At 43.0% G+C, this 72,089-nt stretch overlaps 1 protein-coding gene across 3 annotated transcripts; it reads left to right on the top strand.

Annotated features, from left to right (window-relative positions):
* The first annotated feature begins 13,196 nt into the window (after positions 1–13,196).
* Positions 13,197–60,245, top strand: NDP (norrin cystine knot growth factor NDP). 3 transcript variants are annotated; one of them, XM_054974200.1, is made up of 4 exons: positions 13,202–13,260; positions 25,531–25,601; positions 39,894–40,249; positions 57,742–60,245. In XM_054974200.1, the coding sequence occupies exons 3-4, from the start codon at positions 40,073–40,075 to the stop codon at positions 57,967–57,969; spliced, it is 405 nt and encodes a 134-aa protein (XP_054830175.1). In that variant the 5' UTR covers positions 13,202–13,260; positions 25,531–25,601; positions 39,894–40,072; the 3' UTR covers positions 57,970–60,245. The 3 variants fall into 3 exon arrangements, with proteins under 3 accessions (XP_054830177.1, XP_054830175.1, XP_054830176.1); XM_054974202.1 differs by lacking the exon at positions 25,531–25,601 and having other exon boundaries at positions 13,197–13,260; XM_054974201.1 differs by lacking the exons at positions 13,202–13,260; positions 25,531–25,601 and adding an exon at positions 15,282–15,367.
* The last annotated feature ends 11,844 nt before the right edge of the window (positions 60,246–72,089 follow it).

The raw sequence follows: 72,089 nt of genomic DNA, 5'->3' as shown, positions 1-72,089 counted from the left end.
CTGGCTCAGCCTCGGATGTCCTGGATCATGCTTTTGAAGACGCGTCTGGATGACTGAAGCAGAGTCGGCTGAAATTAAATTCCATGAAGATGGAGATCCTGTACTTGAGTTGTGGGCACATGGATTTGGGGCCCCGGCTTCCTGTTCTCAATGGGGCGGTACTTATACCAGCACCGAAATTCAGGAGCCTGGGAGTGATCCTGATGCCTCCTTGAATATGGAGGCTCAGGTCACTGCAGTTGCCAGGTCTTCTTTTTTCCATCTTCAACAAACAAGGCAGCTTGCCCCCTATCTTTCAACCCGTGACTTAACTACAGTGATTCAGGCAACAGTCACCTCTAGGTTAGACTATTGTAAGGCACTTTACACAGGGATTCCCTTGAATCTGATCTGGTGGTTGCAGCTGATCCAAAATGCAGCAGTGTGTGTCATCACCGGGGTGCCTAGAAGTGCACACATTACACCGGTACTGTGCCAGCTACATTGGTTACCCAGTAGTGTACTGAATCAGATTCAAGGTTTTGGTACTAACTTATAAAGCCCTATGTAGACTGGGACCTGCGTATCTTCAGGACCGCCTCTCCATATGGGGATATGTGCCCCAGAGGACACTTTGATCTGGTGACAAACAGCTATTAATGGTCCCTGGCTTCAGGGAGGCCTGCCTAGCAACAACCAGAGCCAGGACCTTTTTGGTCCTAGCTCCAACCTGGTGGAACGCTCTGTCTAATGAGACCCAGGCCTGGCAGGATCTGTTATCTTTTTGCCGGGCCTGTAAGATGGAGCTGTTCTGCCAGGCATATAGTTGATGCTAGGCAGCCCCCCCCCAGCCAAATAGGGTAAAACGGTGCCCTCCCTATCAGAACATCCACCTCCAAGTGATGGTTGGAAATGGACTAAAGTGAACTATTTGTGCTGCTTTGTAGTTGTATTTTAAATATTTATATTTATATATTTATTGTGATTTTTAAACTATGGAATGCAAATTTTAATGTGTTTTAATGTAATCCACCCTGAGCCTGCCAGTGTGGGGAGGGTGGAATAGAAATTGAAGCAAATAAGTACATACATACATACATACATACATGAATAATTGAATAAATGAAGTTCCCTTCTTTCTACTGGATGGTTCCAAATGAAAATCTTCAATATGGTCAGATTGTTCAGCTGCTTAAGCATTTTGAATAGATGTAGATTGGCCTCCTCACTTCTAATGATGAGAGTGGAGAAACTTTTATGCAGACCTTGTGACAGAGGCTCCTCCAGAACAATATTTGCATTGTTTTTACATGAACGATGCCAATTTTATTGAGCAGCACTCCAAATAAAATCCTAGAAGGCATATTTTTTCTCTGTGCTTTTATATGAAGTAATAAAAGAAAACAAAACGTTGTATAATTTCTCTTTACCAGAGTAAGTAAATTGAAATGAAAAAGGGAGTGGTTAAAATGGAAGGGGTGTAGATAGAGGGAAAAGAGGCTATACCAAGGGAGGAACAGGCCCAGGTTATACTTTGTTGCCCAGGGCCAATGGGAACCTGGAACTGGCCTTGCTTTACAGTGTCAAATCTGTATATAGATCCAGAGGAATTAGCTGTGTTAGTCTGTAGTAGCAAAATAGTAAAGAGTCCAGTAGCACCTTTAAGACTAACCAACTTTATTGCAGCATAAGCTTTCGAGAGCCACAGCATCTGATGAAGAGAGCTGTGCCTCTCAAAAGCTTATGCTACAATAAAGTTGGTTAGTCTTAAAGGTGCTACTGGACTCTACAAATCTTTATATGAATTCCAGCAAAGCCACTTCACAACAGTCTCTCTGACTTTTTTCACTGAAGAATGGAAGGTTGAAAGCTTCTCCCACTGATTTCTGTTTCCACTTTTAATGTCTGGTTTGTATTTGTATAATCTTAGATGGTCCAGTTTAGTCAATGAAAACTGCAGAAGAGTATTTTGGGCACATGATAGCCCATAACACTTTATATGAATTTGCATATAGTTCTTGCATGTCGAACGCTTCTGTGAGTTAGATTGCTGTTTTGCTAATCTGGAACTGAAGCTTTGGTCCAGTTGAGGTGTTGCTGCTGAAAACACAGCTGTGCATATGCAGCTCTTCATGTGGAGCTATTTATGTTGAGTAGCTTCCCACGTGGTTGCAACTGCACCAAGAAAGATGTTGAGGAAACATTTACATTTGGAAGTGAATTGAGTTTCCAGAATTATTCACACCTCTATATAGATGCAGTAAATCAGAGGACTGAACTCTGAGCAAAACATGTGGATCACTGTGGTTAGTAATTCATCTGAGAAGGAAGGATCAAAGTCACCTGGCAAGCTGAAGGCATGAAAAGCCAGACTGATTTTCATTGGGCTGGCAGGGATTAACAATGTGTTCAGGAAAACTTTGCTTTGACTGGAGTGACAAGAGAAGTGTATGGCAGGAGTAGAGATTGCCAAGAAGGAGATATCTTAACCATCTGGAATCAAAGGTCAGACAAAGCAGGAGTAGGGAGGAAAGGTTCTGAAGTTTATTGGAAAGGGGCTTAGAATAACCCACTGTTGACACGGCTCCTGACACCATGCAGATTCTGCTACAGCATTCATGCTATCCATCTTTAGGATACATTCTACAACTGCCCTGCAGCCCAGTGCAAATCAAACATGCCATTTATATACCACCTGATGCAAAGCCAGCCCCCATATTTTCACTGGGGCTGAGACACTGGGGCTTAGCTCTTTTTCACGACTAACATTATTTTGTCACAGCTGTTGTAGCAAAGTCACAAAGGTCCTGCCATTCTAATGTACTGACTTTTATTTTTGCACTTTTGCTGTTGGGTGGGTTGATGGCTTACCCAGAAAACATCTGCTTAACAATCTGAAACAAGAGGCAATTTTAAAAATACAAAAATAAAAGTGAAGATACAACTTTGTTCACATATCTATTAGTAAACTTCTAGTCCCTGTGAAGATGACAAGAGCCTCATAATGGAGCCACCCACAGAGGAGTTCTCCACCTAACTGGGGTTTACCTGGTGTGCACAAAAATATGACTTTCTAAATTATCCAAAAGGTAGAAAATCTTTAAAACTGGTCTGATGGGGATTGAATAAGCCCCAGAAAAATGGAATGTTGGGAGCCACTGAGAGTCAGTTAAAGGGAGAGGGGAGGAAAAATTGGTCTGCTTAACCCCCTGAGAAATCATAGAATTCTTGTTAGAGATTTGGAGGGGATTTTCAAATTTTCCTCCCCCTCCTGTGGTTTCTCATGGCCTCCCATCTTGTTCACATTTATCATCAGTTCCAGCAATGTTCAAAATAGGCAATTACCTTAAAGAAATGTTTGTTGTAGGTCAAATTTCTGAATTTCTGTATGCATGCAAGTGCATGTATTAGGAATTCTCAGACACCTGCCAGTTCAGTTCATATTCTGTTCAGCAGTGGCAAATAGGCAGACTTTTTCAACAATCAGTTCAGCAGTTCATGAACTATTTGAGCCTATGCAGTGAGTAATTTTTCATATATTCAAGCAGTACAGCACAGCACAGCACAATGCAATCAACACTATTTCATGTATGTGCTGTTCTCACATGGCCCAATGGGTCATCCCCTCTCCAAACCTATCATTGTTGCTAGCAACCAATAAGATTGTGGCTGGTGGCACTGACCTGCCCACAAGTGCTATATGACCTACCCATGCTCACTGTGTCCCAATCAGAAGTAAACACACCACTGAGCTGGACGGAACAGGGAGATACCAGCAGTGTGACAAAGTTAGCTACAAGCCAAGGGGACTTTAAAAGGCTCCAGCAGAGAGGCAGAGGGAAGGGAAGCTGAGGCAGAGGAAGCTGGCCTCAGAGAAGGACATTGAGTGTTGGCAGCACTCAGGGAGGAAAGATGACAATTACAGCGGCAGCAAGAAAGCCACACTGAAGACAGCCCAGGTAGCCAGGTCAACCTCAAGTAAAGGGAAGGTTGGCAGAATGGGCATCTGGTGCTAGAGCCAGCTGCAGACCTGGCAGGAGGCTTGGGGCATGGGAAGCAGAGAGGAAGGTGAGTAGCAGGACTTACAAAACAAAAGAGAGCCGAAGGCTCGAGGAAGTACACCAAAAAAGACACCAGAAAGTGAACCGTGCGAATTATATTATCAGTGAATAGACAAGTGCTACATATATCATATATCATAACATGTGTTTCCAAAAATGTTCATGCAGATAAGTTCAAAGACAATTCCAACACGAAATTGTGCTGCTCAATGGCTGCAGGACGCGAAAGCAGTTGCAGCGCCGTCAGCGGTTTCCAAAGTCAATAATTTAGGCTCCAATGTCAATAGATTAGGCAACAAGCCGTGCTGGCTTCCTTTCTTCGCCCGTTTCAGAGAATTTCTCTTTCCTCAGGCTAAAGTCTAAAAACAAACCACAGTACAATGAGCTACAAAACACCCCATATATTTTAGAAAGTAGCGGTGCCTTTAATTGACCAATGATTTTTATTGGTCATTATATATAATTGGGGGAGAGAAGATACTCCTCCCCTTCCAGGCACTGGATGACGTTTCCCTATAGACGGGGATTTCATGAGCGGCAAGTGTGAGTAGGTTATTCTGGGCAAAAATATTTATGTATAAATTCATTGTACAATTCATTGTAACTGGGATGTTTTGTAGCTCATTGTACTGCGGTTTGTTTTTAGACTTAATGGCCTGAAGAAAGAGAAATTCTTTGAAACGGGCGAAGAAAGGAAGCCGGCACGGCTCGTTGCCTAATCTATTGACTTTGGAGCCTAAATTATTGACTTTGGAAACCGCTGACGGCGCTGCAACTGCTTTCGCGTCCTGCAGCCATTGAGCAGCGCAATTTCGTGTTGGAATTGTCTTTGAACTTATCTGTGCGAATGTTTTTGGAAACACGTTATGATATATGATATATGTAGCACTTGTCTATTCACTGATAATATAATTCGCACGGTTCACTTTCTGGTGTCTTTTTTGGTGTACTTCTCGAGCCTTCGGCTCTCTTTTGTTTTGTAACTCTCTAGAGGAAGGCTTTCCTGTTTTTTTGCGAGTAGCAGGACTTGCCAGGGGGCATCTTCCTTCTCCCCAGGGCACAACACCAGCAGTGGCAACAGTGGTGGAAGCAGAACGGACCCTGGGAGACCATTGGGAGCACAAGTGTAAGAGGCGGCCAGCAACCATAACCGCTGGTGGTGGACCCACAAGGGGGAGGCCAAGGAGGAGCCAATAAGTGGGGAGGAATCTAGTCTGAGACAAAGTTAAATAAACAAACAATGAATAGATTAATTGGCAGCCATTGATACTAAATCAAAACTTAAAGTATTTCATGAATTCTTAAAAAAAAATAGGTGTACCACAACATCTGATTGTTTTGATGCACAACTTGTACTTGGGACAAGAGTCTACTGATAGGACAGAATATGAGTAAACAGAATGGTTTCCAATTGGCACAAATGATAGACAAATATATATTATTTCCCTATCTGTTCAACCTCTATGCAGAATGTACTGTAAGTAAAGCTGGATTAGATTTAGATGACAGTGGAGTGAAAATTGGTGGAAGAAACATTAACAATTTGAGAAAAATAGTGAAATAACTATTGATGAAGGATTAAAAGAGAAAGTGCCAAGGAAGGATTATAGCTGAACATCAAGGAGACAAATGACTACCAAGGAATTAAACATTTTTAAGGTTGACAGTGAAGAAACTGTAATTATTGAAGGTTTCCTATTCCTTTGCTCAATCATTAACCCAAAAGGAGACTGCACTCAAGAAGACTGAGACTTGGAACACCAGCTGTGAGGGAACTAGAAAAGATCCGTAAAGATAAAGATGTCTTTCTGAAGACCAAGATCAAGATTAGAGATGGGCACGATCACCATTACAATTGAAAAATACCTACGATAATGGTGATTGCTCAATTGGGACCCAGCGAATCGGTTCCGTCCACAGTGACCGATCCAGTATTCGGGGGGGGGGCTTGATTGAGGGGGGGCATCGGGATCTGATCGGAGAGCCAGACACTCAGGCGCCAATAATCTATTCCCCTAGCAACGGAGCCAGGGGAATGCCTGAGCTGTATTTGCCCTCCTTCTGTCGCCCTGGAAAACCGAATGGAAGCCCAGCTTTCCTTGATTAGCAGGGCTTCCTTCTAACCATGGAGCAGCAACACAGGGGAGGGAGGGGGAAGGGGGTGTTCTGAAGCCATGGGCACTCCACATTTTTTGCTTTTTAAAAAAACGGGGCTTTGTAGGAGGAATGGGTGTTTTTCTGGCTGTCACTCTCTGTTTTGAACCTGCTTTTAAAACACTGTATTTTGTGGGAAAACCTCATTCACAGTTCTGTGTGTGTGTTTAAAATATGCTTTTGGAAGACTGGCTGCTTGCTTTTAAAATTGGGTGGGGAGGAATGGAGGATTCTGTCCCTGCTTTTTTTAAAAAGCTGGCTGAAACATGTTGACGGGATGTCTCTATTTGGAGAGGCAGGGATGGGTTAAAAACTCCCCCCCTCTGCTCTAAGTGTGTGTGTGTGTGTGAATCAGGGCCAGATCGACAGGAGGGCAGGGGGGGTAGTCTGCCCCCAGCGCCGCCAAAGAGGGGGCGCCGGGCGCAGTTGCCAGCCCCAGGCGTGCCTGGGGAAAGTTGAACAGCGCAGGCGGCCTCCCAGCCACCCACACTGCCTTTTGCCTTTCCTGCAGGACAAGGGGTGGCCGGCTTGTGGGAAAAGCAAAAGGCAGCGCGGTTGGCTAGGAGGCTGCCTGCACCATTTGTCTTTCCCCAGGACAAGGGGTGCACGGGCAGCGTGGGTGGCTGGGAGGCAAATGGCCTCCCGCTCCATTCGCCGCCCCTTGTCCTGGGGACAAGGCAAAAGGCAGCGTGAGTGGCTGGGAGGCCGCCCGCGCCGTTTGTCTTTCCCCAGGACAAAGGGTGCACAGGCAGCACGGGTGGCTGGGAGGCAAATGGCCGCCCGTGCCATTCGCCGCCCCTTGTCTTGCGGGGCAGGTGAATGGCGCGGGCAGCCTCCGAGCCACTCGTGCTGCTTCCAGCTCCGCAGCGCGCCGGGACAGCCGGCTTGCTGTGTGGGCAGGGGGGGGACACCCAGGAGCATGTGCGCGCAAGAGCCTGACTACGGTTGCCCTGGGCACTGGCAACTGTAGATCCGGCCCTGGTGTGAATATCCCCTCCCTGACGGGAGGCGGCTCATTGCTGGGTTAAAAACTCCCCCCCCTGCTCTACGTGTGTGTGTGTGTGTGAATGTCCCCTCCCTGAGGGGAGGCGGCTTATCGCTGTCTCCCCATGCCAGCTGGGCTAAGCAGCCGCCGCCACCACCCACCTTCCCACATAGCTGGGAATAGCAGCGCGCCCCGCTTTGGCCTCCCTGATCTCCGAACCATGGATCGGAAATGGGAGATGACAGGTGTACATCGGTGATTTGGGGTCATCGCTGGTGCGGATCCACGAACAGCTTGATCTGCAATTTTTTTTGGATCATGCCCACCTCTAATCAAGATAATACAAGCTATGGTATTCTCCATTACTATGCATAGATGTGAAAGTTGGACAATGAAGAAGTTGGAGGAGAATTTTATGGATATCATGGATGGCCAAAAATACAAATAAGAGGATCAAATCATGCCTAAATTTTCTCTAGAAGCTAAAATGACTGAGACTACCTCATCGTGCAAAGATAAGACTCACTAAATAGACAACAATGCTAGGAAATGTGGAAGGCAGTAGGAAAAGAAGACCCAAAATGAGATGGCTTGAATCAATAAAGAAAACCACATCCCCTATTTTGCAAGATCTAAGCAAGGCTATTAACGATAGGATGTTTTGGAAGCTGTTAATTCATAGGGTAGCCACTAGCCATAAGTTGGAAGCAACTTAGTGGTGCATGATACACCCACATTTGGTATTCGTTTAAGTCCTTTTTATCATAGACATTAATTTGTGCAAACACCTTTCACACAGACTTATGGGGAGGAGACATACTAACCCTCCCATGTCATTTAAGTACTTATTCTGGGCAGGGAGTATCAGTTCCACCTACTGTTTAGATTCAGAAATGGCTTTGCAAGGCAAAGGAAACAGAAACACCACAGCTTCTGCACAGCCATTCAAGGTTGATCACAGCAAACTATGGTCACCATCTTCCCAGTGAGGGCAGGGAATACCTTGTCCCCAGCCTCTGCTCCCTACCTCCACTCATCTGGCCAGTGAGGGGGGAAGGCACTGAGGGAGGCATGTTCACTTCCTCGTTGCACTGGGGAATGATAATCATTTTCTGGTGCGGTGCAGAAGCTATGGATTGCGCTGGGAGAGGATTCACTAAAAATTGGCCCCAAACCCAAATTTGGGGGCAATTTTCAGTGAATCCCTCCAGTAGCTTCTGTGCCACACTGAAAAACAACATCATTTTTTGGTGTGATGGGTGGGCATCGGAGATACTTGTCAGTTTCCCCCTTGCCCCACACCGCAGGTTGCCCTTGGGGGACCTAGCACTCCTATAGCAAATCGGTTCATGAGTGAGTGATCACATACATCAAACACAATACATTCACTTCTATGTGTTTGCCATGAAATCATATGTATTTGCCATGAAATCAGGGCAACCTTAGTGTACATAAGTACATGTATCTGAAAAATAAGTAGCATATATTTCCATTTTCAGTAAGACATTCTATTGTCCTTGCAATCAATTATGGGCACAAATTAGCTGCTGCAGATTATTCCATCAAGGAGCCTCCTTATCCCATCCTACTTCCCATCCAGTTTTATAGTTGTCTACATAATGGCTAGAATCCTGTGGCTCACAGCTATAACCATGCTGACAAAACACTTCTTTCCCCACAGGCCCTTGAGACCTTCAAAATGGTGATGTAGGAGTCTGCAGGATTCATTTGAACAATTTATTTATTTAAAATATTCATAGTTTCCTTTTAGAAACAAATACAACATCAGATTAGCTGAAAATACAACTAGGTAAGACGGAGCAAGCCACAACCTTCATTCATGGGTTATCAAAGCATTATCAAAGTGGGCTGACTTACAGAGCCTCTGCAATAGGCTTGCCAGATTCCTGCTTATGGCAGGCAATCTCCTGCCAATTCCTTCTGATGCCCAGCAATGCCTTGGGTATAGGGAGGAGAAATTGGGAAGTGGGAAAGTGAGGAGAAATGCCTGACACACTAGTGCCACTTCTGGTTTAAATAAGAAGAGGCAAATGATGCTCTGCAATTTCCCCAAAGCTTTATGGTAAAACCATAGAGTTTTTTGAGAAAAAACAGAGTGATGTTAGTGACATGCTGACTTCCTTTCCAGGCACATGGAGTGACATCAGCATGTTGCTGGCAATATATGATGAGGTCCCCTCTTAGCAGTGGGTAAGTCTCCCACCTGCTGCTAGGGGACCTGGCAATCCTCTGAAACCTTCAGGGCCTTCCACACATCCTTAGGAAACCCTTTCCACAGCACAGATACTGATGTAAAGAAACATGAACCTGCAATGGCAGTTCTTATTGACCTAAGTGGACTATTAGCAATCCCTAGTCTGATTACTGGAGCTGTCTTGTTGAACACGTACGAGTAGAGGCAGAATCACAAATATGAAGATGCCAGATCATAAAAAGCTTTAAAATGTTAACACCAACATGTTGAATTGAATATGGAAACAATGTAGAGTCAATGTAGTGATCTTAAATGTGGGCAACATGTTTAAAATGTTTAACCCTCTTGTAGGGTTGACAACTCCAATTGGGAAAATCCTGAAGATTTAAGGGAGGAGCTTGAAAAGGGCAGAATTTGGGGAGTAGAGGGAAATCAGGAAATGATGCCATAGAGTCCCGAGGAACTGATTTCTGTACGCTGTAAATCAGGTGGAATTCTGGGAGAACTCCAGGCCCAAACTAAAAGTTGGCAATCCTTGCTAGCAGTCTAGCTGTTGTGTCCTGTGCCAATTGTAACTTCCATATTGCCTACAAGGGCAACATAGATTATGTTTCAGTGGTCCAGACTTATAGTAACATGGATTAGCATGTCTAGAAGTCATGCTGTCCAGAGATTGCCCTGAGAGAGGGAACCACAGAGAGAGGCAGATGCTTTCATTGCTGTAATTCGTCAGACACTTTCAATGCTTTTGAATGAATGGTTACATTTATTGCATAGCCCCTGAGAACGCTGTATAAGCAAATCAATATTTGCTAGCATGTTGTCAGGCTCATATCCGTGGGACGGATGTCTCCATTCATATGCCATATGGCATGGCATGCATTAGAGGCTCGACCTAGAATTGAAGCATGAACTTGGCCTGATTCCATTTCTCACTGTGACTGTATGCTTCTGAGGACTCAGTTCTTGAAATTATTTTTGGGTCAGGCTCCATACTTTTGCCTGTGTTTTTTGCTGGACATTTGGCAGCCTCCGTGCCTATGAGGAACGTCTGAACTCTATTATTGCATTGTGGTTTTGTGGAATGAACATTGGATTGTTTTGATATTTACTTTGTGTCTGTGATATAGATGTTTGTTGTATGCATTCTATTTCATTGTGTATATTTGCATGTTAACTGTATTTATCTTTTACCATCGGTAGCATTTTGCAGTGTTCTTATCTCTCAATTATAATAATATTGTGGAATAACTGTATTTGTGGAGGGAGTCTTGCTTTGTTGCAGGACTAATGCCTGCCTGGCTCTCCTTTCTCATGGCAGTTGCCTGAGGAGTGTGCCATTTTGTCTCTGTGAATTCTACAGCCTCAACTATCAATATTTTGGAGGTCTCAAGAGGCTAATGGGAGAAGGGAGAGGACAGGGAAGAACTATCTGCACATGTCCTCCTGGCACCCATATTGCATAGGATCCAGAAGTTAGTGATTTTTGTTCCCATGAATAAATGCAAAAACACAGTGGAAAATGGCAGCCACTTTAAGAGGTTCACCATTCACATTTTAAAAGGTAGAATCATCAGGAATTGAAGTAACCATTATAACATACATTTATATGAAATAATCCTACCACTGGCAATGTTGGCTTTTGTTCTTCGTTGTCATTCTCTACCAACCCCTTATTTTCCAAAAAACAATGTAAATGTGTATGTTATTCTTTAGGCAGCCAGAATTCCAGCAGCATAAGGGTACATTATAAAGAATGCACTTGCTTCAAAGGCCCTTAACATTATCATAGGTTCTCTGATACTTTGTACACACATTCAAACAGTTATCTACCATTTGAGAATTTTCATGTGCTGCTTCCACTTGCAAATGTGCATGGATTTGTGATTTTATTGTGAGTTTCACCAAATTGGAAATAAATAATTTGGGCTTTCATCCTTAGCTCATATTGGAAGCAAATTGGGACTTATTTTACTGGGACTTATTTCAGCTACAAGCATAACTCACTGACTCTGACAAGGGATATTGACAAATAAGCAATTTAAAATGTATTTACACCCTTATTATTTGATCACCACTGTTCTATAGAACCCTGGAGACCAGGTCTAATAAAAATTGCTATAAACAATTCCACTACAGAAGGTATCAATGGCCCGCTTGTCAATGAGCATTGGGAATTTTGGAATTTTTTTAACCTTGCAAAGGTAATGAAATAATGTGCCAATGTAAAAGACCTGAAGTAGTTAAATATTTGATAAGCCACAAACATTTGATAAGGATTGGGTAGAAAAATTAGCTCAAACTAACTTAAGACAATCCAAAATGCAAGTGGACCACTTGCTTTGCACCCAGCCAAATCTGACTGTACAGTACATCAAGCCAAAGAATGTTTCCTTTGTTGTGTTCATGATGCTTACTCATCTACAAGCCATTCCCCTTTTAGAGGAGTCTATTTTTACAGCATAATTTCCATCTGTCTTTTGATCTTTTACCACATAAGAGGCTCTGATATTAACAACACTGCCCAAGCCTAAAGAGAGAGACTGTGACAGCATCGACTGAGGACTCCTGCCCACTTGGGGGTCAGGGCTTTTGTTCAGACGGCACTTCTGAATAGCAAGATGTACTCTCCACTCTTCAGCCAAGTGCACGCCTTTGTTTTTAATTAGCTAGATGGCTTTTTATTGTTTGTGTGCTGCCATCAATCCTCCAAATGCTACAGAAATATATGGTGAACCTCGAGGATGTTGGTGATAGGAAAGCATATTCCATCTGCTGTGTGCCTAGTGGGAGTGAAGAACATGGTTTTACATTTAGCATAAAGAGAAGTGAAATTCAGCATTTGTGGTTTGGTTTCATCTTAAGCCATAAATGCATTGTTAACATTATATCTTTGAAAAACAAATTGTTTAAGCAAAGAGAACTGAAAGTATGAACCCAATTTGAAAACGCAGTTGGGGAGTATGATAGAAACTAATGTTTGCAGGTAAACATATATGTTCCGTGGATTTCTTTTGTCTCTCTGATCATTAAAAGGAGAGTTGGCTAGACTTCCAAACTAGTAGGGGAGGTTGAAAGCATTTTGCACCGCTGAATGTGTGCCACTTTGTTCTGTTTGATATCTGGAACAATACAATGCAACCTGTATGAGCAAAGTCAGCACAGTTCACATATATGATAAATCTACCACCAGTCATTCTAGTTGCTGCTCAGACAGTTATCTCACCAGTGACTGAAGCTACAGGGTTCTCAGTAAATGTGAGTGAAGTTTGTGTGAAGAAAGCTACAGGGCATATGTTCTCACAAAACATATTTCCTTTTTATGATGAATTGCAAGTTGTTAGCAGAACTCTAATGAGCATGTACCCAATCAAGGTGTGCATGGCATTTATTTAGGACAGAATTAAGTTCAGACCCAATCGCTACTTCCTTTTTAAGCTATGACACCAGAAATCCTGAATTTCAGTTTATTTGCATCCATTTTTTCATCTCTCCAATAAGAAGCCTCTGCAGAAGGGAGCTTGACTGGTGGCGTTTAGTGATTTCTCAGATAACAAGAGCTTCACATTTCGGTGGAATTCCCATTTGCTTGTGCGCTGCTGCTGCTGCCGCTAGCCTGATTGATATATGACTGCAATGGCACTTTTCCATTTGACATTCTCTCTCTCTCTCTCTCTCTCTCTTCCTCTCCCTCCCTCCCTCCCTCTCTCTCTTAAACAACAGCCCTAACTTTTTTGTGTTGCAAATATAAAAGGGAAGCCATGTGACAGAGGGACAGAAGAACAAAAGCATTTGGAAGTAACAAGACCTCTTTTTAGCTCTCACCAGAAGTCCAAAAGGAGGCAGGAGCAACACATTTTCCAGAGGTAAGCCAGCACGTAATGAAGAGCTTTCTACAGAACATAAAATATCTCATGTGCTTAGTCTGAATTAAGTTGTCTTTTAATTGAACAGCCCATTTTCTGCAACTAGCCTGTTTTATTGTTAATGCACATCGGCTTAAAAATTACCTAAGGGTCTGATGTCTGCGTCTTCTGATTATCAGTGTGCCTTTAAATTTAGTCTCTGCTCCAGATGCAAATGTACAAACAATGAGAAACCAATGATATTTGTTAAGATAAAATGGTTGCATTAGGGTAACTTGTTTTGTAGGGGAGGGGAACCCACCAGATTGGCTTCTTGTGGCTTTAGACTGACATTTATTCTAGATTCTGTTAGAAGAGGAAATGTTAAGAGTGTTTGTGAATCCCCAAAAGTTTTCTGTACTGTCTTTGTCCTGTTAGAATGGGATTTTAGGAGTCCTGACAAGTTTTCTTGTTCAAAAAAGAGATGTTTACTTCCTTTTACAAGTTATGTATGCTGCTGATCCTTTGCCAGTCACCTCTCAAAGTGCTTAGAATAGTTTGAAACAATATGCAATATTTATCTGTAATTTTGCAGGTCACCTTATGCAAAGAGTGGCTTTTTGCTTTTGTTGTGAGGGGTATTTTTTTCCTTTACCTTATTATTTTTCCAAACCCCTGGGAAGTTTTGCTATGGAGTGCACGGCACTGGTTATGGATTAGGATGGATTTAATATGTGCCTTTGATTGGCTCAAACCTGTGAGGAAATCCACAGTGTTTGTCTTGGCTGTAGTACAGAGGAGATATATTGAGCAGCCGGCTTACCCCTTCTGCGCAGCCAATAATGCACTGTGGATATCTGTTTGGCAGATCAAGCCAAAGGATGCTTGGGCAAGGGGCACAGCTTTCAGAAACAATCTGCGGGGCCTCCAACTTGAGCTATTCAAAAAACTTTCCGCTGCTCTGGAATCATTATTTTGCTTTTGATTAAATTTCTCCTTAAGAACAGAGTTCTTAAGACAGAAATGTAACAGGATTTTAAGACAAATATAAACTATATACTTGCGATGTGAATATTAATGGATAATGGAGTTACTTAGTCAGAAGTCGTTACAATGGAGAAATCCCCAAATTAAACTTTATTAAAAGCATGCAGCAGCAACAATCAGATATGAAGGAGAATTAAATTGTCCTGCAAGAAGTCAAGAATATTTAATAGCAATAAACCTGACAGTAGCATTGCAAATATGCTCAGGAGTCAGGGCTCTTTCACCTTAAGCTTTCAAACAGTCAAAACTGGTTGAAAGAATATGGGCAAAAACTAGTTGAAAGAAGAACAAAACTGGTTGAAAGAACAGGGGCACAAAACTTTTTCTAAAGGCTGCATTTGAATCTGAGAGAGTGGGCTGCCCTGCCAGCTTGCCTCCGAGCCATAAGAATAATCTGGATTTAAAAATGGAGTTAACTCCTACAGCTCAGTTTGCTTTTCAGAATGAATAGGCAAAGTGGCATACCTAGAAAGTGACAACGATTGCTCAAAAGACATGACCCCCCTCCCCACAGCACACATCAATTATAATATGTGATATTTTCACCTGAACTGTGCCGTTCACAGCAAAGCAACCAAACAGAATGCATAGCATGTATATCCTAAAGAAGATCTGTAAGAAGATGATTTGAATTTAATCAACACCTTCTTAGTGCTTATCTTCTAATGGAATCCAAGAGCATAATAGGATTACTTAATGCAAGCGCATGTAGATGCATAACTCATTTTCACCAGAGTACTTCTGCCCACTTGCACTTCTAGTTTGTTTGTTCTAGAGCACTAGTGAATACTATCCATAAGTCCCAAGTTCCTGCCTTTGAGTAAAGTTATGGAAATTGGTATGCTCAAAAGAAACTGTTTGGATATGAGTAGAAGCATTCCTGAAACCTTCAGAGAACTCATGAAGCTCAAATGTCCCCATACATGTGCTTGGAAAGGCAGGAATCCTAACTACCATCTTCATTATCGGTTTATTTAGATATAGGGGAGGAGAAAATTGCATCTGATCCTCTGGTTGTAATAAGCAACTTCCTTTGGTCCAATGGAAGGGGCTGGAGAGCAGATATGCAGAATTAGAATGGGTAAGAGGGAATCACTTGTCTTTCTCATGCCATAGAAGTTGTTCAGTGAAGTGTCTATGTGATACATGTACATACATTGCTTAACCCTGTCCGGGCAGCTGAGGGGTACAGCACAATATATTTCTTAAGTTGTGTCCAAAATGGCTCATTCCATCATCTAAATGTAGACAGCACATGAGCCACAGAGCATTGTAAAAATATTCTTAATGGGTAGGAACCAATCTAATAGTAATAATAAATAAGTAATACTGGGTATGTCTATCGTGTTTCATTGTTCAAGACCTTTCACAGAATAAACAATAGCTCTTTAGGACATATCAGTATTACAAAGCCAGCTGGGTGACCTTGGGCGAGTCACAGTTCTCTGGAGCTCTCTCAGCCCCACCCACCTCACAGGGTGATTGTTGTGGGGTAATAATAACACTTTGTAAACCGCTCTGAGTGGGCATTAAGTTGTCCTGAAGGGCGGTATATAAATCGAATGTTGTTGTTGTTGTTATTATTATTATTATTATTACTACCCCTGTCTTTCATTTTGAAGGGGAGAGATCAAGGCCATATATCCACTTTGAGAGTTTGTGGCAGAAGGAAAGACCACCCAAGTCATATTCTTTTATCTACTATTATCTCTTAAACTAGAACTTGGTATTCAGTGAATGGTTTCTAAAGATGTGTTTGTGTAGAAAACATCAGGCAAGGTACCTCCTGTACCTATGAAGATATTATCTCTGTTACTCAACAGAATATATTTTCATGTATAGGTTCTGCTGGAATCAACTGAGTACAGGAGGTGCAGAATTTAACATCTCTAAGATTTTTTTTAAAGAAAAAGGCATGTTTCTAGCCGTTATAGTTGCAAAAATAGGCAATGCAAAGTGAAATCTCAGAGAAAGCCAGTGGAGCACAGCAGATTTTCATTGGTAAGATGGTTAAAGATCATGCCTATCTCTTACTAGCAGCAGAAGAATAAAAGAAGCAAAATAGGTAGAGTTATTTAGCGTGTGTAATTTGCAGGGTTGGAGAATCCCACTTCCTTTGGTGCTGAATTCTTGGTGCAGAATTTTCATGTAGCACAAAATATGATTCAAAGGTGGAAAGTCGAAGGTTGTTCAGAGTTTGGATATCACATCCACCATGTTGGAGTGTTAATATAAAGGTATCCAAGCTAACGGCCTCTAATACAATGCAATTTGCACATTGTCAGGGTGGGGACAGCTGACCCTCCAAATTTGGAAAAACAGTCTCCAATGCTGTCTGTTAGACCAAGTTTTCAGCTGTACTGTCTCTGACAGAGATCCTGCTACTATAAGGAAAGATAATGATGTAACTGTGGAAAACCTTATCCTTCCCTCTGCTTTTTTTTTTTTTATAAATTTTTTATTTTTCATAGCTACAAAACACTACACAAAACTATCACAAGGAAAGGGGAGAGGAAAGGGACAAAGGGGGGGGGTGGAAAAAGAAAAGGGGAGGAATGAACTACAAACACTAAACACTACACTTCAATGTTTCCCTTCATACTGTCATAATACAAAAATAGCTCCATAAAATAATGATGGAGTGGTTAATCATACAGAGAATAAACATTTCAAATTCTGGTTAAACTTTCCTCCCCCTTCTAGGTCCCGGACGCAATTCTCTCTGTGCAACTGCTGTTGCGATGCTCTCCTCCTCCCCCCCCCCCCTCCGGCTCCTCCTTTTCTTCGTTCTTGGTGCAGCAGAGTTCTGGGTTTTTATTCTCAAAATCCTTTAGTTGATCTTCTGATAATATCTTATAGGCCTGATCTTTATATCTGAACCATATTCCTTCCGGGAATAACCATTTGTACTTTATTCCATGGTCCCTCAGAAGTGCTGCAAACTTTTTATATTTAAAACGCCGTTTCCGGACTAGAAATGGAACGTCCTTCAAAATCTTGACTTTCAAACCCATAAAGTCCAAATCCGCATTGTATGAGTTATATAGGATGGTGTCCCGAATCTTTTTAGATGAAAAGTCAATAATGATCTCACGAGGCAACTGTCGCTTTGTTGCATATTTTGAAGAAGCCCGATGGACCTCCAAAATGGCGCTTTTAACCTCTTCTTTAGTCGTCCTCGCGGGTGTCGCCAGTAATTCCGAGACCAAATCCCACAGATCCTCATTTTCCTCCTCTTTCACGTTTTGGAGACGCAAAATTGTCTGCGTTCGTTCCACCTGTAGCCCGATCAGCTGGTTCTCCACCAACTTCAGCTCCTTTTTTGTAGCCTTCACAAGTGACGCACTTTCCAGAGCAGACTTTTCTGCCCCCCCCCCGCTGCTGCCTTAATGGTTTTCACCTCGCTTTCAATTAAGCCCACCCTTTGATCAGTTTCGTTCAGCTTGTCAACAAAGGGTTTTATAGCTTCCACCACCGCCCTGCGTACCAACTCTTCGAGCGACTCCCCCTTCTGCAAGGTAGCCGAGATTGACTTACCGAGAGCGGGACTTTGCCTCTTTGCTGCCATTTTGGGGGGGGGGGGGCGCCAACAAAATTCTGGAACTCAACGAAGGGGAAGAGCGAGTCTTCTTCAGATCAACCTCTCCTTCACAAACGCTTGTAGAACAGAAGGGATTCGCTTGTTTACAGGCTTCCGCCTGTTTCTTTTACTTGCCGTTTCTCGTTGCCCGGCGGCACTCAAGGCGCCGCGCACATCTGCCGGCCTCCATAGGGACAAACGGGCAATTCCCCCCCCCCCCCGCATTGATTTCGGGGAGTTCTTCCCGCCGCGTCCCGGACCCTGGCTCCCTCCCTGGGAGTCCTGGGGGCTAATCCTTGCGGGTCAGCCGCCCGGTCAGGGTGCCCGGTCGTTTCCTCCCGGACCAGCCGAGAGGAGCGTCCGGCATGGCTGAGAAAACGAAACCGAATCCCTTCCCTCTGCTTTTTTCAGCTACATTTGTGCCGTGTGGAGATTCCTCAGGACTTTGTGAGGAATCAGGTTTTAAGATGCCCTTGCACTTTTATCTATTCTAAAAAAAATGGGCTGGGCACACAGGCTAATAAAACTGCAATATTATCCCGGTTTCCCCTTTGCCTGACACCTCAGGAAACTTCCTTTCTTGGGTCCTGATGAGCATTAGCCGTGTGAACACCTCCAACGTCTGTCCCAGTTTCCATCTACATAGCAGCAGGAAGAATCAAGGCTTAATTTAAAAAATTTAATTGGTGACTCGGGCATGGGTAGGATAATATGGGGCATATTTCCTTATGTTTTGGATAACGTAGGAGATGTGCATCATTGTTTTTGTGCATTTTGTGTGTGAAGACATGAAAAACAATCCAATGAGGGGTTTGTGAAAGGGCAGTCAGGGATGAAAAAAGTATTCCTTTTTGAAGGATGATTTGTTATAGCAAAGTTAAAAGGTAGCAACTAGCAAATACAGAGATAGCTACTCCCCCCTTTCTTTTGCAGTGCTGCAATTATACACAGAGGGAACAAGGCAGACCATACCAAGGGGCTGTGTAGCATAGTGTAACAGATACACGTGTGGGAAGCCATGGCTAAGGCAGTATATGGAACACGTTCCAAAGTACCAAAGGGAAACTAGTTGCTGAGGTAATTCTTCCATTCTGCACTTCAGTCCAGAAATGGACATGACAGTATCTGGTGATCAATTTCCCCTCATCGGAGGAACACCAAAGGGCATTGCTTAGGCATATGAGATCAGGTTTCTGAATCTGTATAACACCTTTTGGCCCTATCTAGGGTTCCTTACTGCCCCTATGCATTTCACCTATGCTTCTTCACTGGGCTGTGTATGTAATAGCATCAAGCACTTCTTACAACAATAGAATTTCAGGATAGAATGTCCCCCTGAAATTCTGTTGCCCTGGGAACGGCTTGAAACTATTATACAGTGCCTCCTGAATAAGCGTAGGTGAATTGTGTAGTGGCAGTCTAATGGAATACAACTATTCTGTATCATAGGGTTTTCTTTTGTTCTTTTCCTCTTTCTTTGTGCTCCTCTTCTGCAACTTATCTAGGGTTCCTAAGGGTTCCAATCATTTTAGAACAATGTAAAATGTTTTAAAACAAAGTGTGGACACAATAAAAGCTAATGCTGTTATGGTGCTGTTATCAGACAATCGGTCCAAAGACCTGAAGCAGAAATGTTTTGAATTTTCTCCAGAAGGCCTGAAGGGACAGTGCCAGCTTTAGTTTCTATGGAGGGAGTTCCATAACTTGAGGTCACTATTTGTAAAAGCTTTCCCATTAGGTTAGGATTTTTAGGATTTTTTGGGCAAAGATCTTGTATGGCAGGCTGCAACTTGGCAGGCAAAGCTTTATGGTACAGATGCTGTGCCAGGAAAAAAAAATCCACCCAAGCAAAGTAAAGTCTTTCCTCTATACCCAGACATGCAATAAAACAAAACTGCCACTAGGATAACACCTGGGGAAAAGGACATTCCATACTTGCAGAATTTAATTCCAGAGGTTGTGGTGATGTCCTCTAGCTTAGATAACTTTAAAAAAGAATCAGATTTGGGGGACAGAGCTATTCATGTATATTAGCCATAATAGCTAAATGGAACCCTCATGTTCAGAGGCAGTATACCTCAGAATTCCAGTTGTTAAGGAAGGGCTGTTGCCCTCGTGCATTTTATACAAGATTGCCAAAGGCTGCTGTATTGAAGTAAAAATGCTGCAGTAGACTATTGGTGTTATCCAAAAAAGCTCTTCTTTTGTTCTTCTGACAATATGATATCTATGTTACTGAACAGGATACTTACCAATTAATTTCCCTTGCAAGACCCACTCCAGGCAGGGGTCAACATGGAGCAACTCATGCATGGTCAATTAAGTAAAATACTCAAGCTTGAAAGAAAATGTTTCCTTATCCTCTGTGTCAAAATGCCAGTGGAGTACCGGATCAGATTCAAGGTTCTAGTATTGACCTATAAGGCCCTATGTGGACTGGGGCCAGCATATGTGCGGGACCATCTCTCCCCCTATATTCCCCAAAGGACTCTCTGATCGGGAGGAAAACAGCTATTAGTGGTCCCTGGTCCCAAGGAGATCCGCTTGGCCACAATGAGATCCAGGACTTTCTCGGTCCTGGCTCCTACCTGGTGGAATGCTCTGTCCACTGAGACCAGGGTCCTGTGGGATTTATTGTCTTTCTGCCAGGCCTGCAAGACAGAGTAGTTCTGCCAGGCTCATGGCTAAGGTTGGGCCTCTGCCGGCCGGGGGAAAAAAAGGAAATTTAACCCCCCCCCCCCCGTGAAAAACTGTCCACCACAGTATGCATGCAAAATATTGTAAGTCTTCCTGATGCTGCTGCTGTACAATACAAAATGTTTTAAATTGTTTTAAGATGTTTTTAAATGTTTTAAAATGTTGTTAGCTGCCCTGAGCCCACTTGCGGGGAGGGCGGGATATAAATATGAAATAATAATAATAATGATGATGATGATGATGATGATGATGATAAATACAATCTAATGGACAAACCAGATGTGTGTGTGTGTTTTAACAAGTTGGGTCTGGATTTCCTGGACCCAACTCCAATTCTGAACAGCTTTTGCTTTAACTACAACAGCTGTAGGGAACGGTTGTTAAAAACTAAAGGAGACCCCAAATAGGTAGAGCTCCTGTCCCCCTCAAGCCTACCCTCATGGACCAGAAAAGCAATGGAAGAGTCATTTTTCTATTTTTGCTTCTCCATGTGTAGAATTCTGTGCATGTGGAGCAGCAAAAACAGGGTAATAACTCATTTCACTGCTATTTTGCATAGTAAAATGGCTGGGGGGAGGGGGCCCTTCCTCCCCCTGCAGTGGCATTCCAAGCCTGTTTGGGCTCTCCTTTATTCCCTGCAACTGCTGTGAGGCTGTGGCAAACCTATGTTGGGTCTAGGTCCACGGACCCAACTTCTTAAAAATCCATGTCTGGTTTGGTCCTGACTTGTCCTAAAGGACCAGAGTATGGCTAATCTCCTTTTAAACAGATCAAGATGGGTAGCCATGTTAGTCTCTATGTAGCAGTGCAAGAAACCAAGAGTCCAGCAGCACCTATAAGACTAACAGGTGCTACTGGACTCTTGCACTCTTCCACTCCTTTTAAACATTTCAGCTATCTTAATCTGTATTGCTTGGTGTTTGTACTATTCACAAAACTACTCATTATACCACCAAACTTACAGTTAAAGCAAAATCTTGTGCCTGTGAGTTCCGTATCATCATTGCATAGACAACGTGTTCCACTCTGCCAATTTTCAGATGACTGCCTCTAACCGTGACATTGACTATTCCTTGTTCTCGTAACCTGAGACAGGGTGACTATAATACTTTGATCCAGCATGTCTGTTTGAGTTGCTACTTGGTGTGTGGCTGTTTATGGGATATAAATCCTACATGATAACTTCCATAATAAAATATAACTGGGATTGCATGAGCCCATTTGTCCAATTCCCTTCGGACTAGGATGTGGATCATGCTGATGCCTTGCAGTTCTGCTCACACATGGGGTGGGAGGGGGCGTGATGCTGTCTCCTGGTCTGACTTACGATCAGCTGTTATTTCCTTTTTATATGTGTCAGTGTGGAACATATTAAAATTTCTCAGTAATGGTATGTATGGAATCCCTTTGATGCCCCACCTCTAACTTAGCAGAACAATAAAAGCAAGGTTGTAGTAAGCCTTTGAGCAGCTGGTTGTCTATATATTCTTTCTTTTTTCACATAATCTAATTCAGAATAGAATTTGGATAGTACTGGCACTACCACTTCCAAGCCGCACCGGCTCTCATTCTGTTTGCTGGAATTTCATTGTGTTGCTTGTCTGATCATGGTGCTTTATAAATGGCAGACAATGTAGTCTTTCTTCTGGATATTCTCACCATTTGTCCATCAAATGTTTTGTCCAGCTGATGCTAAGGAGACTCTGAGCTACCAGGAATTCCAGTATATCAATATTATTCTAGTGACCAAAAAACAATCAATCAGCGTTAGGGAGTCTGCTGATAAAGTTTTCATGCTTATTATAACTGAGCCATAATCCACTTTGGCATGGCAACATCGAGGAAGGGAAGGTTGTGTTGCCCTTTAAGACATGCAAGTTTAGGGTTGGAGTTAATACTCAGAGTTTGGTTTGGCAAAGGTTAAGCATACCATGCCAGTGACATGCATATCACTGCAGCTCAAACTGAATGAGATGTCATTCTTGTTACAAGAAATGAATTGGTACCTTGGGTGTTTCATCTGTTTTCATGCAGTCCTTCTTTCAAGGAAACTGTCATCTTGCCTGAATAAATTCCAGCTAAGAAATGCAAGGACATATCCCCTGGTATGATGTTGTGCAACCATAGTGTTCTTTTAAAATTTATAACAAATTATTTCTATCTTCTATCCTCAAGAGATAAATTGTTTCTCAGGTGCTAATACATCAAAATAAACCACAATTAATAATTATGCTTCTAGGTATGTTGTTACTTGCTATTTCCTGGAATTTAGATTGTAATATTGCTGTTGAGAATATTATTGAATAAATAAAACAAAAATGTTTTTAAATTTTTTAACAACAGTTTGACTACTCTCCTCACTGATACAGTGTCTCTCTGTCAAGTGGCTATTTCCCCTGAGAAATTTGATTCACCAACTTAACATTATTTAACTTAAAATTAGTGATGATGACTCACACAAAATTTGGAACTATTTTTGAGACTCCCTCCCTTATCATCCTGAGTCTCAGACTGTGCAGGATAATTCATTATCTATCACATTATATATATATATATATATATGACAAAAGTGCCTTTGAATAGCTTTATCCACAAGACAAAGAATCATTACTGAGCTCTTTAATGGCTAGAGAGCCAGACTAAGATCATCTCCTCACTCTGTCATGAAGCTTGCTGGGTGATTGTGAACCAGTCACACACACTCTCAACCTAATGTAACTCACATGGTTGTTATGAGGATAAAATGGGGAAGGGGGAACCACGTGTGCTGCTCTGAGTGCCGTGGAATAAGGGCAGGATAAAAATGCATTAGATATATTCACCAGATACCAAGGTTTCAGAATATTCATGCGTATCCCCTTTTTCACACAACTGCATTTAGATATTTGGTGTCTGAGCATAGGGTGCATATGTGCATGTGCCTGATTGCTGAACAAAATAGGATAACCTTTCAGATGACAATCTGGATGGACAGTCCTCCCAAAGACATTTGTAGGCATGGATTTTACTGCTTCACATACATTTTTACAAGTTTTTAAAAACTGGTATCTACACTGCTTCTTAAAATTTGGGAGCTGGGTTTATCATTGTTGACCCTCCTTTGTTACTATCTGCACTAGTCAGTGACACTACTGAAAAGTGGAACCAGCTTCTGGGCTATAATAAAAGTTATTCTATTCAGGTCTCTTAGGAGCCTGTTCAAAGATTCCTGGCAGCATGCAGAGAAACAATAAATAAAGCCATCTTTTTGTCCACCAATAGTTTTCTTTAGGAGTGTGAAAACTCTTCGGGTTTTTTTGTTTGTTTCTATTCACTAAGCATGTTCCTCATAGCTCCAGGGAGGACAATCCCTTCCATTTTGGTTCTAGCTGGAGGACAATTATTGCTGAAAATATCTCTGCAATTGAACTCAGCCCCTAGATTGAATGATGGCTTTAGGATTCTTATCTCACTCTTACTGTGGCTATCTTACCAAAACCCACGACTCCCCATCCTGGTGGTAACGGGCTCATATAGCTAGTGACTGGTTTGTATATTGTTCTGGATTAGATTTTAATTTCTCATAGTTACATTTCACTCTGCATTCCATGCTTCTGGACCCTAGTGTTTTGTTTTGTCCCCCTCCCCAACCCATCTACATAAAATGAATGCAAAGTGAGAATTCACCAACAGAGTCTGAAGAAATGAGCTTGAGTCCATGAAAGCTAATGCTGGAATAAAATTTGTATAGCATTTAAGGTGTTGCAACACTCCTGTTTATTTTTGAAATCAGTTAATTTCACTGATCTCAGTGATATTCCACAATTAATTTACTGTTCTGCTTTTTTCTCAAAAGAATGTTCTTGCAACTGCTGACAAATGTAGGTTCTGGTAGACTGAAAAAGCCTCTGATTACAGAAAAATTCTTCCTACCAATAAATTCTTGACTCTTATTTTAATTTTAGAATGCCACCTATCACATTAGAGAAGATGAAAGGTTCCTGCCTTAGAACAAAATGCTAGTTCACTGATATTTTAGAACAGAATTCTTTCTCTCTCTCTGTTAGTCAATACAACGATGAACTATTTGCTCTGCTTCCTGTATATACTGATGGCTGATGGCACCAAGGTGCAGAATCAGACTGAAGCTTCAAGTCAGGGCATAGACCTGGAGACTGGGAGACTGGCAACTTTGTGGAAGTCTTAGACTGGCCATTTTTATACTGGTCCCCTTTTATTTAGAGGGCTAATTGTGGAAGCAGCATGGGCTATGCAGTCTACGCAGTCTTCATTCCACTACTGACACAAGGGTATTTCCATTGCAAGATGAGTGCCTGACTGACAGCATAGGTGTATGGATACACTCAATGGAGTTTACCAAAATTAGTAGGAGAGGTCTCAGCCAAGTCACTATTGAGCATGGAGTAGTCTGTCTTTTCTCTTTGCCAGTGTAAATGGGGTTTGTTTGCTATCTTGGAGCCTCTTTGAACATTTCTGGGTGAAAGAAACTTCTAGGAAAGAATCAAGTCTCAATCTAGATAAACCAATAATGAGGTGCACTCTTAATGATTCTGGGGTCCTGGGCAAAATTCCAGGATGGCACCCTAGAATCATTGCCACCTCACCCCCGGGACAAGCAAGAGGTTGGTCTTGTCCCTTGCAAGATTGGTGAGAGCCACCACTGCGGCCAGAAGCCAGCTGTCCAAGTCCCAGATGGGGGCAGGTGCAAGCAGCTGCAGAAGCCTGCTCTTCTTCTTTCCCCCTTCTTTGAGGGCAGGGTTTGAGCAGCCCCTCTAAGACACAGGGTAGCTGTCCCTCTTGTTCATTGGCTAAGATTGCCCCTGATGAGCAACCATCTTACACAAAGTTTCTCATTTCCTTTGTAACATAGTACATACATACTAGACTCAGTATACACTACAACTGACACATCGGTTTCCTGAAAATTCTTGCCCAGAAATGTTTTCCATAGGAATTTCTCTTGACAGGGCTTAAAGATGCAAGTCTCCAACACTGACAGATGTTACAGCAAGCTGCCACGTCTTGGAAGCTCCGTGTGGTGAGTACTAACATCCAGTATGTTTGAACACATGTAAATGGCATTGGGGTCAATAACTATTTCCACTTTATTGGAATACCCTCTGTCAAAGATCTTTGCCTTTCATTGGGCGGTGCCTCTGACAGGAACAACACTGAAAGATGCCAGTGGGATTTGCTTTGCAGTGCAATACTAAACTAAACGAAACCAAACCAAACCACACCGTTCAGTGGATATAGAAGGATGTTAACTCTTTTTAGGGTGCACTTCCCATAATATTTGCAGATGCTTAAAGCATGTATTTCTTGACAAGATGAAGCTGATGAAATTTGGGAATACCTGGAAAATTTTAATAGCAACAACAAACATGGAACCCACTCCACCCACAGAAGGCATTAAGAAACAGGATGCCCAAACAGTTTGGCACCAACATTTATTTTCTTCAAAGAACAAAAATTGCAGACACTTTTTACCCATTTTTTTTTCATTTTTAAGCTTAATCAGTAGAAAAGAACTTGAAAGTGACAAAAAGTTATCTACTAAGGACAACTAAATCAGCTTCATTTGAATGACTGTTTTAAGATTGTTTCAAAATACTGACAAGAGGGCTGCAGGTGGATACTGTCCGTATTGTTATTGCTCAGCAGTCAGAATGGGGGTGGCACAAAGGACACAAGGGCTAGAAGTGAGCAGACCCATCCTTAACATTTGGACAATTGTACTAAAAATCCATACAATCTTTTGTAACAAAATGTTGTTTATACAATACTGGATTAATATGTGTAAATTGTGGGCCAGATCTTCAACATTTGTAAAGCAAAGTAGTTCTTCTGAAGCCAATGTAGCTCTGCCAATTGACATCATGAAAGATCTAGCTTCAAATGTTGAACTTGGTGTCTGGATAAAAATTTATGTTGGGCGGGGAGTGATCTTAATTTGTTTGGAAATATATGTTGCTTCAGTTCTCTATTTTCACCTCTTTCCCTCTGAGTGAATCACAGCTGCTTTATGACTTCATCAGGCATTTTTAAGTTGGACTACAGTGTAGGGCAAGGGTTTCAAATGCACTGTTAGGCTAACATCATTGTCTGCCCAGTCATCAACAGGGCAGAAGTGCTTAAATAAGGAAACATGGGGAAGGGGGAGGGAAACAAACCAGCAGTAGTAATGTTTATTTACAGACAAAGGACATCCACTGGATATTTCTTCTGCACATGCCACATGGAATGAATGGGAGATATGTCTAAGCACACCTATGCTTTTGTCTCATGTGACTGCTGATTCTTGTATAAATAAGTCATAATATTTTACTGAGCTAAGGGTTGTTGTACTGAATCAGTGTTTGGTAGATTGCATAGAATTTTGGCTTGAATTTACCCATGCCACTTTTAATCTCCCACTGTTGGTATGCCAGGTGTGAAAAAACAGCAGTGCAGTGTTTAACATGTGTGTATCTGTGGCTATGCATGATATTGATTCCTGTGCAACTTTCCTGTGCTTTACAATGCACATGCAAGTTCAGTCTTAGTTACTCAATAGTATATTTTTCCATAATAGTACATTTTCCCAGTCATGGAGCATGATTGAGCATAGGCTTCAACACAGAATGTACATGCAACACAGAATAAAACATTCAATATCACTGTACATTGTTCTTTATAGTGATTTTTCAGACATATCCTACCTGAATAATTTCCATCTAAGTATTATTTCAGGCATAGAAAATGTTGCGTAGCACAGCCAAAGATTGCATATGTTTCATATGAAGAAGTTTCTTTAGTTTTCAGATATTTAATGGTAGCAGCAATCAAAGTTTCATGTTACCTCAAGGACCAATTCAAAATGTTACCGCTCCATATGGAAGCCCCTAAAAATGATTCACAGGATGGCAGCATTTGCATGGATTCCATAACATTTGGATTGCCCCAGGAGACCCTAGGCTAGAGCTCAACAGCAAAGCACATGCTTTGTGCTTCAAAGGCCCCAAGTTTTATTCCTTACGGATTTTACTTAACAAAGTTGGGAATGACTGAAATGTAGCAGAGCAAGGTTCCATACTTCCTGTCATTCAGGTTTGGCAGTAGTAAGATATGTGGATTGTGGTTCTGACTCAGAAGATAATCCAAAGAGAAAAAAAGAGCTGTGCAAACTCCTCATGACATCAGAGACTAAACACATCTCTTATACACTAAACACTGGAAAAAATACGCAAAATAAAATTGGACACCACGCTGGTCACATACAAAACTTGAAAAATTGATCTGTAACAGATCTGCTGTTTCTATAAGTTAATACCTTAAATTCATGCATTCTTAGCTCAGACTAGCCCAACCTCGTCAATGCTCGGAAGCTAAGCAAGGTCAGTACTTGGATAAGAGACCACCAAGGAAAAAATGGGGCTGCTGTGCAGAGGAAGGCAATGGCAAACCACTTTTGCTTATCTTTTGCTTTGAAAACCCAATTAGGTAGAACTTCATGGGGTCACCATAAATTGGTTGCAAGTTGCGACTCACTTTACCAGTCAGACAAGAAGGTGCTGCTTCAAACTTAAGCATGGATATGAAGGGAAAGCTAAATTGAACATTGTGGCCCATGTCATCCACAAAGCCCTTGCCTGAGCTAGGAACATTAGTGACCTTGCTTTGTTCTCCTTGCAAGCAGAACAGGCTGAGCATCCTTCTATAGAAACAATACGGATTGAGAGCTTAAATCAAAAACCACTCCCCCCCCCTCATATTTGCTGATTGGGCTGCCCTGTGCCCACTGAGAGGCAATTGGTGGTGGAGTTCTGGAGGGAAACGTACTTTTCATACTTGTTACACTCTCATTTTTTTTAAAGCCAAGCCAGGAAAGGGTTAAAATGCTGCTGCTTCATTCCCTCTGGGCAGCTTCCTTGCCACTGTGTAAAGCGCTTGTTTTTTTTCCCTTTTAACATTAGGAGAAACCTGAAACAGCCACTTAAGCCTTTCCTGGCTTTTAAAGCCAGGAGGAATGTGCAGTTATGTTACAATGTTATAACCCATTCCTGACTTTGAAAAAAAAGAGAATGTGAACATACCCCCCTCCCCCTGGGGAGGAAGGGAAAAGCAGCCATTTAACCCTTTCCTGGCTTTTAAAGTCAGCAGGGAATAAGCAGCAATGTTAGGACTCGTTTCTGGCTTTGAAAAAAGAATTAGAGAGTGTGTGTACTGGGAAGAAAGAAGCAAAGGGAGAAGCAACCTTATGGCCCTTACCACACTTTACTGATAAAAATGGTGGACAAGTTGTTCAGAGAGCTGAGGAGGGTGGGAGTCATTACTGGCAGACAGACCAATCAGCTCACAGTGAAAGGAAAGGGGGGAAGGAACAGGAGTTTTTGATTCTTCACAGAACACATGCCAGCAGCAACTGGGCAGTAGCTTAAAAAATTGTGGAATGTGTGCAGGGGAAAAAACAAAGAAAAGATGGACAAATACCGTTCCTGCTTCCCATGACTCCCTTGCAGGTGCAGAACTTGGGAAAACGTGGGAAGCAGGATAGATTTGGAAACACAGTAAAGTGACCTTTACACTGAGTCAAAACATCAATCATGGACCTTCAGTGTCTCTTCTAGTTTAAGCACAAGCTGATTTTACAGACTTAGCTGGTTTATAGTAGAAATATGCAGCCTACTTTGCCTAGAATTTGTATTCAATTATCTTCCTCATTTAAATCTGCATTAACAAATTTCTCACTGGGCACATATAACACAAGAACTACTGTGAGGTGTTTGTGGTGTTGTGAAAACTGATCCACATGAAAATATGATTGACTAAGGAGGGATCTTAAACCTACAGACTATGGATCTCTTGCGTCTACATGCCATTCAGTTCTTAACTACTTAATCTAGATCAATTTCAACTATCTGGTTCTACCATTGCAATCACAAGCACAACAAGCCTGGAGAGGGTAGGAGAAGTACACCTCACATATCCCAAATGTTCATCTAGAAGGACAGTTAAGTGCATGAGACAACTGGCCTATGTTAAATAATCTTGATTTGTGCTATGAAATTTATAGGTTTGATGGATTTCAGTTAGTTTTATATATGGTTTTATGGCATGATAATAGTGATGCTATACACTGCTGCAGACATTTTGGAAAGGCAGGTGATGGATGGGTAGATAGGCTTACTCAACTCTTTGAGTGCATTCATGCTATTAGTTCATTTGGGAATTATCACGATAAATTTTGTATAAGGAGCTGCCCTTAGTGGATTCTATCTGCAGATCAGGAAAAGGCTTTTTCTAAGGACAGTGTTTACTGTCATAGTTATTGCATGAAATATTGGTAGTCCAGGGAAACCTACATGGACCAAACAGGTTTCCCAGATACGTGGATTTCCACACTTCCCAAGTGCAAGCAAGCCTGATTCAGATCACCATGGCATGTTGTGTGGCATGTTGTGTGAGGGACCTTAGACCTTCTCCTGGGTGCCATTTTCCTGATCTGTAACAGCTCTGGGAAGTTGTTACTGAGGCAGTTTTTAGTTGGAAAAATTGTTCAGACAGAAAGGCCTAAGTCCTCTCCCAACATTTTCCATTATGTCCATATGTGCCTGGGAAGAATGGAACTCCAGAACATGTCTCTTAACTAGAACCAGGGATGCCCCTGGGGAAAAGGCAATATGTAGTTAGGTCCACAGTGTGTTGTGTAGTGCTAAGGAGACATGGACAGTCTATTAAAGGGAAAGTGTCCCTGAAATTTTCCCATATCTTTGGTTTACAAGAACTGTGCAGATAATAATCATGGCTAGCAGAGGTTGATCTCACATTACTATCCTATGTAAGCTCTTCTCCCAGCTAGGGTTGCCAGATTGTTTGCTATGATGGGAAACCTCCTGCCCTTTGGGTCTATGCCCCACTGTTGCTTGTGGGGGCAAAATGCGGGGGACCTGGCATTGTACTTTTGGTTTCAGACCCAATATGATGCTCTAGAAATTTCCCAAATATTTATGGTAAAAACCATAGAGATAAGGGACATTCCTAAAGTTTTGCCAGCTCTGTGACATCATTTCAGGTCTAAACCCAAAAATGACATTATAACATTGCAATACATAGATTCAGCAGTCACTGCCCCATTATTGCTCCCAGAGCTTGCCAGTTGGGGACTAGCAACTAGGGGTGTGCAGCCTGAAAAGATACGGGTTAAAAATTTGGAAATACCATAATTCCAAAGCAGCAAGCCACTTCGGAATTATGGTATTTTACTTGCTTTGGTATGCTCTGTAAATATTCGGAGCATACTGAAGTGAGGGAGGGCAACCCCTCCACCCCCACCTCTCACCCCCCTGGGGCGACCCCCCACCCACTTACCTGGCCAGAGGGTGAGTGGGAGGGTCATCAGCTGGGCGGCAGGTCACCGCTGCTGCCATGGCGGCAGCAGCAACAAAGGATGCAGCAGCCTGGAGCCAGCCGGCTCCTCTGCTGCCACACCACCTCCTGAGCCTGCAGGGCAGTGGGGAAAGCCAGAACCACCTCCTCCAGCCCTTCCTGCCCCTCAAATGGCCATGGCGCTGCAGTGGCCATTTGAGGGACAGGAAGGGCTTTCTCTGCCTCCTCCGCTGCTCTGCGGCCCCATGGGCAGCAGGGAGGGCCGGAGCCACTGCCGCCGCCGACGCAGTAAGTTGGGGGGTGGGGGTAAGGGGCGGGGGCTGGGGGGCCATTTAAAGGTCTCCGCCACTGCTTGCAAGCAGCGGCGGGGCCCTTTACACTCAGGCCTGAAGCTTTCCGAAGCATTACAAATGCTTCGGAAAGCTTTGATTCAGGATTTCCAAATCGCTGGCCCCGATTCGGAAATCATGAATCTTTACGGATCGGGTTCAATTCAGGCATTTTTTACGAATTGGATTCCTGAACCACACATCCCTACTAGCAATCCTTCTCCTAGCCCTTGTGGTTGTAACTCGCCCCTGTCTTGTTTCTAGCCAGGCTCAACGTAAGGCTCATAGTTCTAACAGAATTATGACTGCTATCATTACTATAGTTTACTACAGATATCAGTTATGACAGATATCATTTTTCCTGGAGTAAATGGCAGCATTTTGAGGATAGATTTTGGATTATCAACCTCCAGATGGATACTGGAGATCTCCTGGAGTTATAACTGATCTCCAGACCATAGAGATCAGTTCCCTTGGAGAAAAGGGATACTTTGAAAAGTGTTTTCTGTCCATTATACCTCATAATAATAGCAGCTGAACTTGTATACTGCTCTTCTAAACAAATTATTGCCCACTCAGAATGGTGAACAAAATTACTGTTATCATTATCCCCACAATACAGTTGGGGAGCTAAGACTGAGAGGAGTGGCTTACTCAAGGACTCCTATAGAGTTCAGGACAGTAGAGGAATTCAAACTAGCAGAGTGCTGACTTACAACCCAACCACTTAAGTATGCTTGCCAAGAATCCTTCCCTCCCCAACTCCCCTCCTCAGGATCCACCCCCAAATATCCAGGAATTTCCCAATCTGGAGTTGGCAACTGTAGACAGACTATATGGTACAGTTTATCACAGTTTTGAAGAAATGGAAGTCTTAGAGAGGTTACAGGGGGTGGTTTCTTTACTCCTGTTCTCTTATGGTATACTATAGAGACTAGAAGAAACTGACTGTCACCTATAAAGACTAGAGATGGGCATGAACCTGAATACAAACCAAAAAAACCCATGAACCAGCCTGGTTCGTGGGTTGCGAACCAGTGGTTCGTGGAAGCTCATTTCCATGAACTGCTCGGAGTGGTGGGGAAATGACCATTTAAACTTTTCCTGCTGCTTGCAAGCGGCAAGTCCCTTTAAACTATCAGGTGGCAGGTGGCAGGGGGCTTTGGGCTGTTTAAAGGGCAGGGGGATCCCTCCCTGCTGCCTTCCAGCTGATAGTTTAAAGGGACCTGCTGCTTGCAAGTGGCAGGAAAGGGCCCTTTAAACTATCAAATGCCCTTTTCCCTGCTGCTGCTAAGTGGCCGGAAAGGGGCATTTAAACCCAACGAACCATGAACTGGTTTGTGAACTTGCCCCAGTTCGTGGGGGTTCCTGGTTCCTGGTTCATGAAAATGCCACAAACCACGAACACCATGGTTTGGGTTTTTTGTGGTTCATGCCCATGTCTTGTAAAGACACTAAAGTTCAGAGGCTGGTTGAGGATTGAAAGAAAGATGAGATTACTGGTTGCTGGCATCTTCCTATGGGTCTTCATACTGGATTTCTCTACTTGATGAGGATTTCGAGAGCTTATTGTGGTTGAGTGGAACAGAACCCGAGAGTAGCCAGTTATAGCTACACAAATATTTGGGATGAAGAGACTGGTATGACATACAGAACATGGGCATACAGAAGCCTACAAGTGATGTAAGACAAGGGGAAAATGATACAAGGTGGAAAATGTACATTTAATATCTGAATTTTGTTGGAAGAACTTTACTCAAAGAAGGGAGGAATTGGAGCAGCTGACCTTTAACCTGGCCAGGAAACCACATGAAGTGACATCATATTCCTGCAGAGTTCCCTCCACTCCCCAAACTCTTCGCTCTCCAGGCACCTCTCCCAAATATCCAGGAATTCATGAAGCCAGAGTTAGCAACCCTAGGAAGGGTGTACAGCAGGGCACCTATCACCAGATTTGTCACAAGTCCAGCCCTGCCTCTTTGAACCATTTAAAAGGGTCTATCAGTTTTCAATGGCTTTTTTCTTTTTTTCCTTTTCTGCTATTTTTTCCTTTTTTGTATTGTCAGCACCTAAGTGCTCATCCTCTACTGCTCTGAAGCACTCAACTGCCACAATTTTAAATAGTCATCCCCCCCCCCACCAGAGAAAGACAATCTCCCCTCTTTCCTTAGTACAAGGACATTGTTTCCTGGAACAAGCACTAATAATAATAAGCGGGAAAAATACATTTGCATATGTATTGCACTTTAGAGTGTTCAAAGCGCTTCCCATACATTATCATGAGGTAATCCTTACAATAACTGTAAATCCAAGGTCAATATTATTATCCTCATATTGCAGATTGGGGGAGGGAGTGGATGGCTTGCCTAAAGACACCTGGTGAATTTGTAGCAGACTAAAGCAATTGGCCAGACCCTTCTAGGTATTTAGGAGCATATATGAATGCATGCAAACACAACTGATATGCACAGGTTATGTTATACAGGGTTAGAGGGAATGAACCTGTAGCAGAAAGCAGAAAATCTGTTTTCCGTATAGCTGCCATTCACACAGCAATCTCCTTCTTGGATTTTATGTCTGTTCTTAGATCTCAACTTGGCAGGTTGCACAAACACAGCAGGAAAACAAATGAACAAAAAACTTTTCCAAATCAAACTTGCACCTTCTATATGGTAGAGCTGTACCTACAGCTGAAAGGGAAACTGTACAGGCTGCAACCAATACAATTTAGGCTGCCAGCCAGACAATGCCTTCCTGTAGCACAGTGGTTAGGTGGTGGGGCTCCAAGCCAGCACTCTGCTGGTTTGATTCTCACTGCTACCATGAACTCAGCAGAAGGCCTTGGATAAACCACTCCTTTCAGCCCCAGTTCCCCAGCTGTAATGTGAGGATAATAATAACATTGTCTTGTTCACTACTTTGAGTGGGTCTTAATTAGAGATGGGCACGAACAGCAATACGAACAAAAAAAAGCCACGAACAACCCAATCTACTGTTTGCGAACCAGCTGTTCATGAGGCCCCATTCTAAACGAAGAGGTGGTCATTGCAAGCCTCGTTTGTTGCTGTTCGTCTTGCTGTTTGTCAAGACAGACAGTCTGGCACCTGTAATCAATTCCCTTGGCAATTTAGGCAGGGATTGTCTGAACTCTGTCTGAACTCCTGCTGTTGCCCTGGAAACCCCAATCTAAGCCCAATTTAGCTTGATAGGCAGGTCTTCCTTTCAAGTGTGGAGCTCCAAATTTGTTACAACAAGGGAGGAAAGAGCAGGGGGGAGGTGGGCTCCCAGCTCTGACTTTGCTGACAGTGCAAAGTTCCAGGGCTGCTGCCAGGCTTCAAGTTCCAGGGCTGCTGCCAGGCTCTGGGGCCAAGCTATTATTTATTATTGGTACCTTTCCTGGTGCCTGTCCCTTTCTGGGAGTGGTGCAGTAGGGATCTTGACTTGGATGATGGCTGGAGCCTGCTGGCCCCCACAAACAGCCAACCACGAACATGTTCGTGAACAGGGCCATGTTCGTGGTTGTTTGTGAGTCTCTGTTCATGGATGGCAACGAACAACAAACATCGTTTGTTTGTTTTTTTCTGTTCGTGCCCATCTCTAGTCCTAATCTGTCTAGAAGAGCAGTATATAAGCACACTATTTTTATTATACTATTATTCAATGGTGTTGGGCTATCCTGTAGGAGGGGCTGTAGCTCAGTAGTAGTGTGTCTGCTTGGCATGCAAAAAGTCCCAGGTTCAATCCCAGCATCTCAAGTTAAAAGTATCAGGTAGTAGGTAATGTGAAACACCTCTGCCTGGGACCCAGGAAAGTTGCTGTCGGACAGAGCAGGCAATGCTGATTTTGATAGACCAATGTTTTGACTCAGTGTTAAGGCAGCTTCATGTGTATGCTCACCGTGTGAGTATGAATGCAGCTTCTTGGTCTTTATGAGGCTGTTATCATTGTGCAAATGGAGAAAACAGAGAGACTTCTCAGGGTAGTGGGAGGCCATGGGTTGCTTAGCTGCACCTTTGGTTAAGCAGATGCAAATGAACTTAAATTCCAGAGGGCTTCTAAAAAGCACTGTACAAGGAAATCTTATAGCGAAACTAGACCTGACAGTTTTCATAGAATCATAGAATCATAGCGTTGGAAGGCACCTCTAAGGTCATCTAGTCCAACCCCCTGCACAATGCAGGAAATTTACTACCTTGATTGATTGATTTAATTTATACTCTTCCTTTCTTCCCTGGTGGGATACAAAGTGACTATATCATTCTCCTCTCCTCTATTTTATCCTCACAACAACCCGGTGAAGTAGGTTAAGCTGAGAGTATGTGACTGACAACAAACAAAAAAAGCACGCCCAAGACGGAAACAAAATTACCCTTAGAGTGTAATAAAGGTTAAGAATACAGTGTTTCCAAAAAAGTAACATGTTACAAACCCTGAAAACATACAGGGATAAGGCCAATATAGAATTCAGTCGCCGTATATCAAACAAGTTATTCCAAAGTCCTTAGGAGAACGAAACAGTGCTGCCGGTATGGCAATTGACCAGCTGTAACCGATGAAGATCACAATTGCATATGACGAGATGAAATGTAAGCGCTTGTAGAAGCCGCTGCAAGGCGGGCAGAAGACAAGGCAAATGAAATGTGAGCGCTTGTAGAAGCCGCTGCGAGGTGGACAGAAGACAAGGCTGTGAGCGCTTGTAGAAGCCGCTGCGAGGCGGACAGAAGACAAGGCAACGAGCACAAGCCGGCTAGATATTTCCTTTTTCTCATTTCAGACTTGAAATAATCCTTCTTCAGGTCACAATATATCACAAATTCAAAATGAACAACATGTTTTCCAAAGGTCATATCCATAAATGCCGAGGTCATATGACCTTTGGAAAACATGTTGTTCATTTTGAATTTGTGATATATTGTGGCCTGAAGAAGGATTATTTCAAGTCTGAAACGAGAAAAAGGAAATATCTAGCCGGCTTGTGCTCGTTGCCTTGTCTTCTGTCCTCCTCGCAGCGGCTTCTACAAGCGCTCACATTTCATTTGCCTTGTCTTCTGCCCGCCTTGCAGTGGTTTCTACAAGCGCTTACATTTCATCTCATCATATGCAATTGTGATCTTCATCGGTTACAGCTGGTCAATTGCCATACCGGCAGCACTGTTTCGTTCTCCTAAGGACTTTGGAATAACTTGTTTGATATACGGTGACTGAATTCTATATTGGCCTTATCCCTGTATGTTTTCAGGGTTTGTAACGTGTTACTTTTTTGGAAACACTGTATTCTTAACCTTTATTACACTCTAAGGGTAATTTTGTTTCCGTCTTGGGCGTGCTTTTTTTGTTTGTTGTTGGTGTAATTTGCTGAAGCTTATTACCCCCCCCCTTTTTTTGGTTACTGGAGAGTATGTGACTAGCTGAACATTACCTTGCAAGCTTCCATGGCACACTAGCAATTGGAACCTGGGTCTCCCAGATCCTAGTCCGACCCTGTAACCAAATGGTATTGCCATCATCATTTTAAAGTAATTTGTAAAATGCCTTGAGGGCTCAATTCTGATTGGGCCTGCAGAACAGAGCTCTTATTCCCTCCTTATGTGCCATTTCCAGAGCCAAAAGGGCAGTGGGGTGCTTGCAACCCACCTCCCCCTGTGGTTGTTTTGGCACTTGAAAAGGAGGTGGGGGGAGGGTACATGAGAGGCAGGCCCAAACACGATTGGGCTCTTGCGGCATCTTAAAATTACTTTAAGATGGCAACAGTGTCCTAATGGTGGCCATTAGGACTCCATCATGTCTAGTTTGACCCTCAGAAAAGGCAAGTTGGACCCTGATCTCATGTTCAATGCTTACAATTCTTGGTAATAGGTGCTTGTGCTAATGGCAATGGACAGAAAGAGTCTTGTCCATTCCTGGAGCCACAAAGTAGACTTGGCTCTGATTTTCATACATAGCAATTTGGATGGTTAGTTAGGAAAGAAATAAAGACGGGATATATACAGACAGAATTCAGCCCAAAGATACAGCATTTCTGTTTTAAAATAAATGTTGGATGTGATGTCTAACTGGTTTTGGGGAAAAATGGAGGAAGCCTTGTGGCTTTATAATGGGCGTACCTCACAGAAAATGCACTGCTTGTCTCTCTTTTATGGAACTTTTGCTGTACCACATGAAAATTATTGTTCCTGTCAGGGGACAGTAGAAGGAATAAGAATGCTTGATCCCTGAGTAACCTTCCCTTGAACCTGTTATTAATATGCACATGTACATGCAAAATGGAGGTGCATGCTTACTCTTTTCTACACCCAATTACACATGCATTCACACAGATGTTGCTCTGTGTCTCCGTCATCCCATCCTGCCTCTTAATCAAATCTTTGCATGTTGTCCTGAACCTCTAAAAGTGGAGGAACATGCAAAACTTTGTGCCACTGAAGTAAGCCATTTTGTGGGCCTTACAAATTATTGTGTACTCTCTAGATGAGGGTAGTGGGCCACCAGCCAATTTCTGGTATACAATTTATTTATTTATTTATTACATTACATTTCTAGACCGCTCTCCCCGTCAGACAGGCTCAGCACCTGCTGGTTGCTGGGATTCTTGCAAAGCATTCAGGACTGAATGGACTTTCAGCTGACCCTGCAAGGGACTTCTTATATTCATAAGCAAGAGTGCATATTCAGGCTCACTTGACAAAAATAAATTATTCCCAATTAAAGGATTCTGAGTATTCTCCTTTTGCTGTGTGAATTTAAAGCATGTTGGGGGACCATAAAATAACAGCAAAAAAAAAAAAAGACCATATAAGACAAGGGTCATCCAACTCACATTCTAGATGTCAGGCAAAGAGAATAAATGATATGAGCGATCAGAAGAACTATGGCAATTGTTTCTTGGTGCCCTCGGATTGATTGGGAGAAAAGTGAGATATAAGCTTTATTTTAAATTAATTAAATAAATATTATTATAGCCTTGGATCACTGACTTGGTATTAGGCACTGAGAAATGAACCTTGGGCACAGAACCTGGGCACTGTTATCTTTCCTTACTACAGTCTGCATGCATTACATTGTTAATAGAGAAGAAAAGAGACTAATAACTGTTGAAATAGCTTCCAGGAGTGGGGGCAGTGATTAGGTGCAGAGACAGGGGAGCAGGAGGGCAGTTAGGGTTGCCAGCCTCCCAGGTGGGGCCTGAAGATCTTCCAGAATTGCAAATGATCTCTAGGATAAAGAGGTCACTTCCCCTGGAGAAATGGCTGGTTTGGAAGGTGGTTTCTATAGCAATATACCTTGTTAAGGTCCCTCCCATCCCCGAACCCCACCGTCCTCAGGCTCCACTCCCAAATCTCCAGGAATTACCCAACCCAGAACTGGCAACCCTAGAAGACTTGCCTTGCCCACTAGGGAAAATGCTTGTGTTTTCTTACTTTGTTTGATAGTAGTAGGAGAAATGACAGATCTTGTATAATAGAAAATAAGCTTGGTAAGTAAGTATAGTAGTTGAGTGAGGATGACCAATTGGCAGCTCTTGCTGTTTTGTCAGGTGGCTCATGTAGATGTAAATATCACAGGAATAATGTCAAATATCTCTGTGAATAAACAGAAACTAAAACTAGACTTTTATTCTTCTACTTCAAATATCTGAAGATTTTCAAGCACTAATCTTATAATTGTATAAATTGTTCAGCAGCACACAAGATATCTGGGTGGGTAGAAGTCTCTCTTTGTGTGGGTAAAGCAAGTTGATGTGTGGGGGTGGGAATCTGCCCTCCCTTGTTTAGGCTTGATGAAATATGTATGAAATCCAATAAGCAATGGCTGCCATTTTTCTGACATGAGGAAAAAAATAAACAATCTTGTGGTACTTCTGATTTTAGGCCAGGGTTCTTAAAACATGGGTAAGCTTGCTCCACTTCAGAAGCTGAAAATGTTACTTGATCTATATCACTTTCTCTCTGTCAAACTCTCTCTTTCACTCTAAAGATAGAACTTGTTTGTGTGCCCTGTTTCTATATATGTATAAAATCTATACTTCTGTTTTTTTGAAGTAGCAATAGCATGCATTACTATATTCACGAATGTTCCATATGTTTCAAAATGTTTCGTGTGCATGACAGTGTGTAGGACTGCAGCCCTTAAAAGCAAGTATACAGAATGGTCAATCTTTCAGTACTTACGGGAAGGCAGACGTGAAGTGAAAGGATGAGCCCAATGAATATGTTCTTACCTCTTCTCTGAGCCAAAAATGCCATCCTTCATGTAACAATAGCTCAGTGTATCCCTGTGAACATGTCATTTCCTATGCATATACATATTGCTTTAATTTTCAGAAATCCTTAGGAGCATTGAAAATAATTCATGTTGAATTGAGCTAACTGCAGATTTGAACCCATTAAAATATTTTTTGTAATAGTAAAAGTTAATATACTCATTATTAGAGTGTTGATAGAAGAGGGTTTCAAGTAGCAAGGCGTTGGACTCCTTCTTTCACTGCACCTAATGTGGGATGATGTTTGCTCAGTAAGTATTTCTTGGCAAACCCAAGTCCTTTGAGCATTATTATTATTTATGTCTCTTTCCCTCTCAAGGCTGTTTTTTTTTTTTGTTCAGAACCATAATTTTTTCTTCTTTTTAAATTCCAGCCACGAAGGAGATGCTTTGATGGATTATAACTTCAACAAATGTCTACCCCAAAACTAGCAATGACAACCCAGAGACTTAAAACAGATCTTTCACTTTCCTCTAAAGGAACTGGGCCTCAGTCTTTAGAGTGCTTTTGATACTCTACCTCCCTCTACTGTTATTCCTGAGAAGTTCTCCAATGATGGGAAGTCATGTACTAGCAGCTTCGATTTCCATGCTGTCTCTTCTGGCAATCATGGGAGATGCAGATAGTAAAACAGAGAGTACCTTCATGATTGACTCAGACCCAGGACGCTGCATGAGGCACCATTATGTTGATTCCATTAGCCACCCTTTGTACAAATGCAGTTCAAAGGTAAGTACCAATAAAAACCTAGGAGGTATATAGATAGATAGATAGATATAACATGAAAAGACAGTGTCGCTATATAAAACTGAATCAAAGACTGGATTTTGCAAGCTTTATACTTTCTTAACAACATTAGGTTGCTGTTGTTACTCAAAGACAGCTGCCCCAAAAGCTGGAACAGTCAAAATAATGTCAGTCGTTAAGGTACTTCTGTGAGGCTCACAGTACAATCTTGAAAAGTTCAAATTTTTAAAAACAGGTCTAATTACAGTACTGATTCTAGAAATGTTTGCATCTTGCAAAATGATGCCATCCATCATATATTCTCTTTGAACTGGAACTCATGTTTCTGAAAATTCATGGAGATGAATCAGGATTCAGATTCAAAAGAACTCTTTATCCCACAGGGGTTTGATTTCTTTCCTTTGAACTGCAAACTAGAGATAGGCATGAATCGAATTACGACCCAAAAAACTGCACGAACCAGGCCAGTTCGTGGATTCCACAAACTTCCACGAACTGGTCTACTGGTTCATTTGGGTCGTATTAAAGGGGCAGTTTAAATGACCATTTCCCCAGGGAAATGGCCATATAAATTTTTCCTGCCACTTGCAAGTGGCAGGACGCTTTAAACTGCCCAACCTGAGCCCCCAACCACCCAGTCCCAGCCCCACACCTTGCTCAGCTGCCCTGCGGGCCCGCAGTGTCCTCCCCCTCCTCCCATAAGGGGCAGGAAGGCCATTTTTGGCCTCTTCCACCACTCTGTGGGCCCATATGGAGGCGGAGGAGGCCGAAAATGGCCTTCCCACCCTTCAAATGGCTGCTGTGGCAGCCATTTGAGGGGTGGGAAGGCCGTTTTCGGCCTCCGCCGCCACCCTTCAGGCCCACGCAACAGTGGAAGAGGCCAAAAACAGCCTTCCCGCCCCTCACGGGAGGAGGGGGAGGACACTGTGGGCCCACAGGGCGGCTGGGCAAGGTAAGTGTGGGGCTGGGGCTGGGGATAGGGGCTGGGGTTTGGGCAGTTTAAAGGGCCCTGCTGCTTGCAATCGGAAGGTCCCTTTAAACTATAAGCTGGCAGGCGGCGGGGGGGGAATCCCCCCCGCTGCCTGCCAGCTGATAGTTTAAAGGGATCTGCCCCTTGCAAGGCAGGAAGGGCCCTTTAAACTGTCAAATGCATCTTTCCCTGCCACTACCAAGTGGCCGGAAAGGGGCATTTAAACCCCACAAACCACAAACTGGTTTGTAAACTTGCCCCAGTTCGTGGTTCCTGGTTCGTAAAAACCCACAAACCATGAACCTCATGGTTTGGGTTTTTTTTTGGTTCATGCCCATCTCTACTGCAGTCTCATGTATCATTCTGCAGTTGAAAGTCCCTTTAATTTCAAAAGCAGTTTGCCACGTAGCATAGTTACAAACCTCCAGATGGTGCATGGAGTTCTCCCAGGATTGCTACTGCTCTCCAAGCTATAGAAATCTGTTCCCCTGGAGGAAATGGCAGTTTTGAAGGGGCCGGTTCTGTAGTATTGCATCCTACTGAGCTTCCTCTCCTTCTGCCTTCCCCAGGCACTGCCCTCAAGGTAGAACTGGCAACCCTACACAAGGAGCTGCTATTTGGACAATGAGTTCTTTGGCTCCTGATCCTGGAGCATGACAGTGATGACCTTTCCTGGAAGCTGCTGCTAGAAACAAGTGCAAACACATTTTCTCATTATAATGGCTGATTTACAGAATATAATTCCCCCCCCCCCCCCCGGTACATGCCTCCATGAAGAAATGTATGAACTGGCCAATCACAACACAGTCAATTGCTTTTTTTTTATGGCAGCAGAAATTTTTCCAACCACTGCAATCACAGAAATTTCTGCTGACATATCTTTGACCTACCAGATCACATATTATGCTTCTCCACAGCAGTGCATTCCTGGAGAAAGCTGGGGCTGTATTGTGAGGAGAGAAAATAGATTGTGTGAATTGGCAGCTGTCCTTCATAGTTGCAGAGATTCATCTGAAAATGTGACAGCAAAAATGATCATAGAATTCCATTTTTAAACTTAAGAACCCTCAGTCTTAAAAATGTGCTAATATATTTACCAAGTTAACCAAGTGTATGACAGACTTGATATATATATATCAAAAAGAAGTCAATTAGCTACACTTTTTAATACTGAGTCTCATGTCACCTTAAAGACTACCAAATTTATTCATGAGAGCCCAATGTCAAATGTGTGAATGTATAATGAAGTGGACTCTGGTTTATGAAAGCTCATGCCAGCATAAAAGGACTCTTTCAGTGCAATCCTAAACCCCACTGTATAGATCTGAGTAGACCTGCTTAGGATTGCTTTTTTTAGTATTTTAGCTATAGCATATTGACACAACTGCCATTCTGGAATTACTCTCTACACTTCTTAGTGTGCTGAATGAGTTATTTGCCCCTGTGTGCACTAAAAAGGCAGAACATCTACTAGGGGCTTTTTTGTTTATTGCTGGGTGCAGTACCAGGATTACAGCCCTCACTCAGACCTTTAACGTAAATTCTTCTGTTATTCCCTTCTCAATCCTACATGTGCAATGGAACTTTTCAGGTGTCTCAGATTGTGATGGAATTAAAGACACGGTTTTACTGATCATGTTGGAGCCATGCTGTTTAACACAGACACAATCTGATACCACTTTACCTGCAAAGGGAGGCTTTTAAAGATGCAAGAGGATTGTATAAACCTATATGAATAAGAATGGAATGGTTTGAAGACAGAAACATAACTTTGACAGGACAACTTGAAGCTAACAACAGTCATGTAATATCTTTTTATCAGGATCAATCAAAATATCATAAACTTACAAGCTTTTGAGTTTCTCAGAGATCTTCATCAGGCTGGGTGTTCACTACAAAACCTTAGAAAGGGGTGAGGGAAGATGTTGTTTCAGGGCATGATGGAGATCCCCTAGTCTGCAGAGTCTTAAAATGGAATTCAGGGTATGTTTCAGACTAAACTGGATTAGGTGTTGTTGGATGAAAAATGGGTTTCTATGTGTTGTCAAGTACTACTGGGACAACAATAAAGCATTGTATCATTGTTGTCAGAATTTTTCTATGGCTCCTTGCAACCTTTGTCTAACTTCAAGCCAGAAAAGCTCAAATTTATATCAAGACCTCTCCTTGCATTGGTAGATTCCACATGTGCTATTATACAAATCACACTCTGATTTTTCTGAAATATACAGTGGTATGTGGCTCCAGCCCTTGCTTGGCACATTCTCATACTGAATCCACATTGCCCAGGTGGCTTTTCCTCCTTCTTACCATTTTTATCCCACTTTTCCATTCATAAAATGGGCCTTTAGGAGACATTATAATACAGATCATAACATTACAAGAAAAAGAGAGCCAAACAATAACCCCTGATCCTCTTATCAATGTCATAAATCTGGCATCATTTAAAATCACTATCATTAAAACTTTAAACCAACCACTACTGAGACCTAAAATCAACCCAGTCATTGAACGGCAGCAAAATGACCCTGGTGAAAACTATTGTCTTTGGCATGTAATACCCAGTGAACATCCATAGCAGAGTGGTGATTTATACCTGGGTCTTTCAGATCCTAGTCTGACACTCTTAACTACTACAAAACACTGGCTTTTGTGGGGGGGCTGCTGTTGAACAGTAGCAAACAGCCAGTCCTGGGGGAGACTTGCAAGTCACGTGGTTAGGGTTGTCAGCTCCGTGTTGGGACATTCCTGGTGATTTTGGGTTGGAGCCTGGGAAGGGGAAGGTGGGGTTTGGGGAGGGACAAATATCAGCTGGGTATAATGCCATAGAGTCCACCTTCCAAAGCAGCCATTTGATCCAGGAGGAACTGGTCTCTGTAGTCAAGATCAGCTGTAATTCTGTTACCTGAAGGGTCACCTGTGTCTGCCCACTGTCCCTGGGAGATGTCCCTCTGGGCATGTCCTTTAAACCAGCACCAAAAGGTTTAACTTTTAAATTGTGGACTGTTCCTCTGTATATACTGGAGCCCCGTCTATGATGTTTATTCTCACTGTGGCATAAAGCCTCAAAGAGCTGGGTGAAAGCAAGGAGAGTAGAAGGAGGAGAAAAGTCTAGAAATGGACACCCTCCCTCTTTTAAATAGGATTATGGGGAATTAAAGTCTTGGCACTCAGTTATGGTAATGAGGTTTTATTACAACTAAGTAGACAAACAATGGAATAGCTATAAAGGAAAAGACTAAAAAGAATACAACTAAAACACATTGCAAAACAAAGGAATATTCATGTGTACACATTCCATATTAACCCTGGTTATAGATCATACATTTCCATAGGCGGCAAACTGCACATCTCTCTTATTTGGGATTATGTTTGAGATGCTCCTAGATGTCCTGGTTGTTTGTATAAGTCTGGGTGCATAAATAAACCATGCAACCTGTCCTGAAGAGTGAAAGGTCCAAGATGGAAAGATCCCAAAATTCCAAAAAGGGTAGATGTGAGGGATCACACCTAGCTGTACTGTCAAGCCAAAAAAGGTGTTTGATGTATGGCCACTTTGAATGCAAAGGTGACCAGTAGGAGAACCACAAGACAGGCAAACCTGAAAGCAAAATTGGAGACGATAATAAGGGCCAGATGCAGGCAAAAAGGGCTAAGAAAAGAGGTGATGGTAAGGGTGAAAAATTAGCCAAAGGTTAAGGACCAAAAAGAAGGCAAAAAACGCCCCGTCTGTTAGAAAGCTATCATTATACTCTGGATTAGAGATGGGCACCTGCCCCAGTTTGTGACCCAGTTCATTTGGTTCATGAAAACGTCACTTCCAGGTCAGCAAATTGTCACTTCCAGATCAGCAGAATGTCACTTCTGGGTCAGTGCAAGGTCAGCAGAAAGCCCAACCAACCCCCGTTGCCTAGGAAACTGATTGATTGGCAATGGGCTGTCTGCAGCAACAAACCAAAAAACAAAACAAACGAACCGGCCTAAAGTTCATGGCAGTTCATCAGAAATGGGCTCTGACAAACCACTGGTTCGCAAACCACAAACCAGCACAGTCTGTGCCCAACTTTGATTTGTATATCAGTTCATGCCCATCTCTACTCTGGATTACCTATGCCTAGTGTTAATGATGCAAATTAATATGGGCACTTAGTACATGTCTAAATTCTACTTGAGTAATTTGGATTAATTCAAGCTAGGGTTGGATGTTGGGATGCTTGAGCATGAGGTGAGAAAACAAGGGGTACATGATTGATTGATCATAGCAGTTGACAGGAGATTGAAGTCTGGATACGTGGGAATCAGAGTTGGCAGATTCCATAAATATGGGTCTTTGATAGTAAAACAACGATACAATATTCAAGTACTGTGTTTGATACGTGGTTCTGAGCCACATATCAAACACAGTTCTTGAAGGAAGGAATACCTTTGTAGCTGTTATAAACAAAATGGATCATAGCACCAAAATACAATATGCATGTATATTGCAAAGAACTGTAAACTTTAACAAATCCAGTGAGTTACCAGTCTGTTGAGGTTTTTGCATAGGAACCCATCCTATCTGATGTGACTTAAAAGTGATTGGGCTAAACATCAAAACAACCGGTATCGTTCCTCTGCCCATAAAATGCGGATGGGGGAGAGAAGGATCAGTGGCCTTACTTTGATCTCAAACGTGTGATTTTCCTTGCACAGGAGAAAGAGAATCTCCAAGCTGTGTTTGCAGGGAGCTGAATTCCCCTGTTTCCCAGAACTTGCAATGCAGTGTGTCCATGGACCTTGGGCTGCTCTTAACCCTGGATAAAAGATGGTACTGTGTTCTAAGCACCCCCTAAACTTGCAGGGCTAAGCAGTAGGGCTGTTGCCAGGTTATTAGCTTCTCTGTGGCAAACTGCTTGCCCCAGGTGGCTGTTCCTATTTCATAAAAAGACTTTAGGCCAAGCTACAAGTGACGAATGACACTTGAATGGCAAGTGTATTTCTCCCTGTTCACTTGCCCTCCACGCAATCCACTTGCCGTTCAAGTGTCATTTGTCACTTGTAGCTTGGCCCTTTGTCTCATCAAAGTGCCAGATAGCTGAGTCCCACTTGGAGCTTGGCTTCCCACAGCATCAAGTTGCCTGGTATTTGTTGATAGGCCTGGCACTGATGAATCCTCCCTAAAAGGCCAATAAATCCCTGGAATAAATCCCTATCCCTTGACTTTTACTGACAGGAACCAATGCTTGAAGGCTGACAATACTGTTGTGATTGCCTAGCAACACTCACAATGGCTACTGAGAAGACATTCATTTTTTAACACTACATGTGCTGCTTCTATTGTTTTGGACTTTTATAACCTCACCCCTCCCCCATGTATGTTTAGATTTCAGATTTTTCTACAAAGATGGGGCTTTCAGGTTTGTATAAAGATCTGTCTTGCTTGTTCATGGTTCTAGTTTCTGGATTTAAGTTTCCATAGATAGGGCCACACAGAGAATTACATATATTGATAATTCTATTAATATTTTTCCATCAAGGATGTGAAGGAGAAAAGCGCCAAGAACTACATATAAGACTTGCACCACCCCTGGCACAGCTGAATTTAAAAGCTACTGGGGTGGGGGTAGGGCATAGCTGCACTCAGTGGGGCAGCTTCTTCTTCCTCAGCCTGGAACCTAACAAAAAGGGAGTCCCAGCTGGGAGAGGGGGGGGGAACAAACTGCAAAGAAGGAAGGGTGCCTAGGACAGAGCAAGGGAAGACTTTTTTTTTAAGCACAGGCAGCATATGCAAGGGAAGAGCTGGGATAGTTGTCAAGGGAGTGGTTGCAGACAGAGAGGACAAAGCAACAGAGAGCAAGACCAAGCAGAGCTGCTCCTTTAGTGAGGTGGGGCCAGCAAGCAGGCTCCAAGCCTATGGAAGGTACTGCAGACTCTAATTAAGGAACAGCACTCTTTAGTTGTGTGGGAAATGGAATAAATGAAGGATTCATAGCAGTCGATGATGATGATGGGCAAAGAGGGAAACTCTGTGGGATGGGTGTTCTGTAGGGTTGCCAGGTCCTGCAACCCCCTGGGAAGGAGGTCAGAGGCCTGGCACCTATCTTGTTTTGTGCCTGTTGTGTGTGCTCCAGAAAGTGACGTCATTGTGCAGGGCACGTGCCACCCTGGGTGTGCTCCCAGATTTGGGCCTGAATTGGTCTGAATTGGGCTGTTATGGAGTGCAGGATCTCCTGCACTCTGCAGCGGCCTGATTTGGGCCACATACAGCCTGATTTGGCCTGATTCAGGCCCAAATCCAGCCAAATCCATCCGAAATAGGCTGCTGCGGCATGCAGGAATGCTCCCACGCTCTGCAGCAGCCCGATTCGGACATGATTTGGCCCAAATCCTGCCAGATTTGGCCAGATTTAGGCCTGAACCAGACCAAGTTGGGCCTAATGAGGCCACTTTGGAGTGCAGAAATTGGGCCAAATCAGGCCCACATTGGGCCACTGCGGTGCGCAGGAGTGCACTGCGCTGTCCCGGAGAGCTCCCTGGGAGGTGCGTTCCCCACCCCGCCGCTGGCCAGGTAAGCAAGGGTGGGGGTGGAGGGTAGGAGTGGGGAATCCACCCCCAGCGGGGGACTGGCAAGCCTAGTGCCCCACTCCCTTAAATACTGTTGAACTCAGCTATGATAAAGGAGTTTATTGCAGTGACCGTGCCTTTCCTACCTTTCACTTTATTATTCTCACAACTTCATGAGACAGGATAGGCTGAGAGTGATTAGTCCAAGTCATCCTGTGAATTTCATGACTGAGCAGAGAGGTTTGAAAGTGAATCTCTCTGGTTCTAATCCAACACTATTTTATAGGTATGAAACCTTATAGAAAGGGGCACACTTCAAGTTTCAGTTTATGAGGGGAAACATTTCAGTGGAATTGGGAACAAGATTCACAGCAAAGCGCTGAGGTCTGTTCCTGGATACATTTAAGTTGTTTAAAAGTGTGTTTCAGAGCATTTGTTGTGGTTACTTTTTGCACTTCATAAAACTGAGACCTACATGCATTCTTGAGGAATGATCACATGTGGATTGAAATGTGGGGGTTGGGGAGGCAATTCTCCTCTCTAAATGGTGTTCTCTTGGTAGTAAAGTCTAGGTATGCCACTTATATTTATTATGGGGTAGGAAGTTTATCCATATCCACCACATCCTCCATTCATGCTGCTCCAGAGCTAGTTTTGCTTTTAGCCAAATGCAGTAAATGTGGTTTACATATGGTTTCAAGTGATTTTTGGCTAACGGTTCGTTTTCATTTAGAAACCTGAGAAAATGCCAAAAAAGTATTTTTGTTTGAAATGTTGTACTTGGAAAATTTCAACATGTTTTAACAGCAGCAGTGTGGGGTTTTCCCCCCTGCTGTGTTCTCCTGTTAGATGAAAAGGGGAAAGGATGAGAGAACCATCCATTTGGAGCTCTGACACCTGCTGCTGCTGTTGCCAACCTCCTTGCCCTACTTTTCTCTGCAAAAACTAACTCATACTGAACCTGGACCCCTTTTGCTGTTGAAAGGTGAATTCACTTTTTCAGTCCTCCACAAAATAAAAAGAAAGCACCTATCCCAGCATTTCACTAAGGATATGCAGCAGAATGAGATATTTCAATTCAGAGGTGGTAGAATTGGGCTGTAGCGTGGCAGGCTGCAGGGGGGAGGCTACATTCTTAATGTTCCATAGATGTAACAATTCTCTGCAAATAAAAAGGTAGCACATCAGAGAGAAAGGTTATAGCCTAATCCCTCACATGCTATGCTTAGTGTTGTTAGCTGAACATTTACTATACGAAGAGGCGTCTTAAAGGGAGAGCAACTGAAAACAGCACAAAGACCAAAGCTGTCTCTAATTCAAAATAAATAACATGTGTAATCAATTTATAAAGTGCTCTGTGCTGTACATAAATCTAATTTCAACAAGTAATAATAAGTGCAATATATCAAAAGTCTTTCATATAGTCAAACAATCATATAACTCTCAAATGAGTCTGGCAATCAATACAAAATGGAGTCCATGTAAATTTCAATAAACACTCCCTATTGCACTTATTGCGGTTCTGTTACTGCCCCACGGAGACTGTTGGGCTGGATGATGCCATTTCAAGCCATGGAGCTCTTCTTTAACTAAACCAGCAGTCTTTCAGGAAAAAGAAAACTACGGGCAAGTGCAATAAGGAGCGTTTATTGAGGGACCGTCCCTGAGGGACCATCCCTGAGGGACCGTCCCTCCCTGTATATTCCCCAGAAGACTCTCCGAACAGGAGAAAAGAAATTGCTATCAGTCCCTGGCTCCAAGGAGGCCCGCCTGTCCTCGACTAGAGCAAGAGCTTTCTCAGTCCTGGCTCCTACCTGGTGAAACACTCTGTCTACCGAGACCAGGGCCCGGCAGGATCTACTATCTTTCCGCCGGGCCTGTGAGACAGAGTTGTTCCGCCAGGAGTACTTTATAAATTGATTACACACGTTATTTATTTTGAATTAGAGAGAGCTTTGGTCTTGTGTTAGCTGAGCATTGGCAAACAAAGTCTTTGTAGGGTGAGGAGTGATATCAAGCAGTGACGCGCAAAGTTGTGACATCACTTCCACTTCGTACCCAGAAATGTTACAATACTCTAGGAATGTGCACATCTCTACGGTAAAAAACTATAGAGATCGGCAAAGTCCTCAAGAGTTATGATGTCATTCCTGGGTACAAACCAGAAATTATGCCTCACCACCATGCGTCATCACCCTGCCTCTATCCCTTGTTCCTGCCGGAGCAAAGAGGCCTGATGGGGCATGAATCCCACAGGTAGAACCTTGCCCAACACCACCAGGAGGATGGCAACCTTAGCTGTACTAGCCCTTCCCTCACACAGGACTGGTCAGATAGAGGAACTTTGAAAAATGTATCCCTTTTCAGCAGTCTGAAAATGTATAGTCCATTCTGTTACCTCAGTATTCTGGTACCCAGGTTACCAGGTTCCCTGGGGGACCAAACCATGGGACTGGGAGGTAGTGGTGGTGGTGGTGGCAGGGTCTAAGATTTTTCGTTCATTTAGGAGTTTGTGGTAGATTTTTATGCTTCCTGATTCTTTGTGTTTCTGTTCTAGCATTTTGATGTTATTCATAATTAATAGTTTTTGTTCTTTTTTAATTTATTTTTATGAGCGGAAATAGATATCAGATGGCCTCTCAGGACTGCCTTAAGGGCATGCCATTTCATATGTGGGCTTACTTCAGGAGTTTCATTATCCTTCAAATGGTTGTTAATGTGTTTTTCTATTAATTTGGCTGTTGACTCTTTATATAAAAGATTTATCAAGAGTCCAGTGCTTTTCAGGTGTTGTTTGCGTTTCTATACTGTATGAGCAGGAAGTCCAAGCATGGTCTGACCATGGTCAAATCCACATTACTCATTCTAAGTCGCATGTTCCCTGCATTCCCCACGCAATCCCGAGTGCCGGTCACATTACCTCATTAAACAGACGCATTTCATTCTCATTTCTCCCGAATATGTGGTCACAGGTTTTCAACGGGAGTTTCACGGTGGCCGTGAACGGGCCAATGCGCAATTTACATGGTTTTTTAAAAAACCACCCCCCTTCCTGTCTCTCCGGCCGTTCCGAGAGTTCCTATTGGCTGATTCAACTTGAAAGTGCTCCGTAGTCTGCAAAAGACTGTTTTTGACTTCATAGCACTGGATTTATTGATTATGCTGTTTCTGAATCAAATCTGGTAGTCTGAAAAATCATTTTGGGGTGAATCCATCCTCAGAACGGACTCGCGAAACTTCCTTTTTAACTGTTTTTTTTTTAATTTTATGTTACTGTAATATCGAAATTACGAAATATTGAAATAATGACATTCCAAGGAAGTGAAACTTTAGTAAAATTCAGGCACTGAACTGTCCTGCATAGGAAATGCCCACGAAAGCTTCCCACATGCTTCCAAATTTCCAAAAAAGAAACGGGAGAGAGCCATCAGTGCTGTCAGTGGGGGAAAGAGAGGCATCATTATCTTCAATGATGTTTCTTTATAAGACAAGATCGAAATAACGGAAAAGTGCGCTCAAAAAATTTTTAAAAAATGGGCGGGAAAAAAGGTCCCGCCCAAAAAAGCGGTTTTCGAGCGGCCGTGTGACCGGAGGGACGCGTGAGAAAGATGGATTGGAAGCAGGAATGTGAATGAAGAGGAACAAATCGCGGATTGGAGGCAAACGGAAGATATCCGATAAACATGCGGGTAATGGGTGAATGTGGATTTGACCCATGTTATGTTTCCAATTTGTGCATTAATTACTGTGTTTTTTAATTTTTTGGTAACTAATATGTAGTCGATTCTAGTGTAAATGTTGTGACATGGTGAAAAATAGGTGTAGTCTTTTTCTTGTGTGTGCAGCAAATGCCAAATATCTATCAGTTGAAATTTTTTCAACCAGTCCAGTGTTACTCTTTTTACTTTGGTTACTATAATGTGATTTATCCAATTTATAATTGCAAATGTAATTGAGGTCTGCCCCTATCACTGTTTCTCCTTCCTGAAAATCTTTTAGTTTGTTGAGAACTTCTTCTATGAAATTTAATTGATTCAGGTTTGGTGCATATATTGCTGCAACCGTAATTTTTTGATTATTTATTATTCCCTTTATAAATAGAAATCTACCTTGGGGATCTTTGAGAATTGCTGTATGTTGGTAGTCTATAGTTTTGGCTATGATAATTGAAACCCCTCTTGATTTGGAGGAACCATATGCGTGAAATTGCTGTTTAATCCATCTGGCTTTTAAGTCAGATTTGTTGTTTGATTTGAGATGTGTTTCTTGTAGAATTGCTATGTCAGCCTTTAAGTTGCATAAATTGGATAGTATTCTCCGTCTCTTTATTGTGTTGTTAAGCCCTTTAACATTGTAGGAGATTATATTGATTTTTGAGTGAGACATGTTTTACCGTCTAGAAGGTTATTCACAAAAGGAACAGTATAAGTTGTGAATACCAGTTGCCAATGAAATTAAAGTAACTAGAAATATAACTTAAGTTCAAAGATTTTTCTTTCTTTGGTCTATTGCTATATCAAGTACTAATAGCATTAATACAACTTGATTATAATGTTATTAACTTAAATTAGAAAATGGTTTACCACCTCTTAGCACATTAAATTTCAATTATTGTTCAAACACAATCTCATATAACTTTATTATCAAATTTCTAATCCCCCCCTTTTCTTTTCTATTGCATTTTTAAAAATATTTGTGTGTGTGTGTGTGTGTGTGTGTATATTACTATGTGATTTTTTTCTTTTTTCCTTTCTTTTCTCCTTCTTTTAAAAAATATTTAAGTATATATATTTAACAGATAAAGTATAATACAGTAATATACCTTTATAGTATAACCTCACTTAATAACACAACTACTTAGCTTATCTTAAGTAGTTCACTTTCAGCAAATATATATTTTGTATTGTGATTGACAGAGTTGTGAATAGTAATAAATTCCAAGTACCCAAGTCTATATTAGAATGAAATGATTTCCCCCCCTTAACTTATCTCCCTTCCCCTTAAATTCCCCTTATTAATTATCTATTGCTTTAGAAAATTGTGGTTATTTAATTTCCAGATGAGTATAAGCTGTTGTTGTTCACTTTTAAACCCTTTCTCTCCCTCTTAATCCCTCCCCCCAAAAATATTGATTACGAAAGTCAAGATCTGTATTAATTATTCAACTTAATATCAAACTTACCCACCCTTCTTACACCCCCCACTATTTATAAAATTCCCTCTCACTCCCTTAATTTCTCCTTAATAAGGTATATTGTAAATACAATTATAACAGCTACCTGTTGCTCTTCACTCCTCAGCCGTCGGTCTCTAACTAAAGTTAGCAAGCTGTGAGAAAGAAATTTTTTTTTAAAAAAACCCAAATTTCCAATAACAGGGGCAACTCTTGAGTATCCAAACCCTCCCTTGCCCTAAACCCTCGAATGAAATGTATTATTGAATTCTGATTTAAACTATACCCTAGTAATTATTGTTCAGGAATCTCTTTTCCACGTTCATGTTGGGCGCACGGGGATCTTGCTACCTTTAAGAGGAGAAAGTGCTTGATCCATCTTCCTTTTTTGAGAAATTTTGTCCAGTTCCATCGGTATTTCTGCCTTGATGTCTTGCAAGAGCATTTTTCCAGAGTCTTCATCTGTTGCAGTTAGATATTTTCCTTGAAAGTTGACAGATAGGGTGGTTAAGTTCATCCATCTATATGGGATCGCTGCTTGTTTTAAGGTTTCCGTGATGGATCTCATTTGCTTCCTTCTGTTCAGAACTTCGCCGGGTAAATCTGTGAAGACTAAGATCGGGTTGCTGCCGTAAAAGAGTGAACCCCTTTTTCTGGCTTCAGCTATAATTCTTTTCCGGGGTCTATTGTCTTGGAATTCAACAAGGATGTCTCTTGGGGTAATCCGTTGTTTTTTAGGACCCACTCTGTAAGCTTTATTAATTATTGGTGTTATACCATCTTCTAATTGTAAGGATGATGCAAGCCAGTTTGCCATGAATGATATTAAATCTTTATTTTGTGTTGCCTCTTCATCCAGCCCTCTAAAACGGAGGTTCCGCTGACGGGTTACAGCTTCTAATTGTATAATCCTTTCTTGCAAGTCATTTTGGGTGCCTTTCAGTGCCTGCACTTCGTTCTGTGCCCCAGTGCTTAACTCAATAGCTTTCTCCGCTTTTTGATTTGTTATACGTAGCTCTGTTTTGATTTCTGATAATTGTAAATTGATTGGTTGAAGTAACAGAGACATTTGAGTGAGAATACTACGTTCCAGAATCGCTAGGTGAGGAGGCAGTTCTGAATTAGGGGTTTTGGAAATAGAAGCTGCGTCATTTTCCCTTATGCCCACCATTTCTGTAAGCTCACCTTGCTCTTTCTCTAGCAACGCTGCTTCGTTTGTTGAAGGGTAAAAGTCCTGCAGCTTTTTCACTGCTTTATTTTGTTGCTTCTTTTTATCGTTGTCTTGTTTGCCCATATTAGGGTGGCTAGGGTAATCGTTCTGTTGAATTTGTTAGGGTTATCGGCAAGGGAGAGACGGAGCTCAGCTAACACGCGTCCATTCTCGCTGGCTCACACGCCACGCCCCTGTGTTGCTTATCCTGTGATCTCAGCTATGGGGCATCCTGGATCAGGTTTATGTAGTGCTGGGGGGGGGAGGGGTGACCACCCCTGGGCAGGGGAGTGATGGGTCATAGCCAGCATCCTGTGCTACACCAGAGCTCGTGGTGGGATCCTACTTGTGGGGAGCTGTTTTGCCCTTTCTGTTGCATGGACATTTATGTTATGCTGCAGTTTTTGCTGATGTAACTTTACTGGAGGCATTCTGAGGCTCGAGCCAACTAACTCCTTCCATGCCCCTGGCCCCATGTCTTCCCTTGTAGGTGGTTGTGCCAGCAGTGATCGGATGGGTATCTGAGGCATAGACTCACTGGTACCTGGCCATGGCATAGCCTTGGCTGGGTGCAATGCCAAGGTATCTCAGAGATATGCCAGCATATCATAGATGTGCTGGCTCAGTGGCCAGTTTGCTCCCTGAGCAATCTCCTCCCCTGCCACGCCCCTGGATTGCACTGACAAGTATCTAGTCATACAATATTTACAGTACACATTTCTAATATATTACATTGGCACTATTACTATACAATGGCATCATATTGTTGCTAATAATTTAGACAATTGCCTCTATTGACTGTACACTGTACAATGCAATAAACAGCTGCTGTGATTAATTTAACAGAGAAGCAAAGCTTCTGAAGCACATGTTATTTTAATTTCATTTGCACACTCACCAAAGTATACTGGTGCTGTTCTGGCCTTATGAGATTCCTATGGTGAAAACTTATTCAAATGTGTTAAAAGACTATGAGAGAAGTGTGATTTGGACCTACATTTTAAAGCCACAAAATGATGCAGCTATCCATGATAATTATTAGTAATAATACACAAAGCCCATTTTTTTTAAAAAAATAATTGTAATAGAAGAATCAAGATTTTAAAACAAAACAATCAGCAAGGTCCTTCAGACTTTCTTTCCACACTCAAACCTTTTAAACTGGGAAATGTAACTTCTGAATGATGATAATAAGGCATAGAAAGTCAAAAATAATTATTTTAAAACTAAAAAAGTATTTTAGTCTATGTAGTTTAGTCATATACTCTACAGACAAAGGCAACACAAAATTTAGTTTAATCATCACTTGTAAAAATTGCTGAAACCAGGGCTCACAACTCAAAGAGTGACGTGAGCCATAAGGGATCTTGACTGGAGCTCACTTGGCTGCCCCCAATGATGCTTGGCTTCATTATGCTCCATGTACATTCTTGTGTCTTGTGGGGTGGGGTCAGAATGCCACCTCCCAACTACACTTTAGGCTGACAGGTGGCTTTCTCTACTCCTCATCCCCGCCCACCCTACCCCCCAGGAAATTTGTCCATTGCATCCCAGGGCTTGCATTTGCATTTCTCCTAGTGGAGAAATATCTTGCATCTGCAAGCACATGTACAAGCAAGAAATTTCTCTGTTGGATCCCAGGGGCTTGACAGTGCAAGCCCCTGATATGCAATGGTGAAATTTCAGGGACAGAAAAACAGAATGCCCCCTTGTCTCAGAAAACAGCTGAGAGGCAGCATTTTGCACCCCACTCTCAAGTTCTTACTGAATCCCTGGAATGCGGTGGGAAGTTGGGGGAAGATTCTGAGCACTCTCTCTCAATATTTGATCCCACCCCAAGAAGCTTCTTGCTGCATCCCTTCCAACTGGAAGAGCACATTCAGATCTGTCCCTGCCCGGAAGATCCTCACTGCATTCCTGCATGGACATGGAGGAGTTTCCCAGGATTGGATCAGAATGCCAATTCCCTGCTTAGAATTGGAAACATGTTTCTGCATCCCAGTAGGACACAGTGAAAAGTTTTGGGGAAGAGGGATGCAGCTGGGGAAATCCAGCCATGGGTCATATAACATAATTCTGCTAGGTTGTGAGCTGTATATTGTGTACTTTAGTTTTAAAAATCTCTCCGCTAGTATCTAGTACTTTTCCATCCTGCTCTTCCTCCAAGGAGCTTGGGATGGCATGCATGGCCCTCCCCTCCTCATTTTACCCTGAACACCACTGCGAAGTAGGTTAGGCTGAGAGAAAGTGACTGGCTCAAGATCACCCAGCTATCTGCGTGGCAGAGTAGGGGTTTGAGCCAGGATTTCCTAAATTCTAGTCCAACACTCTAGGGATGCTCAAACAGCCACCCATTTGGCTTGTGCCCAGTTGCAAAGAGATACATGAGTTTTTGACAATCAGTTCAATCGTTTATCGATCTGCTTGTGAGTATTCAACAGGTTGTTTCACTGTATGCCTTACTAACCATGCAGTACAGAGCAATTGGCTTTTCCAATGGCCCTGAGTGAGGTCTACTACCTCCCTATCCTTGCTGGGGAGGCAATTGTTTATATAGACAATTAGATAACTCACAAATCATATAAATCAGTCCTCACTAAATGCACGGTTTCAATAAAATCCTACCTGTCAGTATTCATCTAAGTAGCCCTCAGAAATACTAATGGCTGCCAATCAGTTTGAATCAGCAGTGTCCTTGCACATGTGCAGTTTTGGGAAAACTCAAAGCAAACTGGTTCAACAAGCATTTTGTGGCTGCTTGCCATGAGCCGAAGATACCAATTAATCAGCTTAGATCTGAATGACTGAGGCTCTGTTGGAGAATGTTGGACACCTGAAAAATACAACATCTAGGATAGTCCTTGTAATTTTGTTTATTGAAAATGTTTCACACATTTCCTATTGAGTCCGTGCAGTATATTGGGATAATTAGCTGATTACAAAAGCAGCATAATTACCAAATTTGCAGTGATACATTTGTGGAAAGCTCATGGCAATGAGCCTTTTAGTAAGCTGTATCGTAGAATTTTTAGCTGGTACCAGTTGCCATCCCTTCTCATACTTTTCCCCAGTCCATATATTCTCTGCTGTGTCCCTTAGCAGTTTTAGGCAGGAAAAAAGGGAAGGGGGTTGGGGGTGGGTGGGCAAGGGACAGTGATATTGTAAATGTGTAAAATGTTCTGAGATTATTAAGTATGCTGCATCATGTGATTTGATTTGCTGCATTCCCAGTGGCCATGAGGTAATTTTCCAGAGTCTGCCATGACTAGTCCTTCTTTATAATTATAGAAGCACTATAACAAGCAAACAGACAAATAAACGTGCATGATATATAAAATGCAGCTTTCCCAGGGCAGAATTTTGGTTATCCTTGAATATAATTTTAAGTCTTGTGTGCATGTGCGTATGTGTGTGCATGTAGTGTTGGTATATACAATAGTGAGACTTAACTGGTTTTTGTTAATTGGGCTGTTTAATATAAAGCAGACAGCTATGAATGGTATATTTTTCTGCTGATGTCACAAGCCTGCATAGGTCTAGGACCTCCTTTCATGATTCCTTTGTCTTGTGCATTGCAGATGGTGCTACTCGCTCGCTGTGAGGGTCGCTGCAGTCAGACTTCACGTTCTGAGCCAATGGTGTCCTTCAGTACAGTCCTGAAGCAGCCCTTCCGTTCCACCTGCCATTGCTGCCGGCCCCAAACGTCCAAACTGAAGGCCATGCGGTTGCGCTGTTCAGGCGGCATGAGACTCACTGCTACCTACCGTTACATTCTCTCCTGCCACTGTGAAGAGTGCAATTCTTAGGAACAAACATGCTGCAGCAGAATGAGTGAGAGGGTCACACAAGCTCAACAGCAGTACTGACTCAATTAAGGATTGTATTTGAGAACTACAGAGCATAAACCATGATGATGCCTGGCAATGTACTAAACCTTGAAACAGACCTCAGAATGTATGTCCATGCTGAAGATGGAGGGGCTGTTTTCAAAAAGCATTTCTTCCCTAGAAAAATATTTTATTCATTTTTCTGGCTCAGCAGATCCTTGGATCCTGAATAAGGACAGAATTATGAAGTCTCTTCACCTGAGTGTCCTGCATTAAAGTAAAAAAAAAAAAACACCTAAAGACGTATCAAAGATGTACAGGGGTGGAAATATATGGATATTGCTTTATTCTAGAAGAAGAGCTCTGTTACTCTATACAGAAGCCTATTGTATCATTTAAACACGCCCCTTAGTTTATATTGGCTTAGAAAATGGAGCCGGTGAGTGGTAAAAATTATATTTTATCTGGTTGGGCAACCAACCTGGACAATTTATTGTGATTTAGGTGCAGTTACAAAATAAATAACAGAAAATTTAATGGAACTACTAGTGCAGCTCCTAAAGTGTTGGAAAGACAATATTGTATGCATCATCCAAAACAGCTAGGAGGGTATCAGTTGCTCTTGTTTTCATTCATGCACAGGGACAGGTTTAAGTAAAGGGTTATCATAGGCTAAGTGAACATAAGAAATCATCTCCTAAGTGCAACATCCTAAGTGTATGTGTGAAATAGTAATCACAGTTTGTATACTACAAGTAGCACTTTCATACTACCTGGCCAACTCAAAGAATACCTTGCTGTGGAGATAGTTCATGCATTCCTAAGCGATGAGATATTTACAAGTATTTAGAAACAAGCCCTTTGAGCTGGCTGATAGTCATAAAGGGAATCATTTGTTCCAAAAAGGTAGTCTTGTTGGGCTGTTGCAGCAAGGGTGAAGGCTTTGACATCCTAGACCTTAACTAGGTTATTTTGGTTTGGGCAGCCTACACTTATCAAATATAACACTAATGACATAGAAGTTTGATTTTCATTCATGCATCTTTGCAGTCTTCAGCTAAAACCAATTTCTCTTTCAAAGATGGAGAATTAGAGGCACAAATGAAAATTATACATAGCGTAAATATGGTGGATCTCAAATCTTACAGGGTATCAAATCCTTCTTGCAAGAGTCTGTTACACTTTTCTCTGCTAGATCTGATCCATAATTATAGATGTTTCTATGCCTAATTGCAAGCTGATATGGGTCTTTTGGTTTGTAGAGCATTATAAAGCTTTATCTTGGATGACAATATGTTCTACAGAACAATTGACCAGTTTTAGGATAACTTTGCCTCCAAATAAACCTAAATAGAGCTACCACAAGAGGAAATAATGTGCACCCAGAATTGTTCAGCTTCCAACACCATCTCCCCACTCACTTATATCAAGATCTAAGAATTGCATGAGTGCTAATTTAGATGGAGAAGTCTTCCTACACAGCACTAAATATGAAAAAGTAAAGATGGGAGCCAGAAATGAGCAGGCAAGCAGCCCATCTGTTCTATGTCATCTAATCTGTCTGGAATAATTGCCATATATAGCAACTAGGATTTTGACCATTACATCACAGAGATTCCATTAAATGCACTGAAGGAGTCCCCAGTGTCTCTCGGGGAATGGTTGCCTGGCTAATGAAAACAACAAATGAAATGGCCTGATGAATTTGTAGCCAAGCAGCTTTATGACCTACATGCCCATAATTGTGATCATCCAGGGAACACCAAAACTCTTTGCCATTGGCTCTCCATCAGTCCTAAAAAAAATGGAGAATAGTGGCAGGTGTGAGCTGCTTTCTACAGCTAAATTCATCAGCAGAAAATTAAAACCATTAGGTCATCACAGATAGATGCGTTTCATCATTTGGACTGGGTTTTCCTGTACCTGACTGAAATGATGTGGGACACTTAGAGGATGAACCTGGGAGTTGTTGAACAACTCCTAAAAACATGATTTCTGTATTTCTTTTACATTTTGTTTTATTTATGATATGAATATAAATGCCAAATAGGTACATAAATGTAAGGTTTATAGGCTTTTCAGTTTTTTAAAATGTTCTGACATAAACCCTCCTGCACAATACAGTATTACTGCTCCTGTCTACAGTTGGGAAAAGGCAGAATAAAGGTGACCTCTCAATTTCATGTGCAGCATTTGAGCGCTTCAGCTCCTTTCTTGACTGGGCCCTGTGGCAGCAGCTGCAGTGATGTGATATGGCTCACCATTTAGATGATTTTCTTTTCATGGGGCCAGCTGGTTCAGGGCAGTGTGCCAGGCTCCTGGGGGGTTTTGTTAGCCTTACCCAGGAGTTGGGAGTCCCCCTGGCCCATGAAAAGATGGAGGGCCCATCTCAGGTTTTGACCTTCCTGGGGATCGAGCTGGACAGTGTCCACCATATGTCAAGATTGCCGGCGGGGAAGCTAAGGGACCTCAGGTCCAGGTTAGCAAACGCATCAGGCAGCCACAAGATATCATTAGTAGAGCTACAGCAGTTGGTGGGCCATCTGAATTTTGCTTGTAGAGAGGTAGCCCCCATTCCTGAGATGCTTGTGCGACACAATGGGCACACTCAGGCTCTCGCACCATCACCTGCGGATCAATGCGAGGATGAGGGAAGACCTTCAAGTCTGGGAGGAATTCCTAGGCTCCTGTAACAGAGTTTCCTTTTGGAGGGAGGACCTGTTACTGGAAAGGGAGCTTCAAGTCTCCTCCAATGCATCTGGGGCCAATGGCTTTGGGTTGTTTTTCCACAGCCATTGGTGCATGGTGAAGTGGCCGGCAGAGTGGTTAGCAGAGGATCTATGCAGAGACTGTGCTTTTCTTGAATTTTTTCCCATTCATAGTGGCTGTTCAGCTATGGCGGGAGGAGCTAGCAAACCATTCAGTGTATTTTTGGTGCGATAATCTGGCAGTGGTCCACATAGTCAACTCCCTCTCCTCCAAATCACCCAGGGTAATGAGGCTGGTCTGGATATTTACTCTTAGGTGCCTCCACCTTAATATTATGTTCACAGCCAGGCATATTCCAGGTATAACAGAGTGGCAGATGCTCTGTCTCGCCTGCAGATGGAATGGTTTTGTCAGCTTTCCCCCAAGGTCAATTTGCTGCCAGCCCAGATGCCCCAGGACATTTGGCAGATTGGCAGGCTGAGGCCTGCAGGGCAATTTAAGCAGCAATTGCCCCCTGCACCCAGAGGGCCTATGACAGGGAGGTTCTGCAGTTTACAGGGTTCAGGTGCCAAGTAGGTCTCTACCAGTTGTGGCCTATCCCTGTCGAGCACCTGATGCAGTTCTGCATCACCCAGAGAGGTAAGGGGCTGGCAGTCAAGTACAAAGTACAGCACTGGTGGCGCTGGCCTCAAGGCCCAGGGCCTGGCGGACAACACCAGGGATTTCCACAATTGAAAGATGCTGGAGGGATGGGCCCGGGAAGCAGGGGCACCAAAAGATCAGAGATAGCCTATCTCACCTGAAATATTGAGGGGTCTGAAGTCAGCATGTGCCATGGTCTGTGGCTCTAAGTACGAAGAGGGCCTGTTCCATGCTGCCTCCCTCACTGCATTCTTCGGGGGGCTCAGGGTCAGTGAGCTGGTTGCCATGTCACAGAGGGATGAGTCAAACAGGCCAGGGATGTCAAGTTTAAAGGGGATAACCATCCGGTGCTCAAAGACAGACCAGAAGCAGAGGGGTGTGGAGGTCACATTGGGCCCATGCGAGGAGATGGACTTGTGCCCAGTCCTCGCCCTTAGAGGCTATATCAAAGTGTGCAGCAAGGAACAAGGGGTCCTATTTCACCATGCGGACGGGGCTCCACTGACCAAGTACCAATTCTGAGCAGTCATGGATCATGCCCTTGCCAAGCTGGGCCTAGCAAATGTCAAATTCGGCACCCATTCTTTCCACATTGGGCCAGCATCCACAGTGGCTGCCATGGGATACCCAGGGTGCATGATCCAGAGCGTAGGGCGGTGGTGCTCCTCCGCCTATCAGGCTTATGTTCACCCATTGAATCCCTTGAATCAGGTGAACACTGCCGTGCCTAACATTGTTTTCTTTTAGGTGGGGGTGGCCGACAAGAGAGACCTTACTATACCAAGGGTGGATTTCTTATAGAGCCTGCACTAAAAGTGTATTTATGCAAGGCAATCCCCCACCTTCTTTATGGTATAGAGGTCTGGGGCTGGAAAGAACATATTACAACCTGTCTAGAATCAATTCAAAATCTTTTCATTAGACGACTGCTTGCACTACACAGGGGGACCCCTGCAGCCCTAATGAGGGCAGAACTTGGTCTGCCTTCAGTTAGAGCTCGTGCCCATATGGCCATACTTAAATTCTGGAGCAAGGGTAATACTGTTATTACCAACACTTTCAGCAAGCAATACTTTCAGCTGATGACACACAGTGACTCACCCTGGGCAACCTGCTACAACAACATTCTTGTTCACTATTCCATCCCAAATAATGGCTCCAACTTATGAAATTGGGTCTACAGATGTGATGCTCTATTGGACAGTCTTACAATTTCTCAATCCAGATCCTCCTCCTGGTTTAAACTGTTCAAGAGAGATCACGTTAGATCTCCTTATTTAGCAAACATCACATCCCAAAATCTCAGAAAAATATTAACCTCTCTGCGCTTTCAAACAATGCTGACAGCTTTACTTACAGGAAGACATCTTCAAACCCCAATGGCTCTTCGTCTCTGTATATGTGGTGCCTCAGTTCCTGAGGATCTCCTACATTACATTTTATTTTGTCCTATGTATGCAGAGGCTAGAGCTAAATTTCTTGCTTATTTATTAGTGGGGCGTAACTTTACCTCTGATATTGACAAATTGGTTTTTTTGTTATCTCATACTGATTCATTTGTCACTAGCAGAGTATCCTTGTTTGCCTTAGCTGCAAAAAAGATTAGGGCCAAGACTGTTTCTTCAGAAAATTAATTTTCTTCACAACTATCTGGTCTCACCTCAGATGCTTATAATCATACTGTATTTTAATACTGGTCTGAACAATTGGATCTACTAAGGTTCTGTTTTAATTATATTTTATTTTGCCATTCTAATAACTGTATTTTATGTCTGTATGATAAATTTCTACTTTTCTACGAGAGAGGCCGCATATCCTCATCTGTGGCCACAGCATGATTTTCTGGGCAGCGGACCAGGTGAAGAGGACGCAGATTGGGTCCCAGCTTGGTCTGAGCCAATGGGCCACCAATGAATGACAAGGCAGAAGAGGCTTAAGGTAGACAGGGCTGCTGCCACTTTTGTTCAAATGGAGAGGTCCACCGCACCAGATCCTGGTGGTACACCTGGGAGGCAATGACCTTGGCCTTATGAAGGCCCCAACCCGGTGGAACTCTCTGTCTGAGGACACTCGGGCCCACCAGGATCTTGTATCATTTAGGCAGGCCTGTAAGACAGAGATGTTCCACCAACTATATGATGGAGTCTAATTTTAGCCCAGCATTGCTGAGCCTTCCACCTGTCTCACTCTACACAGGGTATGGAGAGTCCACTCACGTTGGTTGCCCCAAAAAGGGTACAGTGTTTTATCTGTTTTTATGATTGATTTTAAGTTGTATTTTAATCAATGTTGTACCTCGCCCTGAGCCTGCTTGCAGGGAGGGTGGGTTACAAACAAACAAACAAACAAACAAACAAACAAACAAACAAACAAACAAACAAACAAACAAACAAACAAACAAACAAACAAACAAACAAACAAACAAACAAACAAACAAACAAACAAACAAACAAACAAACAAACAAAGGCCCTTTCCTTGCAGTTGCAGGCAGACTTGCAAGAGATAAGCAAGCTCTGGCTTGGTGTCCTAATAATCTGGTCAGCAATGCTTCTGCACTGCATCTGGCAGGAAGAATTGGACCCCACAGTAATAGAGAAGGCAAGGCTAAAGGCCAACAGAGACTTCTTTAAAGGCTTGGCTAGCGGTTTGGGAATTTATCTGCCCCATCCGCAAATAAGGGCCTAAGTTGCAGTCCTCTACTGAGGTGATGGAATTCACCTGTCAATGAAAGGGAACAAGATATTCTTGGATGATCTGTGGTGAGGACTTAGGGTGGCTCTAGGCCACTAGGGGGCTCAAAGGCCTAAGCTGAGGCTTGGCCTTGGTGGTGGCAGGTTAGAAGTAGGGGGGAAAGCAGCAGGGCGGCAAGTACCCATGACATATCTCCATTGGTGGGGAATCGGGGTCTGTCAGGAGTGGCTGGCAGCCTCACGGCATGGTTGCAAGGACAGAAACTCAGTTGGAAACCCCTGGACAAGCCAGTCCTCCCCCCAGCTTTGTGGCCATGGGGGAGCTTTAAGGGGGAACCACATCGCCTGGCCAGGCCGGGTACAACCATACGAGGGATGGCTCACACCCGGGGCAGAGGGTGGCTTGCCAAGACAGGTCAGGGCGGAGGTCCAAGGATGATCCCAGAGCCTGACCTGTACTGCCAGTTAGGTCCTTGCCACAATTGCAAATTAATTTGTCGTTATTCAATAAAACAGCCCTTTATATCCCAATTCTGGTGTCTGTCTCTTCGTTTCGACTGGGGGAGGGGGCAAACAGAGGACTTCTACAGCCTCTTTATTTTGTGGGGAGGAGGGGGGATTAATATTGGTTCCAGTCCAGTGATAGGAGCATCCAGTGTCAGCACTGCTACACTGCCCAGCAAGTGGTCAGTAGTGTACTTTCAGACTTCACAGCACTGATAACCTGCATTGAAGGATGGGGAGAGCACTATATCCTGGTTCTTCCTTCCCTCTTCATTCCAATAGAATTTAAAAGAAAATAGTAAAGGGAGGACCCTGACCTGGATAGCCCAGATGAGTCTGATCTCATCAGATCTTATAAGCTAAGCAGGGTTGGCCTTGGTTAGTAATTGAATAGGAGACTTCCAATGAAGACAAGGGCTGCAAAAGCAAGCCATGGCAAACCACCTCTGTTAGTCTCTTGCCATGAAAACCTTGCAGGGGTTGCCATAAGTCAGCTATGACTTGAAGGAACTCTACCACCAGTAAATAGAGGAGGGTATTCATCTGACACTAGGGGGCTGCAGCAAATACTAGGAATGCCAACCCGAAGAGTACTTGTAGCGAGTCTTTCATCATCTGCTGGATCAAGGAATCAGAACCAGATGTTCCTAGGATTTCTAGCATATTACTTTAATCTTATTTTAGTTTTTTCCTCATTAAGAACAATAAAAAATGGCCTTCGTTTAAACCAGTTTTGCAACTGCAACCTATGCTGGACAACCATACTCCTCTCTAACAAGCATTGGGTGGCAAACCTTTTCTTGGCCACAGACAGCCCCCTAACCTTAACCAACTTCTTACTCACAATAATGTACTTTCTAAGATGAACACAGACTCTGGGATGAGTTCCTGTAAAAAACCAAGATGCCAGCTCTGTCCCCATATTCACTCTGACAGCACAATCACTGGACCTTACAACATCAGTTATACCATCTCAGGTTCATTTGCTAGTTCATCTACCAATGTTATATATGCTATCAAGTGTCAGCAATGCCCTTTTACTCTCTACATTGGACAAACAGGTCAGTCCCTATGCAAAAGAATAAATGGACATAAATCCAACATTAAAAACAGAACACTCAAAAGCGGAGAGAATATTCCATTGCTGAGCTAAAAGTGGCTGTCATTAAACAGAGAAACTTCAAGGGGAGATTACATGAGATTGCTGAAACTGAGTTCATTCACAAATCCAGAACAATGCCTCCCCCCCCCCCCCCGGGTTGAATAGAAACAGGATGCTTATCTCACTACAGATGTTAATTTCAGTTCTAATCACACTGTATTGTAATGTTATATCTTTACCTCCTAGTTCCCTTCTCTGTTTTACCCCTCCTACCTCCTGGAGGCTCAGGGATCTTCACACCTCCCTGTCTCTGAAGAAGGGAGGTTTGACTCTTGAAAGCTCATACTCTGAAAATGTTGCTGGATTTTAAGGTGCCACTGGATTCAAATCTTGCTGTTCTGCTGATGGCTACCCACCTGAAAGTGTCTTATGCTTGACTCATGTATTCATTATTTATTTGTTTATTTGTTTGTTTGTTTATTTATTTATTTATTTGATTTGATTTATACCCTGCCCTCCCCACAGATGGGCTCAGGGTGGCTAACAACATTAAAAATACATTAAAATCACAAAAACATAAAATCAATAATAATTTTTTTTAAAAAATCATTAAAATTCATCTCACTGAGGATAGTACTGAGTTTCTGAGCATTAATATTCCAGAATTCTAGTGGGTGTTCTTAAAACTAGTCCAGTAACTGAATAGCATTACCAGGAAAAATGCAATGTCTCATTACTCAAACATGGTAGCTGTGTTATTTATTTATGCTGGCCATCATATCTGGCATTTTGATTAGACATGGGCATGAACAGAAAAAAAAGAACATGGTGTTCGTTGTTCGTTGCCATCCACGAACATTGACGAACATGACCTGTTCACGAACATGTTCGTTGTTCGTGGGGGCCAGCAGGCTCTCCTCCAGCCATCAAGATCCCTACCACACCACTCCCAGAAACCCTACCTGAGCAGGCAGCAGGAAATGTACCAATAATAAATAATAACTTGGCCCCAGAGCCTGGCAGCAGACCTGGAACCTGAAGGGGTAGATCCCTACTCCCAGAAACCTTACCTGAGCAGGCAGAAGGAAAGGTACCAGTAATAAATAATAGGTGCCCACATAGAGAGCACTCTCTAAGTTTAGCCAAGAACAAGTCTGCAGCCTTGATTCGTTTCTTTTTTCAAAAGGGCAATCAATTTGTCCCAGCAGTGCTTAAGATTTTCCAAGCAACAGTTATTTCCCGACTGCTGTACGGAATCCCTATTTGGATACAGTCCTTTACTAAAAGAATTGAGCGTATCTACTCTGTCTTCCTGCGTAGGATCCTTGGTTTATCCAATTCAGTGTCGTTGTTTACCCTCTGTAAGGAATTGGATCTGCACCTGATAGAATCTCGGGCCTGGATCACTACTATTAAATTCTGGCTCCGTCTTCATTTTCGATCCTCCCCTACTAGCCTAATGGCTCAACTTCTAACCGATCCCTTTATCTCAGATTGGTCACAGGCTGTAGTGGAAAAGATTGGTTCCTTAGGAATCGACTTGTAGCCTTTATATAATTGCGGTGAGGTGGCAATTCTGCAGGTGGTTAAGAGGAGAATTTGGGATATTGAGGCGCAGACTATTAATGCCGGCAGCTCCGGAGTCTGCTCCCCTCATTCACTGTCCCTCTATTCCTCGCACACCACCATGGCGGCGTATATTGCTGATCTGATAAACCCTGTGTTTAGGAGGGCTTTTATGTTAGCAAGGTTCAATCTCTTTCCCTCAGAAGTGGTCACAGGCAGATACGGGGGTATTCCGTATAGGGATAGGCTGTGTGACTGTACTCTGAGGGAACCCGATTCAATCTCACATATTCTTTTTCTCTGCCCCAAATATTCTGTTATGCGCAGTTTATTGATTCGTCCTCTTTTTCCTGTGCAGAGGGATTTTTTGGATAAGGCTCTAAAATTTTTCTTAGCTGACAAGAGTCCAGCAATAACCCTATCCGTTGCTGAATTCCTGGCTTATGTGTGGAAGTCAAGGGTAACATTTTATAAAGCCCCCTATGACTGTGCTGAATCCTGAGATAATTTTGCTGTCTGGGGACACGATTGTGCTGCCCTATGAATTTATTCCACAACATTTCTCCTGTTTTGTCTGTATTATTTATGCCAATAAAGGTTGCTGTGCTGTCTGTCAAATAATAGCTTGGGCCAGAGCCTGGCAGCAGCCCCACCACACACAAAGAAAATTCAAGCTCCAATGCACTCTCCCTGTCTCTCTCTCAAAATGCCAACAGCAACTGTCTCTCCCTCACTGTCTGCAAAACCAGAGCTGGGAGCCCCCCTCCCCCCTGATCTTTGCTTCCTTGTAACAAATTTGGAGCTCCACACTTGAAAGGAAGACCTACCTATCAAGCTAAATTGGGCTTAGATTGGGGTTTCCAGGGCAACAGCAGGAGTTCAAACAGAGTTCAGGCAGTCCCTGCCTCTGGTTGCCAAGGGAATTGATTGCAGGTGCCAGATTGTCTGGCTTGACCAACAGCAAGGAACAGCAACGAAGGAGGATTGCAACGACCACCTGTTTGTTTAGAATGGGGCCTCACAAACGCTGATTGGGCTGTTTGTGGCTTTTTTTAGTTTGTATTGCTGTTGGTGCCTGTTACGACCCTTACTTTCTTTTGAGTAGATTTTTCTTTTAATCTTTCCCTTAACACCCTCTGGGTAGTTTGCTGCCACCAGAAATATTATATTCCAATATATTTTATTTAAGTTTTCCCTTTGGTAATGTTCCTAAGCGTCAGGCTCCTTCACGGTTCTATGTGGCCCTGAGGATAGGAATGGGATATAGCAATGACAGCTACTCTGGGATATAACAAAACAAAATAAACTTTTATTTAGTCAAGAAGCGTATCAGTTTCATAAACGTAGTTCTCAGTTCTTAAAGTTACTTCCTATGAACTCATTCACACAGATCTCTTCTAAGGCTTCACACACAGTTAGCCTCTTTCTCTAACTCTATATTTCTCTCACAGACGTGCTTAAAGTTACTCAGGCAGCACACAGCTTGCCTGCTTTCTCTAGACTCTATATTTCTCTCACAGAAATGCTTAAAACTCCTCAGGCAGCACACAGCTAGCCTCTCTTTCTCTGACTCTCATTCACAGAAATATTAAACCTGCTCAGGCAGCACACAGCTGGCCTCTCTTTACCTGACTGAGTGTTCTTTCACAAACATGCTCTGTTCAGGTTCCACACAGGTTATATTTCTCTCATAAATACTTCAATATACTCAGGCAGCACACAGCTAGCCTGCTTTCTTCTGACTGCAACTTTTGCTTTCCACTCTCAGTCAGGGCCGGATCTACGGTTGCCAGCACCCAGGGCAACCGTAGTCAGGCTCCTGGCACTGCGTGATGACACCACTCCCGTGACGTCATCACGCTGGGGCGCCCCCCGCCCCTGCAGCAAGCTGGCTGTCCCAGCATGCCGCGGAGCTGGTGGCAGCATGAGTGGCTTGTCGGCCGCCCACGCCGTTCACCTGCTCCGCTGGACACCCGTGCTGCCTTTTGCCTTTCCCCAGGACAAGGGGTGGCTGGCTTGCCACGCGTCCCTTGTCCTGGGGAAAGGCGAATGGCGTGGGCGGCCTCCAAGCCACTTGCACTGCCTTTTGCTTTTCCCCAGGACAAGGGGCGGCCGGCTTGCCGCGCGTCCTTGTCCTGGGGAAAGGTGAACGGCGCGGGCAGCCCCCGAGCCACTCACGCTGCCTTTTGCCTTTCCCCAGGACAAGGGGCGGCTGGCTTGCCATTCACCCCTTGTCCTGGGGAAAGTCTAATCGTGCGGGCGGCTTCCCAGCCACCCGCGCTGCCTTTTGCCTTTCCCCAGGACAAGGGGCGCGTGGCCAGCTGGCCGCCCCTTGTCCTGGGGAAAGGCGAACGGTGCGGGCAGCCTCTGAGCCACTTCCGCTGCCTTTTCCCTTTCCCCAGGACAAGGGGCGGCTGGTTTGCCATGCACCCCTTGTCCTGGGGAAAGTCTAATCGTGCGGGCGGCTTCCCAGCCACCTGCGCTGCCTTTTGCCTTTCCCCAGGACAAGGGGCGGCTGGCTTGCCATGCACCCCTTGTCCTGGGGAAAGGTGAACGGGGTGGGCAGCCTCTGAGCCACTTGCACTACCTTTTGCCTTTCCCCAGGACAAGGGACGGCCGGCTTGCCATGCACCCCTTGTCCTGGGGAAAGGCAAATGGCGCGGGTGGCTTCCCCGCCACCCACGCTGCCTTTTGCCTTTCCCCAGGACAAGGGGCGTGCAGCAAGCCGGCTTCCCCTTGTCCTGGGGAAAGGCAAAAGGCAGTGTGGGTGGCTGGGAGGCTGCCCGCGCCATTCGCCTTTCCCCAGGCGCGCTCCCGGGGCTGGCAGCGCGCTCCTGGGGCTGGCAACTGTGCCCGGCACCCCCTCTTTGGCGGCGCAGGGGGCAGACTACCCCCCTGGCCCCCCCATCAATCTGGCCCTGCTCTCAGTCTAAACTGCATTCACTCCGCCCACACTCCCAGTCATCAACCAATCGTATCACTCACTCATCCCTCTCTTTCACCCCCACTCTTCACCTATCTCACCAAGCATTTAAAGATACATGCTCCCATTTACTTGAAATCATTACAGTGCCCATCTCTAATTTTGATGCTTTCAACAACTCTATGATATTTGGATATATTGAAGTAGAACATTCATTTGAAATAAAGAACAATTATTCACAATCCAACAGCATGCAGTTGTGCTGTTCTCCCCCTGTGATAAAAAAGAGAATGGGAAGTCTAAAAAGCACTTTTCACTCTACAACCATCATAGAAAAAATATCAACAGGAAAATTTGGACTGTCCATATTTCCATATTCCCTGTGCTATTGTAAGGGAAAAGTTGTTATCACCACAGAAGATATTTGTATATTATTAATATTCTCCTACACATTCTTTTCTGTTAAAAATAATGATGATGGTCTCATTACTATGTCAAAGCCTCTTACTGGCCAGTTGACTTCAATGTCATAAAGCCAACTATTTAAAACATTAAAGGAAACTAAGAATATTATTAAGTTGAAATAATGTTAACTAGTAAATTCAGTGATTAATAATTCATCATTAATATCTATAACTGGTTACAGAATTACACTTGAGGTGCCATCCTAAGCAGAGTTCTAAGTCCACTGAAGTCAAGGTGCTTAGAAGGGTGTAACTCTGCTTAGGCTGGCACTGTTGAATGCCCAAATGCCTTTGCTGATAATTGGTAGAGAGATTTATTTATTTATTTCCTACAATTACACCTCACCTGTCTCTCCAATGGGGACTCAAAGCAGCTTACATCATTCTCCTCTCTTCCATTTTATCATCACAATAACCCTCTGAGTTAGATTAGGCTGAGACTGTGTGACTGAGCAATAGTCACCCAGCAAGCTTCTATGGCAGAGTGGGGAACGCCCTTCTCCTTTTTCTGTAATTTCTTTGAGGTAGGATGCTACCTAGCTCTCTCCCCGCCCCTCTCTCTAACACACACAAAACCTGGAACCCCCTAAAATTGGTAACTAGTTTTGGCTTCTAATACATAGAGTTGCAAACAGCCTGGATAAAAAATTATCATGCTTCTTTAATAAAGGCTAAATGCATAGAAATGGGCAGCTGAAGGTTTTCATGGCATGGACTTAAGTAACATCACTTGATAAATAACATCCCCTCAAACTTCTGTTAAGGGGACAGGACATTTTTTTCTCCAGGTTATTGGCAACCCTATTAATGTAGTGCTTCAAAGAATAGACTGGGGTGTTTCAAATGGCTTGCAATGGGAGTATGGGAGAAGGATGCTAACCTCCAGCATGCTTCTATTACTTGTGCTGCCATCTTGAGGAGAGGTAATGCTGGACTTTGGGGGCAACCTTCCATAAATGCTAAACTTAATAGCACTGTGATCATTGCTGTCAATCAGTGGAATGTTTACATCTTGTATCATGTCCTCAGCACCACTCAGAGTTGTCTCCCCTCTTGCTGTCTCCATGATCAACTGCTCCAAGGCACAATTATTAGTGAGCTTGTCCTACTACTGAATATTGCATCATGGATATGGGAGGGGGAATCACCCTATAGTATGAAAATATAGTTTATTATCCATCTTTAGCTTCCCCCTTCTTTCTCCACATTTGAAGCCAGATTGTGTAGCTTGACAATAGTAGATTATTCTGTACTACAATAGTAAAAAGTCCAGTAGCTCTTTTAAGACTAACCAACTTTATTGAGGCATAAGCTTTCGAGAACCACAGCTCTCTTTGTGAGATGCAGGTGCTACTACACTTTTTACTATTTTGCAACTACAGACTAACATGGCTAATTCTTCTGGATCTGTACTAGAGATGGGCACGATCCAGAAAAAAACTCAAACCGTGCAGTTTGTGGTTCGTCGCATTTCATGAACCTGATTTGCTAACCAGTT

Source organism: Eublepharis macularius, chromosome 3, assembly GCF_028583425.1.
Source record: "Eublepharis macularius isolate TG4126 chromosome 3, MPM_Emac_v1.0, whole genome shotgun sequence".
In the NCBI taxonomy this organism is placed as follows: Eukaryota; Metazoa; Chordata; class Lepidosauria; order Squamata; family Eublepharidae; genus Eublepharis; species Eublepharis macularius.
Note: the sequence above shows the minus strand (reverse complement) of the source record. Positions and strands in the feature narration are given on the sequence as shown.

Excerpts from the sequence above, each read along its gene's own strand:
- NDP (XM_054974202.1), top strand. The coding sequence starts at position 40,073 with ATGATGGGAAGTCATGTACTAGCAGCTTCGATTTCCATGCTGTCTCTT. Across the intron at positions 40,250-57,741 it reads TGTACAAATGCAGTTCAAAG|ATGGTGCTACTCGCTCGCTG; the intron begins GTAAGTACCAAT and ends TGTGCATTGCAG.